The sequence below is a fragment of the Ornithorhynchus anatinus genome, chromosome 9 (genome assembly GCF_004115215.2).
Source record: "Ornithorhynchus anatinus isolate Pmale09 chromosome 9, mOrnAna1.pri.v4, whole genome shotgun sequence".
Classification (NCBI taxonomy): domain Eukaryota; kingdom Metazoa; phylum Chordata; class Mammalia; order Monotremata; family Ornithorhynchidae; genus Ornithorhynchus; species Ornithorhynchus anatinus.
In genome coordinates this window covers 45,320,646-45,392,734 of record NC_041736.1, presented here as the reverse complement: position 1 = coordinate 45,392,734, position 72,089 = coordinate 45,320,646, and the positions used below count along the sequence as shown (strand labels likewise).

At 42.2% G+C, this 72,089-nt stretch overlaps 4 long non-coding RNA genes across 4 annotated transcripts in view; 2 read left to right on the top strand and 2 right to left on the bottom strand.

Annotated features, from left to right (window-relative positions):
* The first annotated feature begins 5,523 nt into the window (after nucleotides 1–5,523).
* LOC114814153 lies at nucleotides 5,524–11,012 on the top strand. The gene is made up of 3 exons (XR_003761892.2): nucleotides 5,524–5,837; nucleotides 7,969–8,104; nucleotides 10,928–11,012. It is a non-coding gene; the product is annotated as an uncharacterized LOC114814153 (long non-coding RNA).
* Nucleotides 11,013–23,513: 12,501 nt separating this feature from the next.
* LOC114814151 lies at nucleotides 23,514–50,652 on the top strand. Its single transcript, XR_003761890.1, has 6 exons — nucleotides 23,514–23,591; nucleotides 32,128–32,233; nucleotides 33,292–33,491; nucleotides 36,645–36,746; nucleotides 38,722–38,793; nucleotides 50,622–50,652. It is a non-coding gene; the product is annotated as an uncharacterized LOC114814151 (long non-coding RNA).
* Nucleotides 50,653–54,152: 3,500 nt separating this feature from the next.
* LOC114814152 lies at nucleotides 54,153–57,941 on the bottom strand. Its single transcript, XR_003761891.1, has 3 exons — nucleotides 57,249–57,941; nucleotides 54,807–54,877; nucleotides 54,153–54,420 (listed from the first exon to the last, which is right to left on the bottom strand). It is a non-coding gene; the product is annotated as an uncharacterized LOC114814152 (long non-coding RNA).
* A 54-nt stretch (nucleotides 57,942–57,995) lies between these two features.
* LOC114814330 overlaps nucleotides 57,996–72,089 on the bottom strand; it is a 17,031-nt gene continuing 2,937 nt past the window's right edge. The window contains exon 3 of the long non-coding RNA XR_003762119.1: nucleotides 57,996–58,025. This is a non-coding gene — a long non-coding RNA (uncharacterized LOC114814330). The remainder of the gene's footprint in view (nucleotides 58,026–72,089) is intronic.

The window sequence follows — 72,089 nt, the reverse complement described above, 5'->3', positions numbered from 1 at the left end:
GGGAACTGAGGCCCAGAGAAGTTAAGTGACTTGCCCACAGTCACACAGCCGACAAGTGGCAGAGCTGGGATTCGAACTCATGAGCCCTGACTCCAAAGCCCGTGCTCTTTCCACTGAGCCACGCTGCTTCTCCATTAGTGTTTTCCAAGGAAGCTTACCTCTCAGCCATTTAAAAACTCACTTTAAAGATACACGACATCGAATTAATGCTGTTTCTGAAACAGAACAAAACTATTGTCATGGTCTCCCTTGTCCTTAAGTGCAAGTGTTTGGATTGCAGATCTATTGAACTGTACTCCATCATCTCTTATTAATGGATAATTGGCCATAAATTGTCAAGGCGTGACTAGTTCTTTTCCGAACACAGCTGCAAACCCTTTATACTGTGCACACTGAAAGCTTCTCAGAATGAAAGGAAAAATGATGGACTACTGTTACCACTTGAAACAGCACCTCCTGTCACTCGCTGATGAGAGATGTTCCCTCCAAGATGCTGACCTGGCCCGAGCCAATAGGGTGGAGGTCTAGCACGGCAGATTTTGGTGCCCCGTTCTTGAAACTGCTCAAGAGCCAGATCGGAAGCATCTCACTGGGATTGGAGCAGCAGCGAGATGCAGTAGCAGGGTTGAGAGACACTGAGCTGGATCAGAAACTAGTCCAGAGTTGCATCTTGAAAGGATGCTTTGAAGCCATTTCCTGACACAGATGGGTAGCTAGGAAGAACAGTCACGAACCTTTCGGAGGCAGTGATGGGCTCGAGTGAGGCAATAGTTGAGATGTTGCAGCCTCTGGAGAACTGGGGCCAGATCTTGCTCCAAACTGATGTGGAAAGGGGAAGAGAAAGAGGACGTGAAACCATGCCTGAAGATTCCCTGATGTGGGGGGGGGGGGAGGGTTAGTCTCCTTGCTGTTGTGGAGGGAAAGTGGACTAACAGACTAAGTTGGAGGAATGGCAGTGCCATTAGGTCTGGAAGGATCAGATTCTGATATCTGTCACTGGACCAAAGAGTTACAAGAGGAGACCAGGGAACATGAAGCTGTTTAAAGACCCTGGCCACTGGCAGTAGACTTTCTAAAGAGTTGTAAAGAAAGGAGAAAGGCAAAAAGAGAATGGGTGATTAATGAGTAAGGGGAAGTGGGAATGAAAAAAAGCAAAAACACAGAAAGCAAAAGCAGGATAAGGAGACACTTTTGTATACTTCTCCATAATTAATCAATGGTTTCTATTGAGGGCTTACTCTGTGCGGAACACTGCACTCATATATTCCTTGAAATACAGAAAACTTCCCTGTCTAACTCTAGTTTTGCCCTTGGCACTACTCACTTTCTGGACAAAGTATATCTATAGAATTGCTATGAATTGGAAATGACTCGACGGCACTTGATAATAATAATGGACTACTCACTGCCCTCTTCCAATCAAATGCTGCCACACTCTTAGAGTAAAATAGTCCGGGACCAGATTCGGGGTGGGAATGAACGTGCTCAGTATCCTGCTGATCACTAGGGGATGCCCGCTTCTTATAAATCTCCCTCCCCAAGTTTTTTCCCCTTCCTCAAGGGAACTCCACTTTTTTGGAACCCTAAGGTTCACAAAACCCAAATCACAAAAACTGCTCCAGTTATCACTTTAGGGTCAGGCTTGTTAAGCCTACTTCCTTTATTCATTCAATCATATTTATTAATAATAATGTTGGTATTTGTTAAGCGCTTACTATGTGCCGTGCACTGTTCTAAGCGCTGGGGTAGACACAGGGGAATCAGGTTGTCCCACGTGGGGCTCACAGTCTTCATCCCCATTTTAAAGGTATTGACTCCCCATTTTACAGATGAGGGATCTGAGGCACAGGGAAGTTAAGTGACTCGCCCAAGGTCACACAGCAGACAAGTGGCAGAGCTGGGATTAGAACCCAGGCCCTCCCGACTCCCAGGCCCTTGTGCTACCCCCTAGGCCATGCCGCTTTACGTGATCAAGTACGCCTACATGCTGTGGTACTCGACAGCTCGTTCGTGAAGAGAATGAAAATGGAATGATGACCTTAATTACTTAAGACTTTTGCATTTTGTCATTCTATATGAATACTTTGATTTGAGCCACTTTACCCAAATGAATAGAGCCTGATTAGATAACTCAGAAGTAAGTAAAACAAATAAAGATGCCTCCAACTTCTAAAACAAAAGTAAAAGCCAACATTACGTGCTTGCTGTGTGCAAAGCACTATACTACGTGCTTTTTTGCCCACCACTATGTCCCCTGACTTCTTTGCATCCTTCCTTTGTGATCCATAGCATCTCATCTCATGCAACCTAATCCCTCTCCCCAGAGTTGGAGGTGGTTGAGGTAGTTTTTGAGACACTAGAGATCCCATCCATAATTAACCTGTGCCAAACTCTCCCACGTTTGTACAATTCTTCGATTGATTTAACAACCCTACCATTTTGGCTAATATCCCGGCAGCAGAAAATTGTCCTGTTTAAAAAGTAAACTGCAAAGTCAGTTTTATGTTCCAGAGATATTTGTAAGGAGTGATTCTAATGATGAGTTGGCATACATGTTCCCAAAGAAGAGGGGGAGACATACATTAATATATGTATTAATAAAAATAAACTGTAGATATGTATGTAAGTGCTGTGGGGCTGATGTTAGCATGAATGAAGGGTTGAAATCAAGTGCAAGGGCGTTGCAGAAGAGAGTTGGAGAAGAGGAAATGAGGGCTCAGTTAAGGAAGTCCTCTTGGAGAAGATGTGCTTTTAGTAAGATCTTGGGAGGAAAATTGACTCTGATTACTCTGAAAAGCCGACTGTGTGGATCACTAGCTGCAGAGGCTGTTGTGACATCCATATAATAGGTGTGCTATGGAGGACTTGTAAAGATTGCACTAGAGTTTAATCTATAGTCTTCCAAATTACTGGAGATAATATTAGTCTTAATAGGTATATTTTACAGCAATGAAATACTTCCAAAAATCTTTGAAGAAAATGTTGGCATTGAAGGGAGGCTTTTAGCTCTTTGCTACATTATGGCTCGCAATGGAGCATAATAGATTTTCTTTCCCCAGAGAATGTCTCCAGTTCATTATGTGCCATTATTAGATATATATATATACAGCAAAAAAGATTATTATTTTGCATGGAACACGGAGGGAACTATTTACTGAAGTTCACTTTCCATCATTCTCTTCTGTGCTACCCAACCTGTGTTAAGAATAAGCCTTTTCTCCATTCTGCAGATATGTGGGAAATACATTTCTTCATTTTTCTAACTGGTGGTCCTTGGTGCAAATTAAATTTTGGCTTGAGCACAGAGAAGTTGGAGTACCTGGGTCCCTTTGCGCCTGTACCTCCTCATCTCTCACAAAATGCCTCTTCCTGTGCAGTGATTTAGTTATTACCCAAGATGTAGGGAGCATGTGAAATCTGTAACAAAGCAGATGATGTTGTGACAGGAGAGACACCTCTGGGAGGTTCAATTGGGCTTTCCTAGAAAGTGCAATAAATGTGACACCACATCCTGGTATTCTATATTGATGTCTAATCCTTACCTCTGGTGACAACCGACTCTGTTATGGGGTTCTTCCCAAGCGCTTAGTTCAGTGCTCTGCACACAGTAAAGGTGACTGATTAATTGATTGATCACTGGTCTACTCACACACTTATCTAGTGTCCCTGGGTGCCTGACATGGTGCTAGGCCCTGGACAAATCCAGTAAAATAAATGTCCCTTGGTGCCTGACATGCTGCTAGGCCCTGGACAAATCCAGTAAAATAGATGAGCCCTGCTCACTACGTGTTTCCATTCTAGGACAGACCTTATCGAGGTAGACGAACAAGTAAATGCCAGACGCAAGGATTACATCGGAAGTGATGACAAATAAAAGCTAAAAAAAAAGTTTCCAGTATATGCAAGTGTTAAGCGAGGAGTGTGGATGAGGTAGAATTTCACCTGCATTTTGAAGGAAGGGAAGTAGCTTTGGGAGAAGCTATTCTAGGCATAGGAAGGGAAGCTGTAGATAAGCAAGAAAATGAAGGTAGAGCACTTGGGAAGCAGCATGACCTAGTGGAAAGAGAACAGGCTTGGGAGTCAGAGAACCTGGGTTCTAATCTCAGCTCTGCTCCTGCCATGTGACCTTGAGGTCATCACTTAACTTCTCTGTGCCTCAGATTTCTCCACTGTAAAATGGGATAAAACGCTTCTTTTTCTTCTCCTTAGATAGTGAACTCCCAAATGAGACAAGGACAATGTCTGATAAGGTTAGTGCATATCTACCCTAGAGTTTAGAGCCGTGCTCAAAACAGCGTAAGCACTTGGCAGACACCACAGTTATTTTCATCAGCATTATTTTCGAGGAAAGAATCTACTGAGGAGTCTAGGGGAGAGGATGTTGGTTGTCTAAAGCAAATGAAAAAACTTTGAAGCTGAGAGTAAAGTGCTTGTTTTTATTGGCTGAGTCAAAGAATCATAGTGCCAAGCTTTGAAGAGTGAAATAACATGGTCAGAATGGGTGAAGAAAGGGAGACAAAGAGAAGCTAAATAATTATAATTGTGGTACTTAACAAATACTACAATCATTACTATTACTTTGTGCAGAGCACTTTATTAAGATCCGTGGGGAAGAGAACCATAGAATTTGGAGATATGATTCCTGCCTCCAAGGAACTTGCAATCTAGCGAAGGAGACAGATGGGAGGAAGAAGGGAGGAGTTAAGTCCGTGAGCTTGGAAATTGTCTAATTACAATATGCAAATAAGTACTACGGGAGGTTGAGAGTGCTGTTATGATAAGAGAAGCAGATGGAGTGGAGTTGTCTCGGATGCCTCTCCAACCTTGTGGATTCTTCATGTTCTTTTAATATGGCGTGTCAATATAGTAGCGTGTGGCCTGTGCAAAGGACAGTCATTACAAATTATTGCTCCCAACAGACCACCTTCCTAAGAAAACAATTATTTCTTTCAAACAGCCGGTGTGTCAATCACACTTTGTGTGAGTGTTTTGTACAATTACTTTTTTAGAAGTGAGAAAAAGCCACAAAAATGACATTGTAGATTGCAGCTCAAAGTACAAATCAACACTGTCGCTTCACAGTCGTCCTGCATTGTTTTTTGTGGGAGGGTTTCTCAAAGTGGGTTTTGGGACTCTATCCTGTTGATCTTTTCAATTATACCCATTAACTCTTTATGTTATTTTCCTTTGGAGATCTCAAAGAAGTCTCAATACCTGGATTTTGTTATGTAGTCCGACGTAAGAAGTGAGTACAAATTATTCCCCTTTTCTAGATAGAAATAATTTCCCAGAAAAGTTAGGTGTCTTTGTATTTTGCAGCAGAGCTAGGAACAGAATCAAAATTGGGGACTTCTAAAGCAGAGTCCCCTTCCCCAAAACTCAGAGGTCAGACTGCTGGGGAAGCTCTGAAAAAAAAAGAGAAATTACCAAGAGCCAAACAGGGGTGAGAATTGATGAGAAATAAATGAAAAAGGGATAGTGAAAGATCTTTATTCCAACAGCCAAGATGTCGACCGTTTATTTTCACTATCCAGGTTTCATGTTTTGAACAGTCTGTTCCACTCTGAAGCTTGCAAGTCTCTCCCAACTGGAAGTGTGGGAGTATTTTCAGATTATTCTGTATACTACTATAAATCATTTTAAAAGTTGCATGTCTCTTCCACAGAAAATTATTAAAAGGACGAAGCTATTAAAAGAGCTATTTTCTACAAGTGTTGAAATCCAATAGCATTCAATTATCCACCATTCACAACATGGCTGAACAAGTAGTACATTATTATTAAGGTTTCATTTATTTGCCCAGTTGTTTCTTGTCCGGTGTCAAATTTCTTCTAAAGGTAGGTAATGCCTTCAAATTGGCACATTCACCTTATGTACATTATCTTTTACCTTTTGGGTTATCATGAAAAGTATACTATAAATAATAGGTTTGATTAAATAGGATGATAAATCATCAATTCTTTTCAGGCAAAAAAAGGATAATTAACCAGAATTACTACACGTGTCCAAGGGACAAAAATTTCACTTCTTGGGGCTTGTGGTGTTGATTCAACAGGTGCAAAATATAATTAAAACCATAATTCTGACTCACAGTGGTCCAAGGTAGGGACTGAACGATGTAAAATATAATTGTTCTCTTTATGTACAGTGTATTAGATAATTCCCAAAAAGAATGGTGCCATGTTTGGTCAAGCACATGCCTGAAGCAGTAGAGCAGTTATTTAATAAGATCATTTCTCTTTTGGAGACCCCTTTTAGGCATTCGGGCCTTGCCATGGTGTGATTTATAAGGGATTTTATTACTGGGACAGGGCCCAGAGGTGATGTAGGAGCGAAATTATCAGCTCCTGCATTTATGATGAGGCATTATTCCCTGAATTTTGATTGCATCCCTTTGATTTTCATGTATTGCACTCCTAGAGGTCAATTTCAACCCAAGCTATAGAGCTCTAGAAGTACTCTCGCTAACGATAATGGGAAAAGAGCAACCATCTTCCAGCTGCACAATTGCTTCCAGCTAGTTAATTGTCCCGGGAAGAAAGAATGCTCTGGTCGTCCATCTTTCCGCACTTCTTCCACACTTTGGATAAGCGATGTATCAGGGTGGGCCAGTGGATAGAGCACAGGCCTGAGCATCTGGGAAACCTGGTCCTATTCACATCTCTACCATTTACCAGCTGTGAGTCCTTGGGCAAGTCACTGAACTTCAGTGTGCTTCGGTTTCCTCATCCGTAAAATGAGGATTAGATATCTGTTCACCCTCATACTTGGGTCAGGGACTGTCTGCCCTGATCACCTCAAATCTACCCAGAGCCTAGTAGAGTATTTGGCACGTAGAATAATAATAATAATGTTGGTATTTGTTAAGCGCTTACTATGTGCAGAGCACTGTTCTAAGCGCTGGGGGAGATACAAGGTCATCAGGTTGTCCCGCATGAGGCTCACAGTCTTCATCCCCATTTTACAGATGAGGTAACCGAGGCACAGAGAAGTTAAGTAACTTGCCCACAGTCACACAGTTGACAATTAGAAAGTATGAATCAAATATCACAATTATTAATAGTAGCACCAAAGACTCGAGGAACGATGTGATGGTTTCCTTCCTTGACATCCATCCTAAAAACCATAACATTTTGCTCTAATTACTCATTATAAGCCTATTGCATAAGAACAGTTTGATGTCGGAATGGGTGATGCCACTGGCAATTTGCCCAATCTTCTACCCAAATCCCAGTGGATATGCCTGAGGATAAATCCTTCACTTCTTTCAAAAATCTACTGAAGTCAGGCTTTTCTTCTGGAGGCCAGCCATTCATCTGGCAGAGATACTGCCCATAAGAACACTGTTTGGGATAAACATCCCTTTAAACTGGGGGTTCAGGTTTTCAGATCCTTTCACCCTAAATCAGTGTGTGAATTGCGAATCACAGACTGCCAAAATAAGGGGGCTTGTGGCTAATCGTCCATGAAAACAGTGCCCTCATCCAATAAGTATAGCACTCTTAAAAATGCGGTCACAGAGTGTTTTGATTGGCTGTCTAACAAGAGAATGAATGTAATGTTTGTCCCACTGAAACTTACTCCAGGTTTTAGAGAGTATGCTTTGGATCGCCTATTATGTGTCTTATCTCTGGTGTTTCTCTCTCCCCCTCACGCACTCCAATCCAGTTAAAACATCAGACGGTTTACAAATCTTTGGCCTAAGCTCTTGTTTTCTTATGCTCCTGTTTGTACCCTTTTTTTCTTCTCAGTCTTTTCTGTTTATCTGTCCCTCTACCATATACATGGGCATTTATATATCCACATATATGCCTCTTTTGCCTCAACACTACAGCAAGTTTTTGAATATCTTCCCAGTGAATCATTCCAACCATACAGTATGTGTTAGAGGTGTTAGTATAATAACTTGTTTATTCATAAGATTTTACTGTGTAGGAGTGTCTCTCTTTGGTGTTCTATTTTCCGCAGCTTCCTGCCAGCACTTCTTGTCCATCAAGTCATCGATTCAGTGATATTTATTGAGCACCTATTGAATGCGAAGCACTGCCCTAAACACTAAACAAAGTACAACTCGGGAGAGCCCTCAAGTATCAATATCTAAAAGGTAGGCAAAGCAACCTTATTTACAAGTTGTGGACAGAGGAGGCTATGAAAGGATGTCTATCAAGACGAAATCAGTAGAATAAGAAAAATAATAAGAAACCGCAGAAGCAGAATAGCCCCAAGCAGTAACCTTGGAAAACAAAATCTCCCAAACAGTCTTTGGATGTATTGTTACGGCATTTGTTAAGGACTTACTACGGGCCAAGTACTGTTCTAAATTATGGTGTAGATGAAATATAATCAGGGACACTGTCCCTGCCCCACATGGGATTCACAGTCTAGGGATGTACATATCAAAATATCAGATGTTTCCAGTACTATCTTCCGAAACCCTACAGATTTAGGTGATCAGAAATCTGTTCTCCTTGGACAAGGTGACGGTAAAACCAACAAGGTTGGCACCAGGTGGGACAGAAGCCCAGAAAGAGAAGGTGCTGCTCTGCAAATAAGGTGATCTGGTTTCCTATCTCAATTCTGCCTTTAGCTAGCTGACGTGGGAGAGTCGGCCCAGGAGTTTGGCCCCTGCCCACCTACTTCTCCTTTCACCCTGTGCCCCAGCAGGGACATGCTTGGCAAGGATGAGAGGGTGCAAGTGGCACTGAGAAAGCCACCAACCCTAAAATCCATTTCTCTGTGCAGATTCCCAATCTGTGAAATTCTTCCCTTCTGATGGGACATTTTCCCATATTAACATGTTTTTCTATTTGATCTACCACAACCAAATGCTCTTTCTCTAAGCAATATAACTTTGTCTTCTTCCCCCATCAACTGCCATTCATTCATATTTAATGAATGAGCTTCAGCTGCTTCACATTTTCATGATTCATTTAAATTCACTTCGTCTAGTTCTAGTAGTTTTCCTAGACATTGACATTTCTTTTTATTTTCAGTGGTATTCACTGATCACTTACTATGTGCCAGGCACTGTTCTAAGTGTTTGGGTAGATATAAGGTAATCATATTATTATTTAATGGACTGCTGATTATTCCCCCCACTAGATTGCAAGATCCTTTTGAGCATGAATCATGTCTATAAATACTATTGTACTTTAGGCTCTGGGCTCATTGTGGGCAGGGAACCGGTCTACCAACTCTGTAATGTGCTCTGCTCAGCACAAAGTTAGCGTTCGGTGATTAAAACCGCGTATCATAGTGGATAGAGCACAGGCCTGGGGTCAGAAGGACATGGGTTCTAATCCTGGCTCCACCCCTTCTCTGCTGTGTATCCCTGGGCACGACACTTAACTTCCCTGTGCCTCAGTTACCTCATCTGTAAAATGAGGACTAAGACTGTGAGCCTCAGGTGGGATGGGGATAGTGTTCCATCTGATTTTCTCGTCTATAGCACAGCTCTTCAATCAACCAATCATTTTTTATTGTGTTCTTCCTGTGTACACCTGAGGCTCACAGTCTGAAGGGTAGGAAATATAGGTATTTAATTCCCACTTCGCAGATGAGAAAAACGAGACACAAAGAAGTTAAATGACTTCTCCATACAACAGGCAAGTGGTAGAACTGTCATCTCTCATTCAACCCACATATTCAATCAGTCATCAAATCCCATCAGCTCAGTTTTCACAACATTGCTAAAATTGGCCCTTTCCTCCTCATCCAAATGGCTTCCACATTATCCTACCTCACCTTGATTACCGGATCAGCCTCCTTGCTGACCTCCCAGCTTCCCGTCTCTCGCCACTGCAATCCAGACTTCACTCTGCTGCCCAGATTGTTGTGGGCAGAGAACATGTCTACCGACCGTTGCATTATACTCTCCCAACTACTTAGTGCAGAGGTCTGCGCAGAGTAAGAGCTCAATAAATACTCAATAAATTGGAACTGGGATTAGAACCCGGATTTCTTAGCTCCAATCTCTTTTCACGCGACAGTGCTGCTTTTCATAAGGTTGGTGGTACCGGTCACTAAACACTGTACGAGAGAACTTATTTGACTGACAAGGATTATTCTACCCCTGCATGCTCCGTCTGATGGTCCCTCGGATTGTCGCCTCCTGCTCATTCCTCTGCTCACACACTCCCCTCTGTGACGCTGTCGGAGCCATTTTAGACCTAGAGCAGCGGCAGCGGGGGTGTATGAGTGCGGAGGGGAAGGGATGTTAATGACCGAGGAAGCTGTGGCGATCTTTCGGTGGCCTCGACTGCACTAGGGAAGTAAAGTTCATCCCACCAGAGTGGCAGAGAAGCGGTCGAACGAGGTGTGTGAGGGAGAAGTGCAGGCATTTTTCAGTAATCACAAAACAAAGTGTTTTTCCTAAAGTTTTTTTCTCCACCCACGCATGCATGTGAAACACATGTGCTAATGTTTCATCTTCATTTCTTCATTCAACTTGCCAAAAAGCAGGCAAGGTGTGATATTTTAATCATCTGCGGGTTTTTTAGAATTCTGATGCCATATTTTTGCTCTTTGTCACTCCGAATCTGTTTGATCAAAAGAGAAAAATAAAATACAATTTTGGATTTTTCTCGACAAAGAAATTTATCTGACTCACAACCTGTCCTTTTTGTAGCGTACTTTCAGTAGGTTCGGTCACCTCCGCGTGGACGGTGAAGATGAATGTGTATTGTAGCAAGCCAGGAGCGGTAAATGTACCTGGCTAACAAATAGAGTTGAAATAAAGAAGGTCAGAGGACTAGGAGAATGGTGCCAGCAATCAGAGATTGGCAACCATTTTGAGTTTAGGAAAGCAAATTTGAAAAAAATACGTGAACTGATCTGACTGGGGAAAGCAGTGAAAAGGACATGTGAAAAAATATCCAGAGCAGTAGGAGATATTTTAATTTAATTTATTTTAAAATTTATTTTTTAGAATTTTTAATTCATCTCAAGGGAGAGAAGAATGCAGGGGAACAGGAGCTGCCAGTGTGGATTCTTCAAAGAGCTAGAATTTGAAAGAAAAAAAAATACAGTGAGGGAAACAATCAACGTGGTAAAACAGCGGAGGGAGAAAGAAGATGTAAATAAGGTGAACTATTTTACTCCTACAGTTTTGGAAAGATAATTCCTTGCTGATGGAAAGCTTGCATGTCACTTGATATGTATTTCCCAACCTAACAGTTGGCTAATATGAACAAGAATAATCAAGTGATAAGCAGCACGTCCTAGTGGAAAGAGAATGGGTCTGATAGGCAGAGGGCCTTGGTTTTAATCCTGCCGGCTTTGTGACCTTGGGCAAGTTAATTAACTTTCCTGTGCCTCAGTTTCCTCATTGGTAAAATAGAGTTTCAATACCCGTTCTACCCCCTACTTCGACTGCAAGCCCCATGTGGGACAGGGACTTTGTCCAACCTGATAATAATATATTAATAATTGTAGTATTTAAGTGCTTACTACATGCCAGGCACTGAGGTGGTTACCAGCAAAGCAGGATGGATATAGTTCTTACCCACAAGGTGTTCACACTCTCAATCCCCATTTTCCAGATTGATGCCTGTCTACTTGTTTTGTTTCGTTGTCTGTCTCCCCCTTCTAGACTGTGAGCCTGTTGTTGGATAGGGATTGTCTCTGTTGCTGAACTGTACTTTCCAAGTGCTTAGTGCAGTGCTCTGCACAGAGTAAGCGCTCAATAAATACGATTGAATGAACGAAGATGAGGTAACAGGCACAGAGAAGTGAAGTGCCTTGCCCAAGGTCACACAGCAGACAAGTGGTGGAGCAGGAATTAGAATCCATAACCTTCTGACTCCCAAGCCTCTGCTCTATCCGCTAAGACACGCTGCTTCTCACACAACCTGATTACTTTTATCTACCCTAATACTTAGAACAGTATTGGACACATAGTAAACACTTAACAAACACAACAACAACAATAATAATGGCAATAATTAATAGAGGCGGAGGATACTATTAATGAATAGTAATGAATATTTATTAGCATCCCCTGCCTTTATTAATTAGATTGAAAGGTTTGGTGGTCCTTTACTTGCAGTTGATATTTAGTAGAAGTCTAGAACATGTAAAAGAATAAGGACATTGGTATAAATGATTTAAAAGTAGGCAGTTTAATGACTATAAAATAGACATGAGTTCCAAGAGAACTGAATTGATGACTAGACGGAAAGATGGGAGATGTCAAAGATTGTCTCTTGGAGGAAATGGCATTGGAGAAGGGCTTTGAAAATAGAAGGCAACATGGTTTGGTGATAGAGAGAGGGATTTAAAACCAGTCTAAATGGGGAAGGTAAAAAATAAAGGACTTAAAAGATGACGCTAGTGTCCCGAGCAGAGAAGACAGTGATGTGGTCACTAGTGATAAGAAAGTTAGGAAGAAGAGATGGTTCAGAAGGAAGATGAGTTGAGCCTCTTAATAATAATGTTGGTATTTGTTAAGCGCTTCCTATGTGCAGAGCACTGTTCTAAGCGCTGGGGGAGATGCGGGGTCATCAGGTTGTCCCACGTGAGGCTCCCAGTTAATCCCCATTTTACAGATGAGGGAACTGAGGCACAGAGAAGTGAAGTGACTTGCCCACAGTCACCCAGCTGACAAGTGGCAGAGCCAGGATTCGAACCCCTGACCTCTGGCTCCCAAGCCCGGGCTCTTTCCACTGAGCCAGGCTGCCTCTTGAAACAGGAGTTGTAGATTTGGGAGTTATCTGTATAAATAAGTACAGAAAAACTCTGTGAGAAGATGAGCTCCCTAAAGAAATGTAGAGGCTATTTTAGATCTTCAAAAGCAAACTTTTTTATGTAATTGTTTTCGAGTCATGAAGTCAGTGGACTGCTGTTTAAATTTGATTCATTGGTCCCAATTTGTTGTTAAAAATTATTTCCAATATGCTGGCAGGTGATAAAGATGAAGCAATCAAATGGGGAGGCACTAAAATTTTCATAGGTTGGACGGGGCTGGATGGGGCAAAAATGATTAATACTGTCTTCCAGATTTTTACTGTAGTTGTGATAGAGATCTGGAGGTTCAAACTGCTTTGATGGTCTGACCAAAGGCATATTTACATTTTCATTTAATTAAAATAGGACAATAATGCACTGTGCTTTTGCTATAGAGCCTTTCATCTCAGAAGCGCACAAAGTACTTTACAAATAAATGTCTGCTCTCGTTTGTTAATCCTCCATCCTAATCCATTATAAGCACGTATTCCGTCTCCCTTCTTTGATTGGTCCGTGGAATTTATCGTTTCCATCTCAGGGATGCAGAAACAAAGGAACCGAATATTTGAGTGGCTTTTCCAAAAGAAAAAATAAGTAACATTCCACAAGCCACCAGGTCCTACGTGTATTTCTCTTGGGAGTTGGACTGTACCCCGGGTGTTTTTATACAAACATAAAAAATGCCGTTTCAGGATCAGACCCGTGGTCCATCTAGCCCCAGTATCTGTCTCTCACAATGGCAAAGGAAAGCTTAAAGAAAGAATATGATGATTGTTATTTTAGTCATATAAGCCCGTCAAAGGGCAGGGCCTGTCTCTATCTGTTACCGATTTGTACATTCCAAGCTCTTGGTACAGTGCTCTGCGCATAGTAAGCGCTCAATAAATACTATTGAATGAATGAATATCTATGTATCAGCAGTACCTTTTTCTGTTTTGGTATAGCGAATAATTTTCCAGTATTGTTAGAATTTCCCATCCGGATAATGAGCCACTCAAAAACTTGAACCTATTTCTTTAATTTGCAACATTTTAAAAATGAATGATGGGATAGCACCAATTCAGAAGTCCCGAATAATAATCAGAAGAAGAAGGACAATTATAGTATGTGTTAAGCAGCGTGGCTCAGTGGAAACAGCACAGGCTTGGGAGTCAGAGGTCATGGGTTCTAACCCTGGCTCCAACGCTCGTCAGCTGTGTGACTTTGGGCAAGTCACTTAACTTCTCTGTGCCTCAGTTACCTCATCTATAAAATGGGGATTAAAACTGTGAGCCCCACGTGGGTCAACCTGATCACCTTGTATCCCCCCCCCAGCGCTTAGAGCAGTGCTTTGCACATAGTAAGCACTTAACAAATGCCATCATTATTATTATTATATTAAGCACTTAACTATACGCCAAACCGTAGGGTGGAGACAATCAGACCAGGCTCAGTCCCTGTCCCACTTGAGGATCACAGTCTAAGAGAGGGAGAGCAGGCGGGCAATCTCCATTTTATAAGTGATGAAACTGAGGCATTTCTTCTCCAAATAATAATATGCTTATGCTTACTTGGAGGATTCTCCAATCCTTCCCATCCAGTCTTTCTTTCAGGAAAACAATCAACACACTATCCACCTCTGGAAAATGGAAAACTCACAAACCCTAACTGTTCAAAAGTGGGTGGACCAAACTATTTTTTGGACTCTCCTTTTCTGCAAAACACCATTTTCCTTTAATTCATTTAGGAACACATTTTCAAATATTTTCAAGTCTGTTGCCGACTTGTTCATTCCAAGCTCTTAGTACAGCGCTCTGCACATAGTAAGCGCTCAATAAATACTATTGAATGAATGAAATAAATTAACATAAAGACTCACGTTTAATTTTTGAGGCTTTTTAATTTGATACACCGCTGCTAGGAGGGTCTCACTAAGTTTTGGGCTCTTAATATTATTTGATGATGGACGTGTCGATGAAAGAGAGTGTGGGGGGGGGCAGGGTAGGAGGCAATCAGAGTTGAACTTGATCCTAATCCACACCATATCAAACACCTGACAGATGTTTAATCTGCAGCCAGTTGGCAGGACATCCCCAAACAATCATTATACCCCATAAAATGGCTCTGAATAATCCATGGCTAAACCAGAATAGGAAGGCTTTTAGCGATGAGGTAAAATGAAAGGGGGATGATGTTAATCTCCGAAAATGTCATTACTGCCAAGCAAAGAATTAAGGTGTTAAACTTTGAAATAAAGACGAGATAGGTTGACTGTGCATTTTGTAAAAGGAGAGGGTTCTGCTGAACTCTCCCAAGCACTTAGTAGATGATCAATAATAATAATGATATTAATAGCAAATGTGGTATTCGTTAAGCAGTGAATATATGCCAAGCCCTGAACTAAGCACTGGGGTCATGTCCTTCATGGGGCTCCAAGTCTAAGCAGGAGGGAGAACAGGTATTGAATCCCCATTTTTCAGGTGAGGGAACTGAGGCATAGAGGAAATACAGTGACTTGGCCAAGGCCACACAGCAGGTAAGTGAGGGAGACAGAATTAGAACCCACAGCCTCTGACTCCCAGACCCATGCTTTTTCCACTAGCCCATGCTGTTTTCCCTAAAGGCCAGTGATTGTTAATCTGATCAAAGTATTCATTCATTCATTCAATAGTATTTATTGAGCGCTTACTATGTGCAGAGCACTGTACTAAGCGCTTGGAATGAACAAGTCGGCAACAGATAGAGACGGTCCCTGCCGTTTGACGGGCTTACGGTCTGATCGGGGGAGACGGACAGACAAGTACTCACCCTTGAACAGAAGGAAGGTCTGAATTTGAGAGCCGATGAGAGAGAGAGTATACGGAAACAATACCGATACTGATTTGTTTTCCTCAGCGTAGAGGAAGATGCAGAAATAGCAAGGCCCCTTGCAAATGCGCCCCAACTCTTTCTTGTTCATTTCTATTCATTCTTTGCCTCGTAAAGAAGTTATCTAGACTTGTTTAAATGAAGCTTTCACTCTTCTCCTGAAAGAGTCCTATTGGGTCTAGCACTGGTTATTGATGGATCACTTGTTATCGGCGGTATGGGGTATCCGGGGAGGAGAGCCTAAAGCTTGTTGTATCCTTTGATAGAAAAGTGCTCAAGTTTAATTATTCAGAAAGACTATTATCCCAGCGGCATTTCTATTAACACCCCAAACACTTGAAATTATCGGCATGAATTGTTCAGACTGTACCAAGGTAATTGGCTAGAAAGGAACATTAGAGACTGGTATGAAATACATGTTTACACTCTTCCTAAGGGAGAGCAAGGATTCCAGTCTTCCGCCTCTTTATCTTTGTAAAATGATCCTGGGGCTTTCAAAATGTCCTTGGAAACTTGGTTTTTCAAGATTAACAATAATAGCGATGTTTATTTAAGTGCTTCCATCTCCTCCAAGGGACCTTCCCCGACTGGACCCTCATTTCTCATCTCCCACTAGTAGCGTGGCTCAGTGGAAAGAGCCCGGGCTTGGGCGTCAGAGGGCATGGGTTCTAATCCCGGCTCCGCCACTTGTCAACTGTGTGACTTTGGGCAAGTCACTTAACTTCTCTGTGTGTGCCTCATTTACCTCATCTGTAAAATGGGGACTAAGACTGTGAGCCCCACTGGGACAACCTGATCACCTTGTATCCCCCCCGGCACTTTGCACATAGTAAGCGCTTAACAGATACCATCATTATTATTATTATTCTGCATTCTCCACCCTCAGCCACCCACTACTTATGTACCTATCCAAATTTATTTATTTATATGGATGTCTGTCTCCCTCTCCAGGCATTGTCAAGTTCGTTGTGGGCAAGGAATGAGTCTACCAACTCAGTTATGTCATATTCTCCCAAGGCTCCGAACACAGTAAGTGCTCAATAAATGTGATTAATTGATTAATGGGCTGACCGAGTCCTATATACTAGGCACTGTGCTAAGCACCGGGGTAGATTTAAGATAATCATCAGACGTAGTTCTTGTCCCACATGGGGCTCACAGTCTGAGAGAGGGAGAACAGGTATTTTATCCCCATTTTATGGATGAGGAAATTGAGACACAGAGAGGATGAGTGACATGTCCAAGATCACACAGCTGGCTAGGTATCCAGATAACCCAAGCCTGTGCTTTTTTCACTAGATGAACTGAAACAGCATGGCCTAGTGGAAATAGCATGTTCCTAAGAGTCAGAATCAGCTCTGCCAATTGCTTGTTGTGTGACCTTGGGCAAGTCACGTAACTTCTCTGGGCCCCACTTTCCCCAACTGTAAAATGAGGATTATAGATGTGTTCTCCCTCTAATTTAGACTGCGATCTCCATGTGGGACAGGGACTGTGTCCAACCTGATTAACTTGTATCTACCCCAGTACTTAGTACAGTGGTTGTTACCTAGTAAGTGCTTCACAAATTCAATAATAATAATAATGAATGTCATGTTTCTTTCTCCCATTCTTCTCTCGTATCCCTTTTCCCGAAAATGGGGCTCACACCATTAATCGCCATTTTATAAATGAGGTAACTGCAACACAGAGAAGTGAAGTAATTTCTCCAAGGTCTCCCAGACGGTAAACAGTGGGGCTGGCATTAGAACCCAGATCCTTCTGACTCCCAGACCCGTGCTCTATCCTTTAGGCTATGTGTTTCTCATCTACCCCAACGCTTAGTACAGTGACTGGCACATAGTGAGTGCTTAACAGATTAAAAAAAAAAATGGTGACGTGAAGTTAGCTCTCAACTATAACTCTCAGATCTGGAGGCTAACCTGACCTCCCTCCTCTATTACCTACCTATGCCTTGAATGATAATAATAACAGTAATAATAATAAAAACAATGATAATAATTGTGGTATTTGTTACATAGTATGTACTATGTGCCAAGCACTGTACTAAAAACTGGGGTAGATACAAGTTAGGTTGGACACAGTCTCTGTCCCCCATGGATTTTTGCAGTCCAAGTAGAAGGAAGAACTGGTATTGAATCTCCATTTTGCAGATGAGGAAACTGAGGCACAGAGAAGTGAAATCACTTGCCCAAGATCACAGAGCCGGCAAGTGGCAGAGCCAGGACTAGAACCCAAGTCTTCTAACTCTCAGGTCATGCTCTTTCTACTAGCCCATGCTCTTCCCCATTCACATCAGTTCCATTCTGTCCCTCCAAATAGAGGTCACCTCAGATCACTCCCAGAGACCCGGTCACCTGGATCATTCCCTGCAGCCAATCTGGGTTTCCCACGGTAACTACCCCTTTCAAAGGCCACGTTCAGGAATGCAGTATAAATTCACCTATAATGATTTTTAAGGACTCTACCAAGGAAAAGGAATTAAGCAGTTACCCTCAAAATAGCACTAAGACTCTTATCCTGGGAGATGAGCCACAAAGAGCACATCTCCCCCCATGTCCTCATTCTCATCTCACAGGTCTCCAAGGTCTCAATCCACTGTCAGGATCATCTCATTTACAATCCAATTTGACTGCAATGTGTTTTTTCGTAGCATTCTTAAAAATAGCGGTCTGGGAAATGTTTTTATTTCAACCTTTTTTTTTTTTTCAGGTGATCCGGTAAATAGATGATTAGAATTTTTTTTCAAAAATATCCCATTTTTTTTTTTACCACACAGCATGCATGTGTAGCTTCACTTTGTAACAAATGTTACCACGAAGGTCTAGTCATATGGAGGTAAACGGGTAAAACGGCCAATTAAAATTGGATTCCTAGTTCGGTCCCTCTGCAGCTCTCCATCTTAAGTCTTTCACATTCTTAGAAGCCAATTAGAGAGGTTTTACCTGCAGTTGTTCTAATAGGACGTACACTGAAGATGAGAGAAGAGTAAGAGATGGATTTCAGAAAACAATGAATTTTCTGATTATTTTTGCTATTGGAATATCTTTGCTTCAGCAACATCCTTTTCCAATTTGATAAAGTTTAGGTGGTGACAGGGTTTCCTTGTTATGTTCCACAGTGTAGAATTTTAGACAATTATGCAGAAAGCAAGTTGGTAGGAAAAATGTCAGTTGAGCTTAAATTCCAAGTATTGCTTATTCACATATTTTTGAGAATATCTACGTTCACTAAACATCTAACAGAGGCAAGAATCTTTTCCAACTATGGAGGTGATGTACAGTAACCGTACATTTGGAGAGATTTTCTCCTCGTCTTTCCTGAATCATCCATTTCAGTTCTTACCCTTGTTATACTGTCAGATGCATTATCAGACCTGTACAAAATGCTTTGAGAAAATCTAAATGAGGCATTGTCCTTTAATTCCAATTTTACCACACTTACAATCCACGATCGAGTTCAGTAAACAAAGTCACTTGACACTAGGCAAACCTTTCGATAAGATTGGTGTAATTTTAGGCTGAGCTTGGTTAAATGTGCTCTGTGATGTAGCGTGTTTCTGTTGTGCAAATTGGAAAGGCAGTGGGAAAAGCTTGGAAGTCCAGCTTAAGAGTGTCAAATGAAGGAAGCTCAGTGTGGGCAAGGATTGTATCTGTGACCTTATAATAATAATAATAATGTTGGTATTTGTTAAGCGCTTACTATGTGCAGAGCACTGTTCTAAGCGCTGGTGTACATACAGGGTAATCAGGTTGTCATTCATTCATTCAATAGTATTTATTGAGCGCTTACTATGTGCAGAGCACTGTCCCACGTGAGGCTCACAGTCTTAATTCCCATTTTACAGAGGAGGTAACTGAGGCCCAGAGAAGTGAAGCGACTTGCCCACAGTCACACAGCTGACAAGGGGCGGAGCCGGGATTCGAACCCAAGCTCTGCAAAAGTAAGCTCTCAGTAAATATCACTGATTAATTCTTTGACTGAGGTTGACAAGCTTTCAGGAAGTCCAAAGACAAAGTTATTTTGCTAAGTAGAGAAGCATCACACAAAATATTCCTGTAGGCCAAATACAGTTCACGGGGCAGGGAATGTGTCTGCTTCTTGTTGCATCGTACTCTCCCCAGCACTGGGTACAGTGCTGTGCACACAGTAGGTGCTCAATAAATACGAATGACTGAATGAATGAATGAATGAACAAGAAGAACTAGGGGTCATGGATGGGGAAGGAGGAAAAGAGTGGTGGAAGATGAAGAGTCAGGGAAACTTTATGTCTCTGCAGCCAGGTATGTGTGGGGTTGCTAGTGACCTCTGGGACACAGTGGAATCGAGGGTTGGAATAACCAACAAGGCAAAATTTCAAAACTTGAGTCTGGATTTTGCCTGCAGTTTCTGCATTTGGACTCCTCCTGAGGGGGAAGCAAACTGACACAGGATTTAGTCTCTTGAATTTAATGGGGAAAAAAAAAAAGGACTCAGGAACCCCAGAAAACTGACACGCCTAAGTTTACACAGCTGTAATTGCTGTAAATAAATTACTTCATTTTTTGTCAACATATGACAGCATGCTATTTTATGTTGTCTGCTCTTTCTCTTCTTTTGGCTTTCAAACCACCAGGGTGTGATTTACTTTGGCTCATCAGAGCTTAGATGAGAGTAAAAGAATAGGAGCCACAATGCAGCTTCTCAAAACACGGATCTTCAGCTTCGGAAAGGGTTGGAGGGAGGGAAAGCATGGCGGAGAAGGGAAAGGGTGGTAGTCCTGGGACCCTATTCAGGACATCCTGGGCTTCTTAGAGAACTTTTTAGGGTGAAAGATATTTCTTAAGAGTTAAACTGGCCAAAATCTATTTAGAGACACTGAGAAAGGCTGATTACTCTTGAAACAGAGGAGGAGGAAAGAGGTATAGGAGGTATTATTTTCCCTGAGTAATAGGCTGAAACCTGTAAGGAGAGCATACTTTCTTCTCCGAGATTTTAGGTAAATTGTCGAAGGAACTGAAAAAAGTCATCCTTTTTTACACTTGAAAGGCTGACTTCTGGTGCAAGGTGGGGGAAGAGCATAAGAAAAAAGAATGCAAAACTCAGGCTTGCATCTTCCAAAGATAAATGACATCACAACAGTATGATATGCATAACATCTAATGGATCTCGGAGGCTGCCCTGCCCTGTGTTTTGGAAATGATAAATCCTCTTGTCCAACTCCTGTCAGATGAGTTTAAACTTAGATTAACCCAGACTTAGATAAATTACATTCAGCTTGATTCCACATGGCAAATGTGCCCTTGCCTTCTGGTACTGAGGCAAATAGCTTTCCAGCAAAATTGGCAATAGCTGCCAACAGCACTCCATATATTTGAGTGAAATGAGAAGACATTTGTGACGTTTGGCCCTGCTGTTTGAGGACTCGGTTCTTCGATGAATACAGGGACAGATGTAGAGGCATTTTTTATCCTATCTGTTGCTCTGCAATTTACTGATCAAAGGGTCGCCTAATGGTTTCACCAGTTAGTCGATTGATAATTTAGTCAGTCATTTCTTAGCAAGTCTGCGTTGGCTGAAACCTTCTCTCCGTATCCTACCCCCACTCTATCGTGTAAAAAGAACGTGCTTTTTTTTAAAATGTGGTTTTTTAATATTGCAAAGGTAATATTGAGGCCCTACCTCAGACCAGAGGCAGAGCCAGCATTAGAACCCAGGTCCTTCTGGCTGCCGGGCCCAGGCTCTATCCACTAGGCAACACTGCTTCTATTGTGTAATCTACATCAAAGTTTTTCCATGTCCTTTTGTTACTTTGAAGTCAAAGCTCTTCTGTGTTCCTTTGTAACTTTGAAGAGAAGAGATTTGGTTCTTAGTTTTCAAATGGACCAGAGAGATAAAACTCCCCTCTTTGTTGAGCAATATAAGGAAATAGAAAATGAATACCTAAAGATACTTGCCCTCATTGTTTCAAATGAGCTCCCAATGTCCTAAAATCCCTATGTGTAATGAAGTGTTAACTGAACCAAACCCTAAAGAATTTGGAGATTCCCATTGGATTGATTTGACACTCCAGAATATGTTTTTGACATCCCAAGCCTCTGAGGTGTGATACTGTGATATTGATTATTGGAGCTATGTACCAAGTACAGGTGTTCATTGGAGGTACCTACCCTCAGCGCAGATCTCTCTATATGTAATAGCTTATACTTTCAATTATTTATTTATTTTGATTAGTTGTAAATACTTTCTTGTCATTAGAGTGCAAACAGTACAGGACATTACATCCAGTAGATGCTCAATAGTAGCCCTCTACTAATAAAAGACAAACATTTTCACTGGATTTGGAGGACTAGTTAGTGTTTATCATCTTTTCCCCCAAAGAGAAAGCAACCTATTTTACCCAGTGGGAAGAGAGAACTCTGAAGAGGTGCCGGGGAATGGTTAGGAGCCCCTTTCTAGGGATTTCTGTCCTCTGCTCAATGTAGAAAGTTGCAGGGGGGACCTGAGGCACATGGCCTCCTTCTGTGTTCATCCCAGTCCCCCCTCACACTTTGATTCTGCCCCTGGGATAACCCAGCTTAGCCTGTGACATCACCACGTTACACTGAGTGTCTGGTGTCACCTGTGTGATATCAAGGTCGAACAGGTAAGAATTTGTTTCTTACTTTCAACCCTGATAATGAGTAAGAGATCAGAGGCACTAAGGAAACACAGCTACGTTCCATTATTTTTTTCATGCTGTCATTAGGTTTCATTTGTGAAGACATGGCTACTGTGTCTTGTCTAGGAAATTTAGCAGCTTAGATTTAAGGGAGTAGAAAGCTTTTGATCCACCACATTCTCGTTTCAGATCTATGTTGTCTGTGACAACACTGAGCAGGGACAGAAGTAAGCATTAGGGGTAATGAGGGATGATGATGAAAGCACTTTGGAGCTGAGATAGTGAGGTACATTAAATAACACCAGCATATCATAAATGCAAGTTTTCAGTAGTTCCTTGTCCTCACATTCCATCTGAAAAGAATCAGGATATAGTTCTCTCAGTGAAAGAGAAAGCTATAAGACACTGAAAATAGTAATGAGAGGGAAGGAAGAATGAGAAGACGGGACAAAAATTGGTATGTGTGGGATTGTGCTAGGACATTATTCTAAAAGCATTCAATTTGCAGGTATGATTATGTTCACCTACAATGCAAGATTAAGGGAAATGTGTTGGATGTTTTGAGAGAAATCATGCACAGGTGCACAACTGTTTCTTCCCACATGGTATTTGGGTTGTTGTTTTTTCCAGGCAGACACATGGTCAGAGAGTGTTCCCTAATTCCCCAGCAGTGGGAATTCAAAATGTGTAGTGTAAACACTTGTAAAGGGGAACAGAGTGTACCTCGCATCCTGTCATAATCCCTGTTTTTCCTGCTACTGACAGAATAGTGGACTGCTGTGCCTTAGGTTCCTCAGCAGTAAAATGAGGAAAAAAAATACCTGTTCTCCCTCTCTCTTCAACTTTGAGTCCCACTGTGGGACAGAGTCTGTGTTAAATCTGTTTATATTGTATCTACCCAGGCATTTTGTTACAGGGTTGGGGTTTTCTGGCCCCACTCAATCCATAACTAGGGGTATTTTTTCACCCCAAAAATCTTCCAGGCAAAAGATGCTTGAAGGTTCCATGAAGTGTCTAGATGGCTTCTCAAAATATAATGATTTGATTCTACAAAGATAAATGTAAAAAGCCTCAAATGGTTGGAAATTTGAGAAGAAAAAATAGCTGAAGCTTGATGATACAGAGTAGTTAATACAACCTGGAGTATTCAAAATAGAAAATAATGAAGATTCTGTTAAGATGCTGCTGACCCATGGTCTTTACTGGGATTTTATTCTTTGCTTAAGAACATCTGCATGAAGGACTATTGAAGAATGCTGGGATTTAGAAGGGGAGATCCTCTAACTGACCTCTTTCCCTCCAGGAAACAGACTGATACCGTTCCTAGGAGGTTCAGAATGATCCCATCGTAACATCACTTCACATTGCATCTTGTCATGAGGTAACCCAATCGATATTTTTTTCGGTTCAAAGTCTTCAAAATTTGGATACTGGAGATGGGCAGTAAAACACGAATCAGTGGAGAGCATATAAACATCACGGTATTTGGGTTTAAATAACCATAACCGTTGGCTCATTTTTGTTCTATAATTACAGTGTATGCACTCTACTCCTTTGAAGTTACATCTATAGCATATACAGAGAGAAAATATAATAACATTTGGCCTTCTATCCCATCTTATAAATTGGAAAAAGAGGGTGAAGCACCTAATCATGAGATTTACGCTCAAGATGGGTTTGTGGAGTAAGTGAATATCAAATGGGAAAGGCATTTGGGAGGGAAGCTACATTTTAATCTTAACAATAGCAAGATGTTCTATAGGAGAAAACGAAAGGGAAGAAAAATAAAACAAAAAAATCAGCCTGACAGTAGAAAAGTGAAATCCATTTTAGAAGTCAGAACATTTAAGGGTTTGCCTCTTCTAGAGCAGCACAGCTGTACACTCTCAAGCTGTTTGGAAAAGATCTCGCCTATCTGTGTCTCAGTAGATTCACAGATGCACTCAATTCTTCCATGGTGTATGTTTTCACTGCATTTTTCTGAAGGAACACCATTGGGATTTGAGAGAGGATTGGGTGCGTGGATTCAGCATGGGTGAATTGGGTGCATGGTGATCTCTTGGGAAGAGCATGGGCCTGGGTGTCAGAGGATATATTCAGAACATCTAGATTCTGCCGGTAAGATATTAATTGAGTTTAACAATTTAGGCATCTAAGCATCAGCATTTTCATTCCATGGTAGAGATGAGAATCCTACTTGACATGGCTGAGAGCCAGCAGATCCAAGAGAAAGCACTATCCTTAGGAGCCATGGAATAGAAGCAGCACAGTCCTCCTTGGCTCATTTTACAGATGAGGTAAATGAGGCACAGAGTTTAGTGACTTGCTTGCTGTTTGACTTGGGTGAGTCACTTAACTTCTCTGTGCCTCAGTTTTCTTCAACTGTAAAATGGGGATGCAATACTTCTTCTCCCTCCTACTCAGACTGTGAGCCCTCAGTGGGGCAAGGGTTGTGTCCAATCTAATTAATTTGAATCAACCCCAGCATTTGGAATAGCGCTTGACGCACAGTAATCATTTACAGTCTTTCTAGACTGTAATCTTGTTAGGGCAGGGAATGTGATTATTTTTAACATGCACTATTCGCCCAAGTGCTTAGTCCAGTGCTCTGCACACAATAAGTGATCAATAAATATGATTGACTGAATGACGATTCCGTAAAATTAATAATAATTTTAAAAATACTTTCCAAAATAAACTCATTGTTAATCCTCAAATGCAGAGGTGGTGATGGGAACAACAGAAGAGAAAGAGGAAGAGACCATTCCTCGAAAGCAGTGTGGTCTGCTGGACAGAGCATGGGCCTGGGAGTCAGAAGGACCTGGGTTCTAATCCCAGCTCTGTCATTTGTCTGCTGTGTGACCTTGGGCAAGTCCCTTAACATCTCTGTGCCTCAAGCACCTCATCTGTAAATTGGGACTTTAGACAGTGAACTCCATGTGGGGGAGGGACTGTGTCCAACCTAATTATCCTGTATCTCCAGGATAATAGTATCCTGGCATATAGTAAGCACTTAACAAAAACCATTAAAAAAAAAGAGTAAAAAGAACAGTGGTTGAGGAAATCACAGTTCCTTGTGGCCAGGGGTCATGTCTACCAAATTTGTTGTATTGTACTTTCCCATATGTCAAATACAGTGCTCTGCACCCAGTAGGCACTTAATAAATACCACCGATGGGTTGATTGAAATCACCACCCTCTTCAGAAGAATCACAGCCAGTCTCTCCAGGTGTTAGCATATGGCTGGGACTTAAAACATTATATTCATAATGTTTATTATATTTTTCCTGCAGCACTATTTGATGTTTTGTCTTCTAGATTTGGGCCATTGGTCCGTTTTGCTGCTGTTAACATTTAACCTGAAAAAGGGTCCCATAGCAGTAGTAGTATTTATTAAGCGCTTTCTGGGGCAGAGCACCGTACTAAGTGTGAGAGGGAATACACAGGTGGGAATTAGGTGAGGTCCCTGTCCCTCGGACGGCTCACAATTTAAGAGCCCCATCAAATACTGGTCCAATTGTGTTTTTTTGCATCCCATCGGCATACAGAAGTGCAAATGGAGGGAGTATCGCCAAAGCAATCTGTGAATGCCTTATGCGTAGCCTCTTTAAACTGTAACTTATTTTAAGGAACTAAGTTCCTACCTAGCTAGATGCGACTAACCGTATCAAAGAGAGTTAGGACAGAGAGAATGCCATTTTACCTTTGAAATGGGGCCTCATCATGTTTTGCCTTGTGAAACTGGTTATCAGACTCTGTTGAGATTGAGACTGAGATTACTATGCTTCAAGCACTGTACTGAGTGCTGGGGTAGATACAAGGTAAGCAGATTAGACCCAGTCCCTGTCCCACATGGGGAGCAAAGCCTGGGTGGGATCACTCTGCCTGATTTATTTGCTCCTGATCAAGGCCCAAGTGCCGCCTGTAACAACAGCAGGATCTCATCACCTTCCCAGAGCTACGGTTCAGGCCCGGCATGCCCCACTCTGACTGCCCCCTTCCCCATATCTTTCCCATGACAAACACTCAGACAAAAATTAGGTAAAAATGAATAATAATGGTGGTATTTGTTAAGTACTTACTATGTGCAAAGCACTGTTCTAAGCGCTGGGGGGATACAAGGTGATCAGGTTGTCCCACATAGGGCTCCCAGTTTTAATCTCCATTTTCAAGATGAGGGAACTGAGGCCCAGAGAAGTGTCCTCCATCTGCCTTCGAAGGAAATTGACCACGCTCCTTCCCCATCCCTACAATGAAAGCCAGAGAGCTTTAAATAAAATCAATAACATCACAACCTAAATCGACTTGAGCAATATCAAAACGAGCCGCTATTCCCGGAGCCACCGCAAGTCATAAAACCTAGGTTTTCTCATCAGAGAAACCACAAAGCTATGCCTTCCGTAAGGAGAAACATCAGTCATTCTTCAAGCAAGAAGTTATCACCCGGCCGTAGACGGTTTTGACTGCTTGAAAATTTCTCCTGCACGTAAGATGTCACACCACCTGGAAATAGAAAATTGTAACTGAGTGAAACATTTTTGCCTGGAGACTAATTTTACTGTTGTCTCAAAGACTTGAATAAGAGCACAGAGGACAGAGCGCTTCATCTGAGCAGGGACCGTAATAAAATTGATTTCAGACTCGACAGGGGTTTGAACGAGCTGGGAAAGATTCTGGTAATTTCATCCAGGTGCCCAGAGGAAATTAATATGCAGATATTGAAAGCGTAACACGAGTTCTAATATTTAGTAGGGCACAGACTGCCAGAGTGGCAGAGAGAGAGGGTAAAAGAGATTCTAATTAGGAATTGAGAAAGCTGGGGAAGGAACAACTCTTTGGTTTTCCATTGTGCCTCCCACCATGAAGTGTCAAATCACTTTGGCACCAGCTCAAGATGATTTGTCTAATCATTAGTGGAGAAATGTAGCCAGAGAATTGTTTTCAAGGTTTCTCTGTGATACTTTCTCAGCCCTTTCCCTTTGCCTTAACTGCTTCACAAGGTTATTGGGAGGAGAACTGAAGAAAGAAAATACATCTGCTTTGAGCAATTTGTTAGATAAATTCAAAGTCTGTTATTCATCATCAGGGGTATTTATTGAGCGCTTACTGTGTGCAGAAGACTGTACCAACTACTTGGCAAAGCACAATATAACAGAGTTGGCAGACATGTTCCGTGTATCATTACTAACTTTATAATAGAAATCTGCACTCGAACACTCAGACAAAAATTAGGTAAAAATGAACAATAATGGTGGTATTTGTTAAGTGCTTACTATGTGCAAAGCACTGTTCTAAGCGCTCCCACGTAGAGCTCACAGTTTTAATCTCCATTTTAAAGATGAGGGAACTGAGGCCCAGAGAAATGAAGTGACTTGCCCGAAGTCACACAGCTGACTAGAGGCGGAGCCGGGATTCGAACCCATGACCTCCGACTCCCAAACCCGGGCTCTTTCCACTGAGCCGCGCTGCTTCTCTGAATTGGGTAATCATTGAGTTTAAAATCCACTGGTTATCCTCATTCCTCTAAATTGAGGGATGCTAGTGCACCAAAATACTTACCGTGGGCAGAATCATCTGGGTTTTTTTAATGATTCCGCCAGGGTTTCCTAACACTTCAAGGAGATTTTGGGAGATGAGCACTAATGGCTGGTGGCATCAGGAAGTGAATCTCTTTATCTCTTTGTAAAAGGCCCTCAGCCTATTTCCCCATAAAGCTTCTAAAACTTTCCACAAAGATTACAAAGACCCAATAGATGATAAGAAGGGCCTTATTATCTAGGAATTTTACAAGGGCTTTCGGGGAATGAGTCACTGAGTGGAGTACCCTATTCAAATGGCTGGAAGACGCTCTCAACAGAGAAGCCTAATTTTAATGACATCCGCTAATTAAAATGCTGAGGTTTTTTTTTTTGTTTCTGAATCAGTTGGATATGAAGAACCTACTTCTGAAAAGTGAAAGATTTCAAACTCCAAAATCTTTAAGGTTCACAGAAAAAGAAAAGACAGAAATATGCCTGGCTCTCCGAGGCAGCCAGAAAGTGAAACAATACTATGGAAAAAAAAAAAAAAGACAGAATTCACTAATGAGGTTGTTAAGAGGGGCTTTGGGGTTGTAGGGAGGTGACCTTCTTTTCTCAAAGATCAGTGCAGATGGCTAACTGGAGGCGGGTTTGTCTGACAAGTGAGAATCAGGAAAGCAGAAGAGAAAATATGATAAACACACTGCCTCAAGTGTTTACTTTGATTTTCAGTGTTTGGTTTTGCAGCTGGTGTGTGCGTGTGTGTGTGTGTGTGTGTGTCTGAGTTTATTCTGCTTCCCCTTGGTTTCTGTCCCAGCATGAGATGAGAGAGTGGGAATGTGTACCGGGGCAGAAGTTTGAAAAGATGTTGCTGGGAGAAATGAGCCACAGATTCCCGAGATAAAATGGCTCAAACAAAGTAAGTTGGGAGCGTGGAGGAAGTAAAAGGTAAGAAAATGAAAGAGAGAAAGCGAGCGAGAGAGAAATGGGAGAGGGGTAGGAGAGAGAAGGAAAGGCAGGGTTGGATGGAGGAGTTGGATGGCCCCAGCAGAGGAGACGGAGCAAACACAAGATAAATCCATCATCCTCTCCCTTTGCCTTTTGGATTCACTTTCCTCTCCTCCTCCCTTTCTCTTCCCACAACTGTGCTTCTGCTGGCAGCTCAACAATTGCTCCCTGAAATTTCTTGTTTGTCTTTACTGCAGCCTAGTCATTACCATTCCAGCCCTGCACTGTGTCCTCCTATAAACAGTAAATTCAGTTTCTTCATAACACCCACCCTTCTTCCGAAAAACTGAACGTGGTGTGCTCTATTCTCCCAAGCTCCTTGTGGTCAGGGAACATATCTACCAAATCTGCTTTACTGTGTTTTCCCAAGCTGTAAGTCCAGTGCTCTGCCCTCAAGAAATACTATCGATTGACTGAATGATCTGAACTGCACCAATTTAAGGTAGACGTGAGGCAGTTGACAAGGTTGTGATTCAGTGAGTGATAACTAGGACATGGAAACAATTTGTTTAAATTTGGGAGCATCCCACCAAAATTCCCTGACCTCCTTATCCTAGTTAATGTGATGTTTATTAAGGGTTTTCTGTAGGGAAACACTTAACTGTGCAGTGGGTTAGGTGCAAGAAATCTGTTAAGTCTCAGTCCTGCAGGAAGTTCACAGTGTGAAGGGGAGGAGAAATGTATATTATCCCCATTTTTCAGATGAAGTAACTGTGGCACAGAGAAGTTAAGTGACTGGCCCAAGGTCACTCAGAAAGCAAATGGATGAGCTGGGATCAATAATAACGTTGGTATTTGTTAAGCGCTTACTATGTGCCGAGCACTGTTTTAAGCGCTGGCTAGATACAGGGTCATCAGATCGTCCCACGTGAGGCTCACAGTCTTCAACCCCATTTTCCAGATGAGGGAACTGAGGCACCGAGAAGTGAAGTGACTTGCCCAGAGTCACCCAGCTGACAGGTGGCGGAGCCGGGACTAGAACCCATGACCTCTGACTCCTAAGCCCGGGCTCTATCCACTGAGCCACGCTGCTTCTCAATTAGAACCCAGGTCCTCTGGATCCCAGGCCTATGCTCTTTCTATCAGGCTAAGCTGTTTCTGAGGAAGTGGCCATGAAGTAGGGGAGGTTGTGCAGTTGGAGTACCGTGAATAAGTCCAGGATGGAGGCCTCAGAATTGGCCGCATTTAAAATTTGCTGCCTCGTACCATGGTCTTTTCGGCTTAATGAAAAATTCACCACACATACACTGCTTACCTCAGGGAAATGTAACATTTAACATCTTGGTAGAAGCAGCTACATTTTAAAGGGCTGAAGCATGAAAATGTGAGCAAAAGTTCGGGAACTTTAAAAAACTTTAAAAATAAGCTTTGAATTCAAGATGGGCTCTATGCCTATCCCTTCTCCAGGGCAGGATAAACTGCAAAATCAATGTGCTAGTCTCTTCATTTTAAAGAGGAGGAAAAAAAAAGTGTATTTAAATTAGACTGCTCTCTGGTGTTCTGTAAATTTGGGCCTCTCAATCCACATTCTGGGAACTAGGAGATTGTGGCCTGGTTCCCTGACAGGTTGGCAGAGTTTGCTCCGTGAAATATTAATCTTGCACAGAGATGATCCCATAAAGCAGTGCTTTATAAAACCCACTGAACGTGGTCCGTCTTTACATTCTTCAGCCGGGAATGTGGAAAACACCCTAGACTGTAAGGTCGTTGTGGGCAAGGAATGTGTCTGTTGTGCTGTACTCTCCCACCGTGCTTAGTACGGTGCTCTGCACATAGTAAGTGCTCAATAAATACAATTGATCGACTGAAGGAGCCGGAGCTCCTAGAGAGCTGATGATGCTGCCGCTGCTGCCGGAATAAAGGGGTGAAAGACTATCAGCGTGTGTAATGATAATGTTGGTATTTGTTAAGCGCGTACTAGGTGCAGAGCACTGTTCTAAGCGCTGGGGGAGATACAGGGTCATCAGGGTGTCCCACGTGAGGCTCACAGTCGTAATCTCCATTTGACAGATGAGGGAACGGAGGCACAGAGAAGTTAAGTTACTTGCCCACAGTCACACAGCTGACAGGTGGCCGAGCCGGGATTCGAATCCATGACCTCTAACTCCTAAGCCCGGGCTCTTTCCACTGAGCCGCGCTGCTTAGTGGAAAGAGCATGGGCCTGGGAGTAAGAGAACCTGGGTTCTAATTCTGGCTCCGCCGCATGTCTGCTCTGTGACCTTGGGCAAGTCACTTCACTTCTCAGTGCCTCAGTTACCTCATCTGTCAAGTGGGGATTAAGACAGTGAGCCCCATGTGGGACAAGGACTGTATCCAACCCCATTAGCTTGTGTCAGTCCCAGCCTGGCACATAGTAAGTGCTTCAATTCACTCATTCAGTCATATTTATTGAGCGCTCACTGTGTGCAACCCCCTGTTCTAAACACTTGTGAGAGTACAATATAACATCAGCCACATTCCCTGCCCACAAAGAGCTCACATTCCAGAGGGGGAAACAGACATTAATATAAATATACAAATAAACAAATACCACCCTAACTCTGTGGTCCTAACTTCCGGTTGTCAGCCCCAAATGAGAGTGAGCCATTCTTCTGGCCGCAGAGCTGTCATGTAAATTTAGCCAAGTTCAAAAGCCTTCGTCCATGTGTCCTTTTTCAATGTCACTGCAAAATAACAGTCTCCGGCAGTCCATGTGCTTTCCCTCTAAAGGCTGGGGAAGACCATTTGTGGGGCCAGATGGAGCCAATTCACTACATTTTGTTCAGTTCTGCCTGTCAGAAGACTGCACCCCAGCTTGCACTCTTCATTCCTCCCAAGCTAACACCAAATTCCATCTTATCTGTGGTTTTGCTGTATCTGACCCAGTATCCAAGCCTGTTTCCCTTCATAGAACTTCCTCCTCAGTCCACCAAACCACATGCTTCTCCAACTTTAAATACCTCCTATAAGTAACCATCTACAAGAGCTATTCCTTAAGTAATCTTCCACCACTGTAGTCCTGCCAACTGCTTCGCGTCACTTATAGCCACCTATTATTGGTCAGTGAGTCCATGGTATTTACTGGACACTTACTCTGTGCAGAATACTGTACTACATGCATGAGAGAGTACGTAAAATGGACTTGGGAGACATGTTCCCCTCCCTCAAGGAATTTATAATCTAATGGGGAGATACATTCATTCATTCAATTGTATTTATTGAGCACTTACTGTGTGCTGGGAGAGTACAACAACATACGCTTATTTAATTCATTTACTTATGCATTTTAAAATGTATCCGTTCTTGTTTTCAACGATTAACATTTGGCAATTCTAATTTTAATTTAACTATGACATTTTAGTAAGCATTTGCTGTGTTCTACGCACACTTGATCTTGACCGTATTTTACAGATGAGGAAATAGAGGTCCAGAACAGTCAAGCAATTCGCCTAAATTCATCCAACTGCCCAGTGACAGACCTGGAACTTCAAAATCAACTTCAGAGCATTTCTGTGAGGTATGTAGGGATCAGACATGTAGAACATCAGAGGAAATGGAGATATGGAAATGTTTAATAGCTTTCTTTTTGCCCTTCATTGAGCGAACAGTAAAAGAAAGACGGGAACTGGAATCTACCTTTCCTAACAAAATTCTGAGTGACGGAAAATTTTGCACACAACTGATTATTATTTTCCCCAAGGAACTACATTAATACTACAAAGGTCAATCAGCTAATTAATCGGTGGTTTATATTGAAGAGTGCAAAGGACTTTTCTAAGTGTTGGAGAAGTATAGCGGAGGCATGCCCCATATTTCTTGCCTCCAAGGAGCTTAAAATCTATTGAGGGAGACAAACATGGATATAACAGGCAGTAGAAACACTGCAGGATGGAATAACCATCATCCCAAGAGCTTACAGTCCAGTAGGGAAGAGGGATATCAAGCATTTAATCATATTTGAGTGTTTACTCCATGAAGAGCACTGTATAAGCTCTTGGGAGAGTACAATATAACAATATAACAGTGTTGGGAAACATATTCCCTGTCCACAAGGAGATTGCAATCTACAGGATACTTATATAAATTACAGATAAGATAAAGTAATAGAGAATGGAAGATACAAGATGTAAGTGCTAAGGGGTTGTGAGTACTTCTGTCAATCAATTTACACTTTAACAGACTTGGTGGACACGTTTCCTGCCCGCGGTGAGCTTACAGTCTAGTTTATGTGACATATAGGACAGAATTGGAAGTTAGGGGATATAAAGAGAGATGAATATAAATTAATAGGGGAGGGCTTCCTGGAGGTGGGATTTCAGGAGGACTCTGAAGATAAGGAGAGCTGTGATTTGGAAAATATGAAGTGGGAGGGAGTTACAGACATAGGAGAGGGCCTGAGAAAAAGATCATTGGCAGGACAGATGAAAACAAGGGGCAGGGAATAGGTTAGCTTGAGAGGAACCAGGTGTTAGAGATAGTATGTGGTGGGAGAAGAACGTGCATATCTTGGAGAATGAGAAGAGATTTGAGTACCTTAATGCTGATATCAGAAGTTTCTGCTTGACCCTGGAACAGGCATCCAGTGGAAAAGTATTTGAGGAGTGGGAAAATAATCGGAGGAGCAGATGAAATATGAACTGGAGAAGGGGATTCTGAAAGCAGATTACGTCAATGACTGATGCAGTACCGAAGCTGAACTATGACAAGTGCCTGGACCAGTGGTGGCCATTTGGATGAAGAGGAAGGGACAGGTCCCGGAAATTTGGGGGAAGAAGGTCAGAAGCATGCAGATGAATCCCCTTGGTTCTTTTATGGTTTTTGTTAAGGGCTTACTATGTACCAAGCACTGTACTAAGCTCTGGGATAGATTTTTTTTTAAAAGGTAATCAGGTTGAACACAGTCCATGTCCCATAGGGGGCTCACAGTCTTAATCCAGATTTTACAGTAATATTAACAGAGGCACAGAGAAGTTAAGTGATTTGCCCCAGATCACACAGCAGAGATGTGGCCACATTGCTTCTTGTTAGAAGAGCACTTCTTTGTCTGGGCCTCCTCATTGGTTTGAGGAGGTTGACATATTATCGATTAATAGATGATCTTGGGTAGGGGGAAGGGGTTGAGAGCCTTGTTCCCCCCCTTTTTATGCCACTCCAAGCCAGACTTTAAGGATATCCTGTAGCCACCTGGGACTGCCTCAGGGTGAGGGGTCCTATGAAAATTGTGGGGAAGTGGGGAGCCTGAAACAAGTTTGTGAGTCAGGTGATGGGTTGATCCCAGAGTTTTTGGAACAAGGGTGTAGGCAGGATTATGGAGAAGTAGCCTTCAAACCATTGATCTTGTCAACATAGTGCAGTCTTTGCCAAGGTGGAGTTGGCTCTTGGGATTAAAGTTGTCCGGTGCAGATTCATTCCAAAAATTGAATTACCTCCAAATTATATTCGCTAAACACATCTGTCCTTTGCAAATGTGACCTTTAAATCACACGTGTCTTTCAACAGAGGAAATGTGAGGCTATTGATGGCCCTGGGATTCAGGAGTCCGGAGGAGTTTCCGGTGCTGGCTCCTCTAGAATTCAGTGTAATTCCCGGAAACCACTGTGGCTCTTCTCCATCTGCGAAGTGAAATTAAGGCCACATTCACTAGTAGGCCAGATCCAAGTGGTGATTGGGAACTGCTTAAGGGCAGGAACCATTTCTTCTGTTTCCTTAACAACTCCCCAGAGCACCTGACTGGGTCACTACACAGAGAGCTGCTTAATAAACACAGATGACCGGCTGAATTAGCGACTCCTTAAACGAGGTATTTGGGGAGGTCCTTTAAATCTTAAGTAAATTACCACTCCAGTGGTCTAAATGAATTTCCTAAATGTCCAGTTTAAGAACAGGGATATAGCAAAACAACAGTAATATAAATGTTCAGAGCTAAAATTAATCAAAAGAATTGAGTGGAAGAGGAAAAGGATTGTGTCTTCGAACTCTACAACAGTAAGCACTTAGTATGGCTGAATATTTAATTTTAATACTTTTCCCTTCTCGGAATAACTTGTTTCTAGGAGCTTATTTTTATTTAGATTTGATGGTGCAGATGGTGAAGGAAAACTGTGATCCCCTCCAGTACTGTGAAAATGAGGGGGTGGGGGGGCTGGAATGTAGGATAAGTGATCCAGTCTTATCTAGTGAATAGGGGCAAAAGAGAAGCCAGTGGAAGAAAAATGATAATGGGTAGAGATCAGAAATGAGTGGAAAAACTCCCTGCGGGGAAAACAATTAAATGACCACTGTGATTTCATTTGAGATCTTTTAAGAAAACCTACTGATTGGAAAACAGGAAGTCTGGCTTTTGCTAGAAGTAGGCTGGTAGAAACATAAATGAAAGATTCACAATCTGGAGGATGAAATCATAGCAAGCACAGATAGCATTTTTTATTGCAATAATAACAGTACTAATTATAATTGTGGGTTTATGTACTTATTATATGCCAAACACTGTACTAAGCCCTGAGATAGTTATAAGATAATCAGATCAAAAGCTGTCCCTGTCCCACAAGGGGCTCACAGTCTAAGGGGGAGGGAGAATAGGTATTTAATCTTCATTTTACAGATGTGGAAACTGAGCCGCAGAGAGTTAGGTAACTTGCCCAAGGTCACACAGCAGTAGGCAAGTGGCAGAGCAGGGATTAGACTTCAGGTTAAGATTAATTGAATCAATCTGACAGAATCCATATCAGTTTTGGTTTCCTTGTCAATACCTCACTCACATTCACCATTACAGATATGAGGTTCCTCCGGACACTTGATAAATGCACTAATAAAGTCCCATTTCTTGTTATTCCTCCAGGAAAAGCTAAGATTCCTTGGAGATCTTGAGAGAGGAATTGCATGAGACAGCGTGCTCATTCCTGGCAACTGATGGAACAGATCGCATAGAATATGTTGCTTATCTTTATCTTTGCAGACTGCAAGTGTTAGTCAGGGTCATTATACCGGGAATTAATGTGGCTATTTTAACCTCTAGGTGCAGTGGACTCCTAAATGTCTGTGGAAAACCTGTCAGTGAACAAGTTTACAGAGAAATCTCCAGAGTGTGAAAATTCTTTAAAAACAATGTCAATGTCATCCGATCAGCATGGAAGGAGAGAGATGGGGCCAGTCTAGCTGCCTCAGTCTCATGGGGGAAAGAGCTCTGTTCATAGGTCTAAAAGAAACCAAGGGGCATTGTTCTTGAGAGCAAAGAACTGTCTCTCTTTTGAGAACTTTGTTCCTGACTTTGCTTTTTTCTAAGTCAGTAGCAAAGCTGGAAGCTTCTTCGTCCTAATTACCCCCCTTCACTCCGCTTATTGTGAAAATGGGCTCTCTTTGCTGTTTGTGAAATGATGTGTGTAATTAATAGAATTCTTTTTCCTTTACTCTTTTATTTTTGAAGGTGAGAATTCGGATTGAGATAAACACTATCACCTGGAGTTCTATTAGTTTGTCCCAATTCCTTCTGATTTACAAAATTATGTCGATAAGTACTATCATAAAGTAAATTACCATGAAACATCATGGGACATATAACAAAAAAGTAGTATCGTTATTAGTGCCACTCTGTAGTTATTTAAACCCCCTTTCTCATGAAGATCCAAAGAGATTAAGAATTATTGTACATCTCTGTAAGGTCATAAACTCTGTACTCTAAACCTCCTGTAGTATTTTAGCCCACATCTAATTACATATTATTCTGTTCTGACAGTCTACATCCTATCGAGGCAATTTTGTAATTCTCTCTCCCATAGTTTGTAAACCCCTCAAGAGCAGGGATTACATCCCTGTACCTCTGTGTACTCTCCCAAGTGCTTAATTCAATGCTATATATTCAATAGTTGTGGAGTGACTACTTACTGTTGATAGATTAATTTAGGGCCGTTATCGCTATTTTTCTCTTAAAGGAACTAAGGCCCCAAGTGCTTATCTGAGTCACCAAGGACACCCAGCAGAAACAATGAAGAACTATTTTAGAACCTGGAACTCCTCATTCAGGTTTCAAAGAGGTAGGGACTGATCCACTAAGTCTGAGTATCCAGTTAAAGGGTAGATGAAGTGCCTTTTTAAAAAATCAATTTCCAAACCTTTGCACCCAGTCAAACCCTCCATTTTATTCCAATAAAGGACAAAACAACAATGGTAGAAATGAAAGATGTCATGAAGGGGCTTCTCTTGGGATGGGTCTGTACGTTTAGATCTGTATGTTTGATTACTTGATATTCACTGCCCCCCACCACCCCTTCACCCCCAAATGCTTAGTACAGTGCTTTGTACACAGTAAGCACTCAATAAATATCCCTGATTGATTGATCGATGGCTCATTCTGGCCACAAACTGCTGGAGCTGAAGCTTCTTAACAGGGATATTCATCACTATACCCACTAGTATGAGAAGCAGCGTGACTCAGTGGAAAGAGCACGGGCTTGGGAGTCAGAGGTCGGGGGTTCTAATCCCCGCTCTGCCACTGTCAGCTGTGTGACTTTGGGTAAGTCACTTAACTTCTCTGTGCCTCAGTTACCTCATCCGTAAAATGGGGATTAAGGCTGTGAGCCCCACGTGAGACACCTTTTAGCTACCCCAGGGCTTAGAACAGTGCTTGGCACATTGTAAGCGCTTAACAAATACCGCTGTTATTATTATTAGTGGTAGTACTGACAAAGACAGCACTTTGGATAATGCAGAGCAGATATGGTTTGTGAAATACTCAAACATTTCCCTCCATTGAGTATTCAGTGATAGGAAGATCCTAGGGGACTTTCTGAACTGGTTTCTCAACCGACTAAGAGTGTTTTCACTTTATCCCTTTTCAATAGTCTTAATTCGGTGAGAGTGTAGGTGGTAAAGCAAACCAATTCCCAATTGCTCTCCCCTGCTTCACTTGGCCTTTTTGTCTCTATAGAGTAGAAGCCTATCCCAGAAAAGTCAAGTGTAAATAGCATTAAAGGTTTTTCCAGCTCAGATGTCTTATTGGACACTCTAAGTTTATTCAGAGGACAAAGTTAATAGGAAATGAATGATATATGAGAAAATAGTGATATTTAAAGCTCTGGAGTTCGAGTGAAGCAGGTGTGAAATAAGAACTTCTGGCATGGAGAGGATGAATTGGATGAGAAGGGATTTAAGGTTGCCGTGCTGTTAAAATGAGCCTGCCCAGAGTCTTGAGATCAGAGCATTAGAGTTCATTAAGGTAAATGTAATTTTTTTAATGTTTTGTGATACAATTTGGGACTAGTCGCCTTTAAAATGCAAGTTGCATGAGGAATTAAAAAATCATTTTTCCAAATTCAGCTTTTGCAGCCTCCCTCCTGCCATCCTCTCAAAGTCCTGAATGGTACAAAATTCACTACAGCTTTGGAGAAAAACATTGGCCATAATTATGGGCATGTGGAAATGAGCATGTTTGTAATTAAGTCAATTCTTTTATTCCTCTTTTTCTCCCAATTAAAACCATAAGAGAATATTAATTTAAAGCAATTAAATGATCTCTGGGGGATTCATCCTGCATGAAATTCACTTTATGTCCCCAAGAAATATGCAGTATCACAGTTATAAGGCAAATGGTTAGTGGATATGACTAGGGAATTCTGGAGATCTCCAAATCAGTTGGTGAGAATGACTCAAGTATGGATTCTCTACATCTCAGGGGTATTTAAAACCCAGGGAGCAAGATCTTTCACTTAATTATAATTTCAACTGGCTGAGTTCCTAAATTATGTCTTGGAAAGATAGAAGTTTCTCGGGTGATGTCACCATATCAAGAGACTACTGTCTTGTCTTGGGAAAGGTTCCTCTTGGGCTTGATTGATTGATTAATCGATCGACTTATGGAAAAATAAGGTTTGGCTTGGTCCATAGGTTTCAGCTCCTGAGAAATCTGATATGCTCAGCCTCTCTTTCTCCACTGATCCTGAATTGATTTTGTGCCTTGGGTCAAATAGCCATCACCGTTTTTACAGAAACAGGTTTTCGTTCCCTTTGCAGGATAATGGAACAGTGACTGTGCCTGATTTGATTATATTCTGTCTTAGCACTCAACATGGAGCTTGGCACCCGGTAAGCACTTAACAAGCACCCTTATTTATTACTGTTACCATTTCTTGTGTTAATAATTCACCAAAGCGGTGCAGAATGCCCCTGAGATGCTCTGTGCTGAAAGTTAGGAAGAGCAGAGGAAAACAGTGTCTAAGTACTCATCAGTCAATCAATCAATCACTAGTATTTATTGAGAATCTCTACAGGTGCTGAGCTAAACATTAAGAGGAGTCAATAAAAGTCAGAAGAAACAATCCCTGGACTCAAGGAGCTAAGAAACTAATAATGATGATGATGTTGGTGTTTGCTAAGCGCTTACTATGTGCCAAGCACTGTTGTCCCGCGTAGGGCTCACAGTCTTCATCCCCATTTTACAGATGAGGTAACGGAGGCACAGAGAAGTGACTTGCCCACAGTCACACAGCTGACAAAGGGCAGAGCCGGAGGATTAGAACCCGTGACCTCTGACTCCCAACCCCGGGGTCTTGAACCACGCTGCTTATGGCCATATAAAAATTTATTTTTATAAACGGCCTTCAAGCAATGCAGTTCTTAATAAATTACTGAGCTGGCAATTTCCACTCTTCAAGGGTGTGTTCCTTCAGGCTGCATGGGGCAAAATGCTGATGTGCTGGAACTTTGTGGCGCTCTTTGTGCCTGCCTCATCCCTACCCCATGTAACCCTGTTGGGTTGCATCCCCATGCCTTTTGACAGATGAGGATGTGAACGTCTAACCTTGATTATGATACGTTGTGTAGGCTTTTCCGGTGAGATTTAAAGAATTATGTGCTATTGAGCCACAAACAAGTCACTTCACTCCTCGGTGCCTCAGTTACCTCATCTGTAAAATGGGGATTAAGACTGTGAGCCCAACGTGGGACAACCTGATTCCCCTGTGTCTACCCCAGCGCTTAGAACGGTGCTCGGCACATAGTAAGCGCTTAACAAATACCAACATTATTATTATTATCCAAACTTCAGTACAATTTCATGTTGTTTTCCATCAGTTTTCTTTCCCTCTGTCTCCTCTCACTCACACCAAAGCTCTTCAATCCTTTCCCTGTAAACCCACAAAACTGAGCAGATGGAATAATCAATCAGTCAAATTTATTTTGTGTTTCCTATGTGCACTGTACTGCTCGAGAGAGTAAAATACAACAAGCGGCTTTCCATGCTATGGAGTAGGAATTGTTGGGTAGGGATTGTCTCTGTCTGTTGCCGAATTGTACTTTCCAAATGCTTAGTACAGTGCCCTGCACACAGTAAGCACTCTATAAATACTATTGAATGAATGAATGGATTTGTGGATAAAGCATGAACCTGAGACTCAGAGGACCTGGGTTCTAGTCTCTCCATCACTCTTTCTGTCGTATATATCATATACGATAATTGATAGACATTATCCACAAGGAGCTTGTAGTCTAGAGGGGGAGACAGATATTAAAATAGATTATGCATACGTGCTTATGCATATGTATATAAGCACAAGGTCCTGAAAGAGTGTACAAATCAAGTACAAGGGTGACGCAGAAGAGAGAGGGAGGTCTCTTGGAGGATATGTGACTTTAATAAGACTTTAAGGTGGGGAGAGTCGTGGTCTCTTGGATCTGAAGTGGGAGGGAGTTTCAGGTCAGGAGTAGAACACGAGCAAAGGTTTGGAGATGAGACAGATGAGATGGAGGTTTACTGAGTAGGTTGGTGTTAGAAGAGTGAAGTAAGCGTGCTCGATTGTAGTAGGAAATTAGCGAGGCAAGATAGGAGCTGGGCAAGGTGACTGAATGCTTTAAAGTCAATGGTAAGAAGTTTATGTTTGAGGCGGAGGTAGAGGGCAAACAAGGGAGGTTCTTGAGGAGTGGGGAAATGTGGGTAGAATTTTCTTTTGAAAAATGATCCGGTTAGCAGAGTGAAGTATGAATTGGAGTGGGTAGGGATAGGAAGCTGGGAGGTCAGCGAGGAAGCTGATGCAGGAGTCAAGGCAGGATAGGATAAGTGCTTGGATCAGCAGAGTAGCAGTTTGGATGGAAAGTAAAGGACAGATTTTAGCAGCATTGTGAAAGTTGAAAAGAAAGGATTTGCTGACAGACTAAATATGTGGGTTGAATGAGAGAGAGGAGTTGAAGATGATAACAAGGTTACAGGCTTGTGAGACAAGGAAGCAGTGTTGATTTAGAACAGCGCCCAGTGCTTAGAACATGTTCAGTGCTTAGAACAGTGCTTGGCACATAATAAGCGCTTAACAAAAACCATCATTATTATTATAAATCACAGGCCTGGGAGCCAGAGGATCTGGGTTCTAGTCTGTTCTCCCACTTGACTTCAGTGTGACCTTGGGCAAGTCGCTTATCTTTTCTGTGCCTCCGTTTCCTCAGCTGTGAAATGGGCCTGCAATACCTGCTCTCCCTCCTACTTAGACTGTGAATCCCATGTGGTGCAGGGACTGTATCTTGCCTTATTTACTTGTACCTACCCCAGGGCTTAGAATAGTGCTCGACACAAAATACCATATCTTAAAAAGGAAGGATGGTTGTGCCGTCTTCGGTGATGGGAAAGTCTGGGGGAGTATAGTGTTTGGAAAGGAAAAACGAGGAGTTCTGTTTTAGACATGTTACGTTTGAAGTGTCAGCAGGACATCCAAGTAGAGAGAGATGTCCTGAATGCAGGAGGAAATACAAGACTGCAGAGAAAGAGAAAGATCGGGACTGGAGATGTCGATTTGGGAATCAACCATATAGGGGTGGAAGTTGAAGCCATGGGAGCAAACGAATTGTTCAAGAGAGTGGGTGTAGATGAAGATTAGAAGGGGGCCCAGAACTGATCCTTGAGGGACTCCCACAGTTACGGGGAGGGAGGCAGAGGAGAAGCCCACAAAAGAGACTGAGGATGAGTGAGCAAAGAGATCGGAAGAGAATCAAGAGAGGATAGTGCCAGTGAAGCCAAGGTTGGATAATGTTTCCGGTAGAAGGGGGTGATCCACAGTGTCGGATGCAGCTGAGTGGTCACCGAGATTAGGATGGAGTAAAGGCCACCGGATCGTATCAAGCAGAAAGTGCAGGAAGAGGAAATGGGCCTCATATTTCCCTGCTCCCCCAATCCAGCTCCTCAGTTCCACGAATACTAACAAAACAGCAATTCTGCTTGGTTTTTGTTCACTCCAAAAGCCTTTCTGAGGTTAGTAGAAACATAAATTGTTGTTAATGGCAAAGAACCAAAACTAAACAGGACAGATCAGCAGACATGCCATAACAAACCTGGAAATGATTCCAAATGTCTTACAGGCAACAGAATGGATTTGAAGTCATCTCTTTGCTAAACACCATCATTCAGAGAGCACAATATGCTACCAGTTCTGCTTTTCATTTCTCAAATGGTGTTGATGAAATTATCCTGTTCTAAGAGTTTACCGGCCAAGGGAATTGAAAGGGCAAAAATATTAGCAAGGGTTTTATATTGGATCGGTTATTATATCAATAAGATCGAATGACTAAGTATATAATAGTATAATTGCATCTATTAAGTGCTTATTATGTGCTAAGCACTGGGAAAGAAATACATGGATCAGAGAGATACAGCCCCTGGGTCTCAAGTATTTGCAATCAAGGCAGATATAGGTGAAGACTTCTTTTTTCAGGGTATATTACGTGTATGTTGTTCCTTGGTGAGTTGTTCTGGGTTATGCTTTGTCCAAGTACCATTAATAATAAAAATAATAATAGTTGTGGTATTTATTAAGCACTTGCTATGGGCCAACAATTTCGCTAAGAACTGGGGTAGATACAGATAATGAATTTATTAATATCGAGAGTCTGCTCTGTGCAGAACACTGTACTAAACCCTTGGGTACACAATCTCTGTCCTCAAAGAGTTTTAGTCGAGCAGGGAAGTCAGACAAAATAATTTAGAGAAAAAAGAAGGTGAAGAATAAAAGGATTGGGAGGATAAGGATAAGAAAGGGACAAACCGTATCTCTCTTTGACTGTTGATATTAAGCCTCCTATTGCTGTAAGTCTTACCGTTAATATATTGGACTCTGCAGACTCACTACGGGCAGAAAATGTGCCTGTTACATTGTACTCACCTAAGCTTTTTATACAGTGCTCTGCTCACAGTAAGCACTCCATAAATATGATGACTGACCGACTGACAGTGAGCAGGCAGCTAATCGAATGAAAACCTCCCCCTTCACTGAGCTGTCCCGCCCTGCTGCCGAAAATGTCCCTGCCTGTATACCCTCCACTGGAGTTGTCCTTCACTAGGATCAACTGGAAGAGGAAATGGGGATTTTCTTTGATCTTCTCAAAAGCGGAAAAGAACTTCTACCCACTACCAGACTGCAGAAAAAGAACTTAACAGCTTCTGGGAGTGCCAATTAGAGTCAATTATAACCTGATTGAACTACCCTGAATACTGCTTTTCTAAAGAAGGCTTTGCCTCTCTGCCCATGTCTAGGGAAACACAGCTTTTTGGAGACACACAAAAAGACTGTGATCCCAGTGGTCGTAATAATAGAAGTCACTGTAGCTAAAAATATACTTTAAGACCAAATGCAGAGAAGTGAAGGATAGAATAGGTATTTGAGAAGAAGCACATTCTGAGCCTTTTTTTATTCTAGGACGGAGGTAGTCGGTAAATGTAAAGGAAGCCACCTTGGTTCAGGGTATGTAATGATCTCATCTTTCTGATAGAGGCAGAGGGAGGAGAGCTTTCCATCGTGATAACATGTTCGTTCCAGCATCTCAATTGCGGAGGAGGAGACTTAGTATAAAGGCCACAGGAATCATCGGTACATCAATTCTGTCAATCATTCACATAAACTGCTCCTAGAAAACCGTTCTCTGATTTTGGGTTTTTTCTGTGATCACAGAAAATCAGATCGGGCAAATTTGATCGGGCATCAAGATGAAAATGTTTGTGTGGGTCCTCTGGGCAGTTTTACACCTCTACCAAAGTTTGATCAAAGAACCGTGCAGATTTTGTGGAAGTGGACCGGAGATCTTTCGTTTGGAGTGAACTGCGTAGAGATAAAATTCTTGATAGCCTGAAATTAGCAGTCTGTGCTGCAGGCCTACACGAAGTAGTGGTACTAGGAATAGGACGCAGCATGGTGTAGTGGATAGAACGCAGCCTGAGAGTCAGAAGGTCATGGGTTCTAATCTAATCTAGTCCCTTGTCTGCCGTGTGACCTTGGGCAAATCACTTGACAAATCGTGCCTCAGTTACCTCATCTGTAAAATGGGGATTGAGACTGTGAACTCCATGTGGGACGGGAACCGTGTCCAACCCAATTTGTTTTTATCCATTCCGGCTTTTAGTAGAGAGCTTCTTAGTAGAGAGCCTCGCCTCTTCTAACCCTCCACCCTCCCCAGCACCACCATTAACTCTTGCACTTCTTTGCTACTCAAACCTTAACCCTAACCTCCATCCCCAGAGCACTTAGGTACATCTCCTTTTCTGTTTGCCCTAAATTTTAATGTATTTTCTTGTCTGTCTTTCCCACTAGAATGTAAGCTTCTTGAGGTCAGGGATCTACCAGTGCTAATGCACTGTACTCTCCCAAGTTCTTAGTACAGTGCTCTGCACCCAGTAGGTGCTTAAGGAATACAATAGATTGATCGAATGAGTGATCGGTTGAGCGATTGGTCATAAATCCTGCAACACTAAGATCAGAGAGCACTTTTAACACATTCCCAATTTTGTGGAGAAGAATTTGGGGAGGGAGAGAGTGGAATGTTGAAGGGCGTATTGTCTTGGTGTAAACTCTTTCTGGGCAGCGAATGTGTCTACCAACTATTGTTTTGTCTTTTCCCAAGCACTTACTATAGTGCGCTGCACAGAATAAGTACTCAGTAAATACCATTGATTCACTGATTGATTGGTACCACAATTTATCTTGGGCTGAGCTTGGGGAACCTAGTTCTGAAATGGTTCTAACCTTGTCAGTCCTGGACCACATGACTCTGTAATTAAAATGAAAAAGGAAATGTTAAAACATCTCCCCTTTGTGAAAAACAAACCACACCAACAATTTCTGAGATTGGACACATCTTGAGGGAGGCAGGAACAGCCATCTTGCTAAAAGATCTGGAGGAATCTTGAGGAAGCTGAGATCTCATAGCTCTATAGAGCAGTCTCCAGTATTTAAATTATAGATAATCATTTGAAAACCTAAAGCATTTTAGGCCCTGGCTAGGGTTGTTGGGTGTTTGTTTGTTTTTTGCGGGGAATGGGGGGTCGATTGGGAGTTTATTTTTTCAGTTGGGCTGTAATAAGAGTTGTGATGTAATTAAAGGATTAAGGAGGCTGAAAGCAGTTTCACATTGATTGTTAGTGCAGGAAACCAACATTTTCCTGCAGGAATTCATTTTCTCCTGCTTGTCGAGTAAATTTAATCCTGATTAAGGTGACAGATTGACTGCCTCAGAGAGTGGATAGAGCTCCCGAGTCACCCTAGTATCAAATAGCAGCCACTAAAGCTTTTACGCTTTGGCCTCATCCCAAACTAGTTCCCCATCTCCATCGGGCCAAAGAGACTTTTCCCCAGGTATCTCCGAAGTTGTGGCAGGGTCTTTTTTCCAATGGAGCTGGGGGATGATGGGGATCTTTCTCCCAAGCAAAGACATTCCCCATAAACTATTGTTGTCGCAAAAAGGGTAGGTACTGAGTAATTGTGTAACTTCATTTTTTTTCCATTATCACAAAGGCATCAGTATGGATTCATTTTTACAGTGGAGATTGTAGGGTATTGAAAAGAACTCCAGTAAGACAGTCGCCTTTAAAAGCTGAGTATTCTCAAGGTTGGAAATGGAGAGATGTATACAGCAAGTGGTTTGCTGGATTTGAGGGGGGAGAGAGTTCCATGTAGAGAGAAAGCCATGCCCAGTGGGTCAGTTTTGAGCATGAAGTCCAGCTAGGAGATCAGCTGGATTGCCACTCTCCCAAACCACATGCGTGGGTTTGTCAGAAGTAAGAACTTGGTGGAATTAATAAATGAACACTGTCCCAAATGTTCCCGTAGTTTTGCTTCCTGTTACAGTCGGATACAGCAAAGTATTTAGTGTATTTATTATCATAGCAAGTGCAGAAATGTAAATATTTGTACATTTTCCAATAAATACAACCTCTTTTTCTGTTCCAAACAAATTCACTCACCCCCTGCACATATCCTGAAAATCTCAAGGGATTAACTAAAGTGGAATGAACCAGTAAAGAACATTTCAAAATTAATTTCAAACAGAGATGTCCGATGGGGAAAGCAGGTGTATAAAATGAGCTTATCAGTTGTATTTTGCAACTGGATTTTCAAACCCAAAAAAGCCAAAATAAAAAGCTTTCCAAAGTAATTTTATTCAGAAAATTTGAGATATCGGAGTGTCTGAAGCTGACGTATAATGATCTGTCAACCAAAATTTCTATAAACATAAGATATTTATGATTTCATTCCAGTGGAGACTAAGCACTCATTCTACATTCAATATTCTTATCCTTGTTCTAAAATAGAACCAAATTGAGTAAATTCACTTAAAGCTACAATGCTGGCCCATTAACTTTACATTTGTAGTGAAATAATAAAAACAAATGCCCATTGCTTCTGGAAATTCAAGATCTATGGGCATTTATAATCTATGTTATGCCTGCTCACTACAAAGAATTAGCTTTTCCACAGTAAACAAACGGCTTTGTAATCCAGCCTAATGTTTGTGGCATATGCTGCAATATTAGTTTTACAAATGAAATTCATTATTATTATATCTGGATCACTTGTTAGATTGCTGCCTTTTACTCTTCTTGGATTTTCCAGTGTGCCTCGTTTGGGAGCATCACGTGTATTATTGGTCCTCACGGGAGCACTGATTGGTTTATTCAGCGGCAACATCTCCAGCTGTTTCTAGGTTGGGGATTTGACTGTCTCACTCTGATTTTGTCATTGACCAGAGGGATTCAAGGAGATATGTTACTCTTGAACCCTGTGCATATACCTCCTTTTGACAGAAGGAAAAGGTCATTTTGTTATGGGTTATGTAAATTAACAAGCCGCTAACTCTCTGTAAGTCCCTTCATCGTCGGTCGTATTTATCAAGCGCTTACTATGTGCAGAGCACTGTACTAAATGCTTGGGTTGGTGCAACGGATTAGCAGAGACATTCCCCGTCCATAGTGAGCCGACAGTCTCATTTAATAAATGCCACTGGTTGAACGATTAAGTGATTGAAGCTCCAGTCCACATATTAGAGAAGCAGCGTGGCTCGGTGGAAAGAGCACGGGCTTTGGAGTCAGAGGTCGTGGGTTCGAATCCCGGCTCGGCCACTTGTCGGCTCTGTGACTTTGGGCAAGTCACTTCACTTCTCGGTGCCTCAGTTACCTCATCTGTAAAATGGGGATGAAGACGGTGAGCCCCACGTGGGACAACCTGATTCCCGTGTGTCTGCCCCAGCGCTTAGAACAGTGCTCGGCACATAGTAAGCGCTTAACAGATACCAACATTGTTATTATATTCTACTTCCTTCAGAGCCTGGAATTTTAGGATTTTCCTGACTTCTCCTACACCCCTTTTACTACCACGTGGAACACAGAAGAAAAACTTCCCTACTGGTGTACACTGGCTCTGTTTAGGGAATCTTCCCGTTGAAGGGTGATGTAACCAACCCAGAGCTTTTATTCAGCTGTATGAGTTGAGCTGAAGTGACCGAGGGACAAACTACGGTCCTTTTCACACGACCCCTCGCTTATAGTACTTCCCTGGACTGGTGCGATTGCTATCTGGAGTAGCTGGGGCGCTTTTCAATTCTGCCTTCTGAACTCCTTGAAGTCTCTGTGCTCGAAAAGCCAGCCCACTCTCATCAGTGCTCCACACTAGGCTGGGCCTGGGAATAGAGCCATCTGCGGGGCAGATCTCAGCTTGGCCAAATTGCCTCAGAGTCAAGTTTCATGTGATGGGGAAAGCGCCCGCTCGGTTCTAAAGGAAGCCGATAATGCCACATGTGCAGAAGGGAAAATGGGCTGCTGCTCTGTTCTGTTGGGGACGCCAAAACAAGGATGTGCCAAGTTGTGGCTCCTGCCTCTTCCACTTTGCCGTGTATGGAGGCTCCCCAGCAGTGGACCGTGGACAAACAGGGTCTTTTCTTTCCCTTGTTTATCAGCTTCTCCCCTGCCATTTTTCACCTCGACTGAACAGCACTGCTTTCCCCCTCCCCTTCTGGTGCTGCCCTGCACACACAGCTTTTTGAACTGCGTAACCCTCACGCCACAGGATGTGGAACAGGACAAACTGACCTCCTCCCAAATGTGTTGGTGCAACAGTTCCAAAACACTCTTGGTACAAACTGACCTACTCACGGCCTTATTTTGCTGGGTGTTAATAGCTGATATTTATCTCAAACGCCGGAAAAATCATTCAAACGAGATCTCTGAACTGAAATACAAGCATTTTAGCTTACTGCTCGGAGCTTTTACCGAATCTTTAAAGGGGTATAGTTTAAGGCCACCTGGAGTAGTCCCTGTAAAACTGATGTCACTTACTGGAAGAGTAATGATAATATAATAATAATAATAATGGTGCTTATTAAGCACTTACGGTGGACCAAGCACTATACTAAGCACTGGGATATAGGTACAAGAGAATCAGGTCAGACACAGCTCCTGTCCCAAATTGGGGCACCCACTCTAAGACCACTGGAAGACCCTGCAAATGCAGAGGGAGAAAAGTCAATTTGATCACGCTTCCATTCCCATCCCAACCTAAATCTGTTAGACAACATAGTTCCCTAAGAGGGCAGGGTTGTATTTACCAATTCTTTTGTGCTCTATTGAGAAGCAGTGTGCCCTAAAGGAAATAGCACTGGCCTGGAAGCCGAGGATCCGGGTTCTAATCCTGGCTCCTCCACGTGTCTGCTGTGGGACCTAGGCAAGTCACTTATCCGTGACTCATTTTCCGCATCTGTGAGATGCAGATTAAATACCCGTTCTCCATCCTACTTAGATTGCGAGCTCCATGTGCGACAGGAACTGCGTCTGACCTAATTGTCTTCTATCTATCCCAGTGTTTAGTTCAGTACTTGGCATCCATAAGTGCTTAACAAACACCACAATTATTATTACATGAGGCTCACGGTCCAAATAGGAGGGAGAACAGGTATTGAATCCCTATTTGACAGTGGAGGAAACTGAGGCACCGAGAAGTTAAATGACCTGCCCAGGTCAGACTCCAGACAAGTGGTGGAGCTGGGATTAGAACCCAGGTCTGTGCTCTTTCTGCTAGGCAACACTACTTCCTGAACCCTCTCAGCTCTTGATATTCTCCCACCTTCAGTCCCACAAAAAGTCTGCTCGACTGTATATATTTTCAATACCCTATTTATTTTGTTAATGAAATGTACATCGCCTTGATTCTATTTAGTTGCCACTGTTTTTACGAGATGTTCTTCCCCCTGACTCTGTTTATTGCCATCGTTCTCGTCCGCCCGTCTCCCCCGATCAGACCGTAAGCCCGTCAAACGGCAGGGACCGTCTCTATCTGTTGCCGACTTGTTCATTCCAAGCGCTTAGTACAGTGCTCTGCACATAATAAGCACTCGATAAGTACTATTGAATGAATGAATGAATGAATGAATGAATGAATGAATGAATGAATAGCCTTACAGTCGGCTATTTTCTCTAGCTGTAATTTATTTGAATGTCTGACTCGTCTAGGCTGTAAACTCCTTGTGGACAGGGATTGTATATTCTCTATTGTGTCCTCCCTGGCGCTCAGTTCAATGCTCAATAAATAGCACTGATTGGTTGATTGATTATAAGCTAATTTTCCTCATGAGTACGTCCTAGTCCAAGGAAACCATTGCTGTTCAAAACAGTGAAGAATTCCAAAAATGGGCTAATTTCTACAAAAAAAAGTATTGTGGATTTATGAAAACTTGCTAAGAGCTCATTGCTGCAGTTATACGGCTGGATTTGAAAACCTGAAAATGGGACCATGAAACATTTCTCATGTAGATGCCATATTTGGGCTTGTCCCATGCCTGAAAGATGTATGTGTGATATTCTCATTACGGTTAATGGAACTAATCACTTGAAGGCCCCACATTTCAATGGCAGAAAACACTCCATTGCTTTGATATCTTAATGTGTGAATTTTGTTCTCTAGGGGTAGCCTGTCCCTTTCGAAAGTGCTCAATCACCATTAGTGCTAATGGAACTAAATTGTCAAACAAGCTTGGATGCTTACGCTATGGAAAGTGGGGAAGATACTGAAAATGACTCCATTGGTGGGAGCAGGCAGTCATGTTCCTGAACTGGAATGTGCAACTGAGAAATTGAGCTGGAGAATCTTGAAAGCCCCATCTCACATGACACCTCTCTCTGTTCTTCATTTAAATGCTTAGTATAGTGCTTTGCACCCAGTAAGCACTCAGTAAGTACGATTAAACACTTCTATTTTGTGACCACCATTTTTCCCAACCTCATTCCATAAGGTAGGGAGAAGCAGGTTGGCATTACTTCATGTAGCCAATCTCTAGCCCAGAAAATACTCACATTTTGCGAGAGAATTACTGCTCCCCATCAGTGGGTACTGCCACTCTATCAGTCAGTAATATCTATTGAGCACTTACTGTGTACAGAGCAGTATACTAAGCACAGCCTGGCAGTGTCTGTGTCTATTTCAGACCATATAGACCATAACTGTGCAGAACTCTGCATAGAGTGGGTGTTTAATAATTACAATTAATAATTATCATATTTATTAAGTGCTTGCTATGTCCTAGGCACTATACTAAGCACTGGAGTGGATTCAAGCAAATCGGGTTGGACACAGTCGCTGTCCCATGTGGGGCTCACAGTCTCAATCCCCAATTTACAGATGAAGTAACGGAGGCACAGAGAAGTCAAGGGATTTGCCCAAGGTCACAGCAGGCGAGTGGCGGAGCCTGGATTAGAACCAGTGACCTGACTCCCAGGTCCGTGCCTCTCTTGGTAAGTACTATTGAGTGAATGCATCAAGAAAGGCAGGAAGAAGGAATGAATTCATTGATTGACTGATTGAGGTGATGATTGATATCCCCTTGATTCTATTTATTACTATTGTTCTTGTCTGTCCGTCTCCCCCGATCAGACTGTAAACCCGTCAAAGGGCAGGGACTGTCTCTATCTGTTACCGATCTGTACATTCCAAGCGCTTAGTACAGTGCTCTGCACATAGTAAGTGCTCAATAAATACTATTGAATGAATGAATGAATGAATGAATGTGACAGGAGGAGGTGCAAAGGATGTGTGGAGCTGGCATATACATCCTTGTCGTCTTCACTGAAGGATTCAGTGTGTAGATTCCCATCCTCCCAGAAAGGGCTCAGGGCTACTGGTTGATGGAAGGAATTGTAGACACCATTATTCATTAAGCATTCTCCTGTGCAAGACTAAGTCTAAGGAAGTTGCTATAAATGTAAGTTAAACAGACATTTTCCCTGTTTTCTAGGCACTTACCTACTTTCCAGCCGCCCTGATGTGGGCTTACATTATGTTTAGAAGTAATGAAACATTTGCGGATATACAAATATAGAAAAAAAACGACGCAGCAAGAAAATAAAATGAAACTAAAGTTAAAAATGGGATCTCCCATCAAACACAAAGTCGGGGTTTAGTCTTTAAGATGTTAGGACGGAGAACTTAGTCAAAGGATTATCCACTTGGAAGAAGTCTCAGTCAATGAAGGAGGAGAAATAATGTTTCTGAACAGAAGACAGGACAGAGTTATAGCAAGTGATGATGAATTTGAAGTGTCCTGAGTTGGTCTAGCGCTGGATTTCCTCCGACAGGGTGCTGCACCACCAGTACCGGGAACGGAGGAAAGGCGTTGTGTAGGGGATTCGGAGCTGGAGTTTCCTCTCATGAGATTGACAGAGGGTTGAGATGGGAGAGTCGAGTTCAGTGAAAAGGGGGCGGTTCAGAGTGTAGATTTTTCCAACAAGGGAGGGAGAGCGATATGGAGTCTAGGTAGTGGAAGGTACCTGGGAATAAGTGTTGGAGGAGTCTAAAGATCGGAGGTCACTGTGAGAGGAGGGAGAGCAATTTTTTCATCTTTTATTCCTGTTCATAAATCAATCTTTTATCCCTGTTCATAAATCAGAGATGATTCTGGACCTTACTTCTCCAGAACCTTGAATCTTTTGTTTTTTAGAAATTCTGACCCTTTTCTCTTCTACTTGTTTGACTCCTCTTTTACTGTGGAGTTCTTTTCTTTTCATCATGCCATAATTCCACCGTTGAGATGATTATCGTGCATCCCCTTCGGAGGAACAAATTCAATTCATTCTTTGATCCGTTATTAACAGTCACTGAGCCATTAATGTTTTTGTCTACTGTATCCGACTCCTCACTTGTCTCCCTAGCCTCTCCCCTCTCAAGCAGAAACTTCACTGCTCTCTGAATCGTCTTTCTAAAACATCATTCTGCAAATATCCTTCCAATTCTCAAAAGCCTCCATTCATCTTTGCCTCAAACACAAACTTTCGACCTTTGATTCCAGGCACCACACCATCTCAACTCCCTAAAATCGATCCATTCCCTTCTCCTACTCCACTCCAGCTCATACTCTTTGGTACCTACCAAGCTCACCTTCTCAACTCTCCCTCCTCCCAACTACTGGCTCCCACCCTTCCTCCTTCCTAGAACTACCTTTCCCTTCAAATCCGCCTTACCTCAGCTCTCCTTCTCTCAATCAGTCAGTCACTGTATTTGTTGAGTATTAACTTTGTGCAGAGTGCTGTACATTTGGGAGAATACAATTGAAAACCCACCTACTACAAGGGGATTTCCCTTGTTAATGTTCTTTTCCTCAGATGGCATCCTCCCTATTATCATTTCAGTGTTTTGCGCCATCTTAGCTCCTTTGAGCTCACTACTTATGTTGCACTTTTATACATATTGTTTTAAATACTCTCCTATTTGAACATCCCTCCTCCTATCTATAAATTATTTTATGTCCAACTCCTGCACTAAATTTTAAACTCTTTGTGGTCAGGGATTGTGTTTTCTTTTCCTCAGTTATAGTGTCTCAAATGTCTAGTATAATACTCTGTAACGTGAACGTTCTCAATAATTGGTTTTGATTGATTGAATATTTTTCCCCTCAGTGCAAACTTCTGGCCTCTGAATCCTTTTCTCATTAGTGTGGTAAGAACTGTGGAAAGAGCGCGGACTTGGGAGGCAGAGGTCACGGGTTCTAATCCCAGCTCCGCGCTAGTCAGCTGTGTGACCTTGGACAAGTCACTTAACTTCTCTGTGCCTCAGTTACCTCATCTGTCAAATGGGGATTAAAAAACTGTGAGCCCCGTGTGGGACAACCTGATCACCTTGCACCCCCCCCCAGCGCTTAGAACAGTGCCTTGCACATAGTAAGCGCTTAACAAATACCACAATTTATTTATCTTTAATCTCTTGGTAGTGGCGGAAAGGTGTGGTCTATGTGGATGTGTGCCTTTCATTGTGCTAACACATATTCAGAGTTGGAATTAGGAGGAATTTTAGGTCCATGACATGTCAGATGACATTTCACCCCACCCCAACCATTGTATGACCTTATCTGTCAGAGATGGTTAACATGTTTACAGTTTTGCATCTAGTTATACAGTATTAATGCCAGCCATAGCCTTTATAAAGTTTTCATAAAATATTGATAAAAAGTCATCAATAAAAGATGCCGGATTGACACCTTTGAAAATCAAAACTTCTCTCCTACCAGTATATTTCTGCCCTGAGTTGGAAAGATTTTTATGTGCTCATACTATCACTGTGGGCTCCTTGGTGGCAGTTTCTGACTAATGCCACCGATCCAATTGGATGGAAATGCCATTACTTTCTGAAAATCACGCCTAGGAGGTTCCATTTCCCCATCCAGAGATCAATCAATCAGTGATATTTATTGTGAACTTAGCGTGCGCAGAGCACTATACTAAACACTGAGAGAAGCTTACAATCCAGTGGAGAAGACAGGCATTCAAAAAATTACAGATTGGGGAAGGAGCAGTGAATAAGGATATGTTCATAAGTGCTGTGGGGCTTGGGGTAGGGTGAGCATCCGAGTACTTAATGGGTGCAGACCTAAATCCATGAGCAATGCAAAGGGGAGGGAAAATAGGCTGGTGCCCAAACCTTTTTAGTACAGTTTCTCAGTGATTTCTGGATCCATTTTTTTTAAAAAATTTGGTTTCAAGTTAATTTGGAGTATCCTCTACACTCTAAAGAGAGGGTTCAATTTCTTTAAATTTTCACAAGGCTTTTTATGCTATCGTCCCTGGCCACTTTGTCACGATAAAGTGAAAAACAAAAGGTGCCCTAGATCCCTTGACAAGCGATCAACAAGACCAGGCGGCGGCCGGTGTTTTCTAAGTCATGATTTATTGGTTCGGCAAGTACTACTGCAATGCTGCATACGGACAACACGCTTAACAGCACAGCAGTTCCTTTAAAGGGCCCCAGCTGACTGTTCTTAGTGCTTCGTTATATAGAAATGAGAAGTGCAATCCAACCCCTAGTTCAGATGAAAATGTGCTCTAACCAAGAATTGAACTATCATGGGACTGGCTTTATGATTCCACTGGTTTGTCCTTGCTCTTCATTGTTTTTGTTCCCCTCCAAAACAGTTTGGTTCCATTGAAGATGGCTTGAAAAGAGGGTGGAGATGGAGGTTAGCTTTCTGAAGATCAAGGAGAGGGTAGAAGAGCGCTAGTGGTGAAAAGGGAACATTCAGGCCGCCCCCTTTCAGATTGAGATAGTAACAGTTCCCCTCCCGAAATAATAATAAAAAACACTGTGGTATTTAAGTACTTTCTACATGCCAAGAACTGTCCTAAGCACCGGGGCATTCCCAAGATAATAAGGTTAGACACAGTCTCTGTCCCACATGGGGCTCAGAATCTTAGTAGGAAGGAGACCGACTGTTTAATCCTCATTTTACTGATGAGGAAACTGAGGCACAGATAAGTCAAATGACTTGCACCAGGTCACACAGCAGGCAAGTGTCAAAACTGGGATTAGAATGCAGGTCACCTGACTCCCAGGCCTGTGCTCCTTCCAACAGGCCATGCTGCTTCTTGATGATTCTTTTCTCCGCTCAGGTTCTATAAAACATGGGGAAGCAGGTTTTAGCTCTTATATGATCTTCAGAAAATCATAATGAAAACATTGCAAAAACTGAAAACAGCAGCAGCAGCAGCTGTTTGCTCCCAGAAATGAGTAATAACAATAATAATAATGTTGGTATTTGATAAGCGCTTTACTATGTGCAGAGCACTGTTCTAAGCTCTGGGGTAGATACAGGGTAATCGGGTTGTCCCACGTGATGTTCACAGTTAATCCCCATTTTACAGATGAGGGAACTGAGGCACAGAGAATTGAAGTGACTTGCCCTCGGTCACCCAGCTGACGAGTGACAGAGCGGGAATTCGAACCCATGACCTCTGACTCCCAAGCTCGGGCTCTTTCCACCGATCCACACTGCTTAAACACCATGCCTTCTCTGCGTATTGAAATGGTTGTTTCCCCTTTGTAATCATCTGTAATTACAGAATCCTAATATCATTAGAGTGCTCCTTGTTTTCTTGGGTGAGCACTGTCCTACTCCTTGTCAGCTGTGGGACTGTGGGCAAGTCACTTAACCGCTCTGTGCCTCAGTTACCTCATCTCTCAAATGGGGATTAAGACCGTGAGCCTCACGTGGGACAACCTGATTACCCCGTATCTACCCCGGCGCTTAGAACAGTGCTCTGCACATAGTAAGCGCTTAACAAATACCAACGTTATTATTACTGGCAGTTTAAGGTACCATCCCAACCCCACACCCCGGACCCCGTCTGCTTGCGCTACGTTTCATACCACCTGATTCAGTACAGACCGGTGACCGAAAGACTTGAGGTCTTCCACGCTGACCCGGCTTACGCACCGGCCAATGTGACATTTATTTGAAAAGACCTTCTCTTTGGGAATTCAGTTGGTATATTCAGTAGCGCAATCATGTTAAAGGACCCACTTACATTCACGTGGATTCCCGCTACACTTCCAGGATCATAAAGATCAATGGACAGTTAAGCTAAAATGTTACCCAGCAACCAAGATTGAAAATTACGGGTTTCGTCAAAAATCGTTTTAAAGGAAGAATTCCACGTACAGACCAACAGAAGACAAGGGTATGGCTTGGAAATTGGAAGATCTCGTCCTGACAGCTATATTTTACATTGGCAGCTCACGCGACCTGCCAAAAGCCAACGGTCAATTATTAAGACTTCTACAAAGAGGAATGATATATTGATGTACTGCTCCAGGCAAACGCACCACGTTTTGCCCACATTAATGAGGTGAGTTGGCATACGTTTCTTTCCTCTTCGCATTATAAGAAAGGGCAGAAAAGGAGATTAACAAAAGGAAGGGAGACCTGAATAATCAAAAGGAGCACTTCTATGAGCTGCTAGTTAATAATGTAATAACTTTGACTGGATTTCTGGCCCCCAGATTGGAGCCGTATAAAAGAAATAGGTTTCCAGCTTTCTAATGGCAATGCATCATAGTGCATCGAACAGAGTAGAAAAATTACCCCGCCTGACTGATGAGAAAGCTCTTTGAAACTCCCACATATAACGTCTCCTTTCCAAGGTTCCCCAAGAAATCAGCAAGGAGTATCTCGTTCAACCTTGGGAGTCCAAAACATGATACAAAAGGCCGGCTGCGGAGAGAATCTGGGAAGTTAGAGGGTGAAGAGGGATAAAAAGAAAGAATGGGGCTGAAGGTTTTAGAATTTTTCAAGGGAGCTAAATATTTGATTCCGCAAGTTGTCATTTCCCTATTCTGCCATGCACAGAATGGGAAGCAGCACAGCTTAGTAGATAGAGCATGGGCCGGGGAGTCAAAAGGACCTGGGTTCTAATCCCAGCACTGCCACTTGTCTGTGTGACCTTGGGCGGGTCACTTACCTTCTCTGTGCCTCAGTCACCTCATCTATCTGCAAAATCTGTAAGAGTGTGAGCCCCACGTGGGACAGGGGCTGTGTCCAACCTGATTAACTTGTATCTACCTTAGCGCGTAGAACAATGCTTGGCACATAGTAAGCACTTAACGAGTACCACAGTTTTTAGTATTATCGTTAGTAAAGTCCACTGCAGCAGGAGAGTTAAAAGGAGAGTCAACAGTCCGATAGGTCTGTTCAAATCAGGGAACAGTTGTTGAACAGGTAAGTGGTGAAGGTCTGATGTTGGTTGTACCACCGGGAAGAACCGCTGCCTGATTCTCCCCAACCAGGATACACCTCAGGGTATCCCTGATTTCTCTGCCTCTAGGATTCTTCCTCCACCCATTAATTCTGTGCCATGCTGGTGGGGCCATGATGATTCATCATTGAATTCTACCCAAAGTCTCTGAAAATGCAAATCATTTAATGCAGTGTCCCAAGAACATAAATGCCTCCTGTTCAACAATCAGTGATATTTACTGAGTACTTACCATGCGCAGAGCACTGGATTAAGCGCCTGGGAAAGTGCAGTAAAAAGAGTCGGCGGACTTGATCCGTGCCCGCAAGGAGCTTACAGTATACGGGGAAGATTTACATTGATCTGGCAGGATCTGGTCTGGTGGATTTCTGCCTGGCTTGGCATGTAGTCATTTTCCTGTCCTGAAATTCCCTTTCCTTGATCCCTAAAATTGAAATTTCAAAGGGAGAAAAAAAAAAGTGCCATAGTTCTGACCATTCCACTCTTCTAAAAATATAATAGCCGTGGGCTTGGACATTTAATTGTTCCCATAATTATCCAAACACTTGATGAGAATTAACAATAGAAATCCCAGTAATTATACGTGTAATGGCAAAAATTGGCCCATTATGCAAAAATATATATTTTCATTTTAAGTGGAATGATTATCTAACAGTGTTTGGAAGGAGAAAGAGGAAAGACACTGAACTAAATAGAATGATTCAGGAAGGGGAAGGCATGTTATATAATGAAATTTGGTACTAACCGAGTCTTTTGAGCTCGTCCGTTCACGTGGATGTAGCTACTGACGGTTTGCAGGCAACTCCCAAGTCTACCTGTGTAGCTCTTACCTGTTTTTTAACCTGCAATCCTCACCTTCTCTTGCCTCCAGGAGAGAAGCAGCGTGGCTCACTGGAAAGAGCACGGGCTTTGGAGTCAGCGGTCATGGGTTCGAACCCCGGCTCGGCCACTTGTCAGCTGTGTGACTTTGGGCAAGTCACTTCACTTCTCGGTGCCTCAGTGACCTCATCTGTAAAATGGGGATGAAGACGGTGAGCCCCACGTGGGACGACCTGATTCCCCTGTGTCTACCCCAGCGCTTAGAAAAGTGCTCGGCACATAGTAAGCGCTTAACAGATACCAACGGTATTATTATTATTATCTCCATTTAGATGTCCACCACACCTTGGAATTTAACACATTAAAGGCCATACTACTCATCTTCCCTCCTAATTCTATTTCCCCTCCTAACATTCCCATCTCACTCCAAAGCCCATTGACTCCTGGCAGTTCTGAACTAGGTGCTGTTGCACCACTCAGTTTCACCGCAAGTCTCTCATTAGGCATCTCTCCTTTCCCCAAAACCTTTTTCACTAAGTAAAAAAACAACAACTCAGAGTTGGCTTCAACGATCTCCATTTTGACATATCTGCTCTCTTTCAACCTCTCCTCCCTGACTTGCGTTCTTGGTTCTGCCCAAGGTAGGCAAGGAATCAGCAGCCTTTATTGAGCATTTATTCCGTGCAAATCACTGTACCTCCCATACAGCTCTCCTACTTTCATCCCATTTCTCATGCCGTTCCCCCAGCTCTCCTGAAATCCCACTTCCTCTAAATTGTTCCCAGCATCCCAAGATGTATACAGACCCATCAGCCATTGCTAGAACTTATGTACTTGTATACACCTATTCTCAGCACTTACATTTATGCATTTATTTAATTATACATTCATTTAGTCAATCAGTGGTATTTATAAAGTGCTTACTATACGCAGAGCACTGTAAGAGAAGCAGGGTGGCTCAGTGGAAAGAGCGCGGGCTTGGGAATCAGAGGTCATGGGTTCAAATCCCGGTTCTGCCACCTGTCAGCCGTGTGACTGTGGGCACGTCACTTAACTTCTCTGTGCCTCAGTTAACTCGTCTGTCTCGACTCTATTCATTGCCCTCGTTCTCGTCCGTCCGTCTCCCCCGATCAGACCGTAAGCCCGTCAAACGGCAGGGACCGTCTCTATCTGTTGCCGACTTGTTCATTCCAAGCGCTTAGTACAGTGCTCTGCACGTAGTAAGCGCTCAATAAGTACTAATGAATGAATGAATAAAATGGGGAATAACTGTGAGCCTCATGTGGGACAACCCGATTACCCTGTATCTACCCCAGCGCTTAGAACAGTGCTCTGCACATAGTAAGCGCTTAACAAATACCAACATTATTATTATTATTACTACTAAGCATTAGGGAGAGTACAATATAATAGATGGTAAATGCCACTCCTGACCACAAGAAGCTTACAGAGGAGCTATCAAAGGAGCCTACAGTCCATCACATTCCATTATTTATTTTAATTCATCTCTTTTGTACTTCCTAAGTGCTTAGTATAGAGTCATACATTGCAAATATTGCACTCAGTGGGTGTCCAATCAATGCTATTACTAATACTTCTATTACAGGTGATCGAAAGGAGAACGAATTGGAGTCGCATCTGTGAAATTTTAATTTATTTAGAGGTACAGAGTTTCCCTATTGATTTGGTAAGCCGGACTCAGTGACCCATTAGGGGAGTCTGGGCTGTTGCAAAAGTTGTGAAGCGTGACCACGCAGGAGGGAGAGGTCTCCTTCCTAACTGTGCCTGGGTGCTCAGCTTTGTGCGTGAACAGGTAATTGTGCAGAGCCCTCCTGCATCCTGAGAGCAGGGGCAGAACTGGGGTTTGTGGGAGTCAGAAACTGTAGCTGTCGTGGTACTTAGCTGTTGCTACCGTCCTCTTCAAAAAAAAGAACACGTGTGACTCAGCCTTGGAACCGCTGAACGTGAGCGATTTCCTGGGATGGGTGGAGTATTCATGTGAGTACAAAATGAACTGGAAAATAGGAAAAGGGGGATGAATGGATTGAAGTTATTCTTGCCTTCATTTCTGGGATAGGGGGACGAGTGGCTTTCCTTTCCAAGGACCCAGTGTGATGCTCTGCAGTCTGGAGATGCTCAAAATCAGAATCCCAACATGCTCAGCATATTTTAGAGAAGCACTGTAGCCTGGTGGAAAGAGCTCAGTTCCGGAAGTCGTAAGATCTGGCTTCTAATCCCGGCTCTGCCACTTGCCTGCTATGCTACCAAGGGCAAGTCATTTAACTTCATTGTGTCTCAGTTTTCTCATCTCTAAAATGGGGATTCAGTAGCTGTTCGCCTTTCTGCTTAGACTTTGAGGTATAAGAGACAGAAACTGTGTCCGACCTGATTATCTTGCATCTACCCCAGCTCGTAGTATAATGCTTGGCATAAAGTGAGCACTTAAGTGTCACAGTTATCATCAATATTATTATTGGTCAGTCTCGCAAATATACAGATATCATGGTATCTGGGAAAGGCTCTGAAGTGAAAGCTATAGAAGGCTTATTAGCATGGTGTTATGCTTACTGCTCTGTTGGTGATTAATGTTAGGTTTATTCATTTTAAATTCATATACAAAACTTTTTAGGCAGAGATGATGATGATAAAAATAATTGCAAAGTGGTTATGCTCTGTTCGAAGACCTGGAGTAGATTCAGTATAGCCAGATCATACCCAATCCCTGTCCCACAATCTAACGGGGAGGGAGAATTGATATCTTATTCTCATTTTTATAGATGAGGAAATTGAGGTATAGTTAAATTAAGTGAGTTGCCCAAGGTCACACAGTAAACAAGTAGTGGAACCAAGGTTAGAACCTGAATCTCCTGATACCCAGATCTTCGCTCTTTCTACCAGGCCATGCTGCTTCCTTAATAATACACATATCTTAAGGGAGAATTCTTTTCCTAAAAAAACACACCTATCCTGTGCACGCATGGCCACTGGGTTGTACTCTTAAGATTTCGAATTGTTCTATTTTACCGAAGTGGGTTCAGTCCACCTAGAAACCCAGATGATTTTGTACGTTTTAAGTACAACCTTTCAAATAACTTTGCCTTTCATTAGAAACATCCTTTAAAAGGTCACTTTTCTTGGTGTGTTGTACTTTCCCAGGCACTTAGTAAAGTGTTCTGCGCGCAGTAAGTGTTCAATAAATATGACTGACTGAATGAATGAATGAATGAAAATAAGCTGTTTGTTTCATCCCTGAGAAAAACCCTTCAAGACAATGATGGCTTTGAGATTGCCACTGAATTATGCTTATTAGTTTCAAAGTTGGGGTTTTTTTAATTACTGTACCTCAGTTTCTTCAGCATCCTAAGAAGAAGAGAATAGGTAATAATCAACTTTTAGAGGTTACAACAAACAGAAACATTCCCTCGATGTCATTTAAGAAAACCTTATCCTGTTTGTTCATCTCCTTTTTTTTTTTTTACCAAGACCTTGTAGAGAATTTTACCTCTGCAGTGTGATTTATCATTGCTTATACTGTTTTTTTTTTACATCAGCTTCTTGGTTAAGGCTGTTTTCTTTTGTTTTGTTCTTTTTTACAGATGAGAAAATTGGAAGATATAAATTGGAACTTTCTCATCGACAAGAAGCCAGTTAAAGGTAGATCCAGAATGCAAACTCAGGTCTCTTTGGTCAGTCCTCCAAGTCCACCTATCTATTATATGTATTTACTGTATTTAACACTTTCTGAGTGTGTTCCTTAAGGTTGCAGGGAGTTCAGCTACAGGTCACTGATGTATCAAAAAATGGAAATCAGGAATCACATTTTCTAGAAATATATTTTCCACATAGATTGCACGGGTATAATATGGAACAAGCGATATAAAAAGGACCCAGAGATTCTAGTTCACAATATATCACTGCCTACTTATGAGTCAGCAATATGTTGCTTAAATTAAAAATAAACAGAAAATACTAAAAAAAAAATTAGGCATTGGGCCCAACAGGTTTATTTGAAAAACTTAAGGAGATTCCAAAGGAAAGTGACCAGATTTCTGGTTATTTTAGAAGGGAGCAGGTAAGGACGTAAAAAAGAGAGGTAGCATAGCTTAGTGGATGGAGCACAGGCCTGGGAATCAGAAGGACCTAAATTCTAAATCCGGTCCCACCACTTGTCTACTGTGTACCTTTGGACAAGCCACTTAACTTCTCTGTGCCTCAGTTACCTCATCTGTAAAAATGGGATTAAAACTGTGAGCATCATATGGGACAGGGCCTGTGTCCAACCTTATTACTTTTTAACCTACCCCAGTGCTTAGAACAGGGTCTGGCACGTAGTAAGCACTTAACAAATGCCATAAAAACAAAATCCAAAACAAAAAAGGGGGGAAAGGGGGAAAGTGTAAGATGAAGAAAAAGGGAAAAGAAGAAGTGAGAGGGAATAAGGGAGCGGTGGAAAGGAGTGAGTGAGCCGGAAAGAGGGAGAAATGAAAGGGAAACAGCAAGAGGAGAAAAGAGAGAGAAAGAAGAGGAGAAATGGAAAAAAATGAAAAGAGAGAAGGAAGGAAGGGAACAAGGAAGGAAAAAAGTGGACAAAAGGAAGAAAAGAAGCAGAGAGAATTAAGACTTGGAAAATGGGGAGAAAAGAAGGTGGACACAGAGGAGAGAGGAAAGGGAGGAAGCACTTCCCCTTTTTGCTCTCTTTTGGCCATTTTCTGCCACCGTCGCAAGGAGTGGCAGCCCAGGCAATCGACCCAGAATAGAATGGTTGATCTTGGGTACCTCTTGAGTTTCTGCAACTTCAGCTTAGGCAGCGGAGGCTCTCAAGTTCATCCGATCCATCCTGGGCTGGATCCTACTGACTGTGTATCCCCACGTTTCCACCTGAATGACTAAAGCAGCTGAGGTCACAGTTCTAGCTCAACTGAGAGCTGGCCCACAGGGTTCAGACTCAGGGAAAGTTGCCCAAACTCCAGATCGGGCTTAGAGGGAGGTCATAGCAGTCTGAGATACACTCAGATGTCTACCAGGAAGGCCAGGTCTTGGAATCTGATGCCGGAGCAGCTGCCCTGCTGTTAAGCCCCGGGGGGTCAGAGCTTGTTTTCATAACCCGCTCTAGTGAGTTGCCTGCCCTTCGCAGCAGTTGAGCATATGCCCCGGAGAGCTATGCTGGGTAGTCACTGAATGATGACTCCATTTGGAATCTGACCAGGACTTGAGGCCAAAGACGTGCTATTGATCACTCTTGAAAGCGGAGCCGGGAGATCAATAATAACTGCCAGTGGGCAGGACCCCTGGCTTGCAGCTCTCTAAGTGATCACACCTCCTGCAACTCAGTCACTGGAGAGCATTCCTTCGCCAAACAGCTTTATGATCTACATTTTAAGGGCTCCTAGAGAAACGGGTTCTCTGTGCAAAGTATCGGCTGGCAGTCTGAAGCAAAAATCCTTGAAGTGAAATGCTAAAGTCATCGGGCACTCCAGTATTTTTGCTATTAATGCCGTTTCACACGGAGAGATGCTTGTTGGCTAGCTGATGTTTGAACCCAAAATGGAAGACCTAGAAGCTCTTAATGGTTTTTTTTAAGCAGTGGAGTGGAAAAATAAGTGTGTGTGTGTGTGTGTGTGTGTGTGTGTGTGTGTGTGTGTGTGTATATAGTGGTCTAGTGGCTAGTGCCCAGGCTTGGGAGTCTGAAAGACCTGGATTCTAATGTCAACTTGACCACTTATCTGCTGTGTGACCTTGAGCAAGTCACTTCACTTCTATATGCCTCAGTTACCTCATCTGTAAAGTGGGAATTAAGACTGTGAGCACCACTTGGGACAGGGACCAAGTCAAATCCAACTTGCTTTTATCCACCCCAGGGCTTAGTACAGTGCCTGGCCCATAGTGAACACTGAACAAATACCACAATTATTATTATTGTCATTATTATTGTGTGTATAATACACATTGTGTATATATATACACATTGCTGTACTCCAAAAAAATGCTTCTCTATGATCTAATATACAGTGCATGTATAGAGTATGTATAGAATGCGTGTATGTATATACATATATACACATAGGAAGAGAGAGAGAGATGCGTACATCAAACCTATTTACAATATTCATCACTTATTCCCTAGAGGAAGGTCCAGGCAATCTCATGAGAAATATTCTGTGAGGTTTTACCATCCCTTCCATTGACACTCTTGGAACCTACCCCTCTAAACCTATGCCTCTGGTTTCTCCATCTCTCTGAAGTTGAGCACATCTCACATACCTTTTGTTGTGTCCTCACTCAGGGGTATGGGAGACTCCCTCATATACACTGCCCCTGCTCGCACTCTTTGTTATTACCCATGCTCACCTTCTGCCTGTAGCCCTTTCCGATGCCATTCCCCCACTCCCAATCCCCATTTTTCCCAAGTCCTGGAAGACCAACTTTCTCCTCTAGATTTCATCCTTCCCCACCTTCCAAGCTTTCCTAAAAATTTCTCCAAAAAATTCTTACCCTGGCTAATTATTAGTATCCAATTCTTATGAGCCCTTCTCTAATCAGCCTTTGCACTTAGGTATTTGTTTATAGTGACCAGCCTCCAAATATCTGCGTAAATATTAAGCATTTATTATATTTATATTGCTTTATATTATTAAGAAATTACAATATTAAGAAATTAAGTATTTACTTGGCTGTTTCACCCATTAGAGTGTTAAGTTCCTTTTGGGCAAGGTACTTGTATTGTCCTTCTGTTCACTCTCATTCATTCAGTAGTATTTATTGAGCACTTGAGAAGCAGCGTGGCTCAGTGGAAAGAGCACCGGCTTTGGAGTCAGAGGTCATGGGTTTGAATCCCGGCTCGGCCACTTGTCAGCTGTGTGACTTTGGGCAAGTCACTTAACTTCTCGGTGCCTCAGTTACCTCGTCTGTAAAATGGGGATTAAGACTGTGAGCCCCACGTGGGACGACCTGATTCCCCTGTGTCTACCCCAGCGCTTAGAACGGTGCTCGGCACATAGTAAGCGCTTAACAAATACCAACGTTATTATTATTATTATGTGCAGAGTACTATGTGCACTCTCCCAGGCACTTAGAGCAGTGGACTACACTCAGTAGGTGCTCAGACAGTAGCATTACTACTACGCTGCTGCTGCTACTGCTACTATTACAATGAATTCAATATTGCCTAATTGACATGTCTGTTTTGATTGATTTGCCACAAGATTTTCAGACCTTCTCTATATTTATAGCCTACCTGCTACTGCACAACATTCGTATTTGAGCGGGATAGCTCTCTCCACATCAAGGAGAGGAGCCAAGTAGGCCCACCCAAAAAGAGTTAATGATAGTGAAAAGATGGGCAGTAGGAGCACTAAGATATAACTGCTTGCAAGAGGGCAGATTTGCAGAATATGGAGCTCTGTGGGAAGTCTTCCACTGAGTTGTCTAGACTGAAATTGTTGGAATTATTATTACAACCCGTTGGAGGTTTACAAATTGAAACTCTAGGTTTTAATGACCTCCCAATCTGTGGGAAATCAACATTTGTGATTCGATCCGCTAAACACACATAATATTTTCTTTCCAAGCAGCCACCATAATTGCCCAATCAGGAACAATAGACTCAAGGTACGCAGGAAAAGCAGGCAGGATATCAGTCCAGACAAGGTTCAATATTATAAAGTACAAACATCGGAAATAAATGTTTTCAGAAAATTAAAACCGAAAGAAGCTAAAATCCCTCGGCAAACTCCAAATTAACCAGAAGCCAATTTGAATACTGAATTGACCTGTCCAGTGGTGAGTAATTTGACTTGATGTATTTCCCTCCTCTGAATGTGTAGTTTACAAGATTAAGTGTGGTACTTGACAGAGGAACAAGAGGTGAATATAAAGTCACCAGAAAATCGTGTCCTTAGCTTTAATGTTTCTTCGAGACTATTTTCAGCCTGATGCTGCTTAGATTTAAGAAATAATAATATAGTAAACCATAAGGTGTTCTATAGAATAACATTTCCTCCCTAGGAAATACATCTAGCAACTGATAAGCAACAATTTTGGCATCGAAACCTAGGAACCATTAACTTTGTAAATGAAAGAAAAATAGAACTTTGAATTGGCATGAAATAATTGAAGAGAAATGGTGGTGCTTTGGATAACATCCTTTCCCTGTCTCTGTTGGTAGAATGTGCAGGAAACCTAGAAGTCATTCCTCTAGTCACTGTTATTCAAATCAGTGGTTTTCTAGGGTATTAGAGTGCCAGGGGAGCCTTGTCTGAATTACTGAACATCCTAAATACATTAGGATGCTGCCTAATTAAGATGAGAGAGGAATACCAAACGGCACATGTATAGTACACTTACCACACTGGGTGACTTTTTTTTTTTTTTGCCAAAGAAGCCCATTCAGGCTCAAAGGCAATGCACCGTACTTCATTGCACAGGAATTACCCAAATGTGAGACATTTTAGAAACTGCACCTCACAACAATATACCCTCAATCTTTGGAACATTTTTCAGCATTTTTTTCTTCACAAATATGGCCAGTTGTCAGCTTCTGGGTAGCTCTGCCACTGGGGAACAGGGTTGGGGATGCCCAGGAATGGAGGGTTGCGAGAGCTGTAGAGAGGATGGAGAAAGTTGAGAATGGGGGTAAGGTGGGAAAAGGCAAGAGAGCAAGGTGAGGAGGAACCAATAATCAGAGGGAAGGAGTACGGGTATGTTAATTAGATGAAATGTAAAATGAGTTATTACATGAAATAAAACATGTGCCATCATGCAATGGGTGGAAACTGGAGGGAGAAGGGAAAGCTAAGTGATTGGATAAACCATAAATTAATCTATCAGCCTCTGAAAGTTGGCTGCAAAATTGAGTTAGTTCATCCCAGTGCAGAACAAAGTTCTCTTAATGAATAAAATAATAAATAAAAGCAATGTGGAAGTATATCTTCTTTTGAAAATATGGGGAAGGCATACAGCAAGGCACAAGCACGATAATCATTCAGGAATGAGGGAACAATTTTGCAAGGTCTGAACTGTCATAGGATCACTTAAAATGTCCCTCACCATTTGAGTTTGTTATTTAATGCCATAAGCCATTGTGAGGACAAACAATGCCAAAGCCTCAGTCACATAACTCAGGGAGCAAAACACTCATAAATGACACATGCATTTCCTTAATGTTAAACTACATAGTCTACATGGGAAATGATAGAGGGAACAAATTCATTTGAAAAACTTGACTTCAGAAAATACTAGAGCATGAAAGCTGGGAGAGGACTAACAGGATTTATATGTAATGATAGAAACAGACAAATCATAATACAGTGATAATACCACATTCAACCAGGGAAAATTAAATTCTAACAGGATTAAAGGAATCAGCAATTAATTCATATGAGCAAAATACTCTCCAAACCTATCCGAAAGCCTATCATCTGAAGGAGAGACTACTTAGGACATGATATGATGCTTTAAGGAAGAAGGTAGCCTAAATTATATGCTGAAATTTTAGCTTTTTATTCATCCCTGCAAAACAGATTAGGTTTAAATCATTTGAGATTTATTGCCCTGTCTTCTTGCGGTGAATTCAATAGCATAACATTAATATCCCATCAAAAGTCCAACCAATATAAACTAAAATCATATTGTGTCTATGTTTCAAATGAGGGAAGAAGGATAAAATATTGAAAAAGAAAAACAACTTGATTAGGGCAAGGAAATTTTAAATGAGTTCTTAAAGCTCTGCTTTTAACCCAGGTAATATAGTTCTTCCCTAGGTGTGCCCTGACGTCCTCCTCAAATCTATGCTGCATATGGCTCACGTAGCCTGTTGTTCCTTGATTTCTTTTGCAAGGGCTTAGAGGAAGACATTGCACTCAATATATGCTCAGTAAATTCCATTCCTATTGCTACTGCTTACAATATAAGAGATCAACAACAACAACAAAAAACCCAGCAGCATCTTGTCTCCTGTGTGATCTCGGGTAAGTCACATAACTTCTCTGAGCCTCAGTTAACTCATCTGTAAAATGAGGATCGAGACTGTGAACCCCGTGTGACGCATGGACTGTGTCCAACCTGATTATCTTTTATCTACCCCAGTGCGTAGTATAATTCCTGGCACATAATAAGCAATTAACAAACACATTAAAAGAAAACTATGCCTACGAGGGAATTGATCTTTCATGATGAATACCCTTTGGGGAGTGCTGCCATTATTTTTTTCTGCACTGCTTTAGCTGGACTTATCCGACTGAGCTCTCTATAGGGACAAATCAACAACAGACAACTGTTCCGTTTTCCATTTCCCTTGAACTCTTCAGAACAAAGAAACTGAAAAATGCATAAATTTCTGTTTCTAAAATGTTTTATTGGGATGAATGATCCATTCTGATTTTTGAACAATTTGGGAATCATAAAGACCAATAAGGAGAGCAGGACTGGTCTAAGATAAGTTTAGACTCAAGACGTGAAGGAGACTCCTAGGGGAAAAATAAAGACTATGCCATTAAAGTAGTTGGTTCACTAATTAAGCTCATTCAGCCTGTCCAGGACTGAAAATTGAAGAATGAAGGAGAAACGTTTACCAAACTCACAGTAATTGTACCAACTTCCCAGGTCACCTTTGAAGAAAGGAATACACATTTTCCATCTCTCTTCCCCATTTCCCCCTATTATTGTAATCAGCCTGTTGTTCTCAAGAGCCTAGATATTTAGGGCTCTTCCAAACTAATTTACTAAATGGTCTGGAGGCCCAAAAGATTTCAGGGCCAATTTCTCCCAGAGAGCCTAACCCCCATTAAGGGAGCCCCTAAGGTGGCAAACTAATCTTCCTCCCAGCCCAGGGGTGTTTGGAAGTATTTTGGGGATGTCCTAGATCCAAACTAAATTCTGAGAGAGATCCAGATTTAGGAGGGTTTTCCCACTCCTCAAGAACCACAGTGGTTGCCCAGCCATCTCCGCATCGAACAGAAACTCTTTAGAGTTGGTTTAAAAAACACTCAATCACCTTGCCCTTAACTCAGTGATTTTCTACTACAGCCCAGCACACTCACTTTGTCTAATGCCAACCTATTCACTGAACCCCCATCTCCTCTATGTTCCCACCGGCTCCTGCCCCACTCCTTCTCCCTTCACATCTGACAGGCCACCACTGTTCCCATCTTCAAAGCCTTATCCAAATCATATCTTCTCCGAGTGGCCTTCCCTAAGCCAATCAATCATATTTATTGGGAGTTTACTGTGTACGGAGCACTGTACTAAGTGCTTGGGAGAGTGCAATATAAAAGAGTTGGTAAACACGTTTCCTGTCCGCGACAAGTTTACAGTCTAGAGGGGGATAGAGACATTAATATAAATAAATAAATTGCAGGTTTGTACATCAATGCTTTGAGGCTGAGGCAGAAGTGAATAAAGGTTCCAACTCTAAGTGCAAGATGATAGGGAAGGGAGCAGGAGAAGAGGAAATGAGTGTTTAGTCAGGGAAGGCCTCTTGGAGAAGATGTGTTTTTACTAAGGCTTTGAAGGTGGGGAGAGTGATTATCTGTTGGATAAAAAGAGGGAGATCCAGGTCAGAGGCAGGACACGAGATAAATGAGATTGAAGTACAGTAAGTAGGTTGGCATTAGAGGAGTTAAATGTGTGGCTGGGCTGTAGTAATCAAGATGGGATAGGATAAGACTTGGATGAATGTGATAGTTGGGATGGAGCCCTCATTTCTCCTACCCCTTCTCCCTTCTGTGTCACACACTTAGCTCTGTATGTTTTATCACCTCACCCTCAGCCCACAACACTTTTAGACACTGAGACACTCACGATCCTTTGCTCAACCTTTGATTTTTTCCTCTGAACCTATATGATTTTTCCTGTTAACTCAATAAGTTCACGGACGTTGAACTCGACTCCTTCCTACTTCGACTGTGAGACCCGTGAAGGACGGGGCCCGTGTCCGACCTGATCATCTGGTAGCTTCCCCGTTACTTAGTACAGCGCTTGGCACATAGGTAAGTGCTTGACAAATGTTATCATTATCATTTTTAAAATTATTATTATTTTCTTGACAATCAAGGATTTTTTTCCTTAAACGGGATAGGCTACGTACAAAGCCCAGTCTGTATGCACAGCCCTATCTATATAAATACCGTTAGAATTGGGAGATGTTGTCCCCGGAAGGCCAATGCTGCAAAGCCGTACCGAGAAGGTGCTCGGAAGCGGCAAGGAACAGCTTCATTCTCTAGTGCTCGAGAGTCGCGATGCTTCAGCGAGAAGATGCTCAGAAACAACGCATTCCGGGCATTCTGCCTTACATCCTTAAAGTCACTGCTAGTCAAGGTTATAGCCCTATCTCCTGGCCTTCACAAGTTCTATTAATGCACAAACCTACATCCCTCCCCTTTCCTTTGTCAAAGCACACCCCAACAAATACAAAAAATCGTATCCCTGCTGTTTAAATTCACCTTATAGCACCTGCTATATTTCTAATGTAAGGATCCAAGAGGAATTAGAAGTTTCAGTGAAATTTTCGGGAATGAATTATCCATATCGAATTTTCCCATTTTCAAGTTACTGTGTGAACAGTCGGTGACAATTACTTTTGAAGATGTGCTGTCACTACATTTCAAGGTGTCACTACATTGCAGCTCATCAAAATACTTTCAGAGCGTAGAGAGCCTCACCTGTTATTATTTTTGAAAAGTATAATTAAAACTCTCCGCTTATAAGTTAAGGCAGCGTGAAGTTGCATTCCGGTGAGATGAGGAGGAGTGGGCAGGATGTTGAGATAGATTCTTACAATTTTTCTAAAAGATAATTTTTAGCTGTAGTTTTTTTAAAAATAGTGAAAATAAGCAATGTTTATTATATGGGAACACAATTCAAGAACAATTCAGGAAACATATTTGGCTTTGCGCTCATCTATTTTAGACAGTAGTGTTTATTGAGCACCAACTGTGTGAAAAGTACTGTCTTAAGAATAAAACTGAGGTTAGAATAAATAATAATAAAATAATGGTATTTAAGTTTACTATGTTCCAAGCACTGTACTAAGCCCTTGAGTAATAATAATAAAAATCATGGTAATAATAATAATAATGGTGGTATTTGTTAAGCACTTACTATGTACAAAGCACTGTTCTAAGCACTGGGGGGGATACAAGCTGATCAGGATGTCCCACGTGGGGCTCACAGTTTTCATCCTCATTTTACAGATGAGGTAACTGAGGCACAGAGAAGTTAAGTGACTTGCCCAAGTCACCCAGCTGGCAAGCGGCGGAGCCAGAATCAGAACCCATGACCTCTGACTTCCAAGCCCAGGCTCTTTCCACTGAGCCCCGCTGTCCTGGTATTTGTTAAGCGCTTGCTATGTGCCAGGCACGGTACTAAGCTCTAGGGTGGACACAAGGAAATCGGGTTAGAGACAGTCTCTGTCCCATGTGGGGCTCGCAGTTTCAATCCCCATTTTTCAGATGAGGTAAATGAGGCGCAGAGAAGTGAAGTGACTTGTCTAAGGTTACACAGCAGACAAGTGGTGGAGCTGGAATTGGAACCCATGACCTGCCTTTCAGGCTTGTGCTCTATCCCCTACATCCTGCTGCTTCTCTGTACAAGTAGATAGAAGATTATCATGTCGGACACATACCCTGTCCTACACGGGGTTCTCAGTCTAAGGGGGAGGGAGAGTAGGTATTTAATCCCCATTTTTCACAATCTATGCAAGCAGAAAACTTCAGTGACTTGTTCCAGAGCCCGAAGCAAGAAAGTGGCAGAGCCAGAATTAGAACTCTGACTCCCAGGTCTATGTTTTTTCAACTAGGCCCTGCCTTCAAGGAATTTACATGCTGATCTAACACCTTAGGTGAATTAATAGACATTATCCCTGTCCTCGAGGACTTTACAGTCAAGTCTATTGTCAGAATTCCTATCTCCTTTATCTTACTTCCATTTCTTCTAGTAAAGATTTTTGGGTTGTTTTGCTCTCTACTAATCCAAAAAGAGTTTAATGAATCATTGTTTAATGTTGTTCAAAACTGAGCAGGAATTGCCTAAATTAACATTTTAGAGGCCCTGCCTTCAAGGAATTTACACTCTGATCTAACATCTTAGGGGAATGAATAGACATCATCCCTGTCCTCAAAGACTTTACAACCAAGTCTATTGTCAGAATTCCTATCTCCTTTATCATAGTTCCATTTCATCTAGCAAAGATTTTTGGGTTGTTTTGCTCTCTACTGATCCAAAAAGAGTTTAATGAATCATTGTTTAATGTTGTTCAAAA